Source organism: Lontra canadensis, unplaced genomic scaffold (genome assembly GCF_010015895.1).
Source record: "Lontra canadensis isolate GAN:19392208 unplaced genomic scaffold, GSC_riverotter_1.0 scaffold111, whole genome shotgun sequence".
NCBI classification, from domain to species: domain Eukaryota; kingdom Metazoa; phylum Chordata; class Mammalia; order Carnivora; family Mustelidae; genus Lontra; species Lontra canadensis.
Genome location: NW_022631105.1, coordinates 5,870,771 through 5,931,718, shown reverse-complemented (window position 1 = coordinate 5,931,718; position 60,948 = coordinate 5,870,771). Strand labels below are relative to the sequence as shown.

General features: G+C 51.6%; 3 protein-coding genes across 4 annotated transcripts; 2 read left to right on the top strand and 1 right to left on the bottom strand.

Annotated features, from left to right (window-relative positions):
* Positions 1-1,880: 1,880 nt before the first annotated feature.
* TMEM176B (transmembrane protein 176B) lies at positions 1,881-9,585 on the bottom strand. 2 transcript variants are annotated; one of them, XM_032840210.1, is made up of 7 exons: positions 9,393-9,585; positions 6,246-6,457; positions 4,451-4,561; positions 4,068-4,124; positions 3,625-3,855; positions 2,577-2,696; positions 1,881-2,222 (listed from the first exon to the last, which is right to left on the bottom strand). In XM_032840210.1, the coding sequence occupies exons 2-7, from the start codon at positions 6,447-6,449 to the stop codon at positions 2,130-2,132; spliced, it is 816 nt and encodes a 271-aa protein (XP_032696101.1). In that variant the 5' UTR covers positions 6,450-6,457; positions 9,393-9,585; the 3' UTR covers positions 1,881-2,129. The 2 variants fall into 2 exon arrangements, with proteins under 2 accessions (XP_032696101.1, XP_032696102.1); XM_032840211.1 differs by having other exon boundaries at positions 6,246-6,454.
* Positions 9,586-10,023: 438 nt separating this feature from the next.
* Positions 10,024-14,370, top strand: TMEM176A (transmembrane protein 176A). Its single transcript, XM_032840209.1, has 7 exons — positions 10,024-10,069; positions 10,818-11,019; positions 11,440-11,550; positions 12,640-12,696; positions 12,850-13,071; positions 13,604-13,714; positions 14,079-14,370. The coding sequence occupies exons 2-7, from the start codon at positions 10,822-10,824 to the stop codon at positions 14,133-14,135; spliced, it is 756 nt and encodes a 251-aa protein (XP_032696100.1). The 5' UTR covers positions 10,024-10,069; positions 10,818-10,821; the 3' UTR covers positions 14,136-14,370.
* A 28,256-nt stretch (positions 14,371-42,626) lies between these two features.
* AOC1 (amine oxidase copper containing 1) lies at positions 42,627-46,329 on the top strand. The gene is made up of 4 exons (XM_032840200.1): positions 42,627-44,211; positions 44,822-45,107; positions 45,444-45,576; positions 45,984-46,329. The coding sequence occupies exons 1-4, from the start codon at positions 42,627-42,629 to the stop codon at positions 46,248-46,250; spliced, it is 2,271 nt and encodes a 756-aa protein (XP_032696091.1). The 3' UTR covers positions 46,251-46,329.
* Positions 46,330-60,948: the final 14,619 nt, after the last annotated feature.

The following is a 60,948-nucleotide window of genomic DNA, read 5'->3' as shown; positions in this document are numbered from 1 at the left end:
GCAGACAGACCAATAACTGGGGGCTTTTCTAAGTAAACAAAAGCAGGAGAGAAGGGTTTGGCATCTGATTTCCTACAAAAAAGGACAAGATTCAGAAACTTCCAGGGCTAGTCACGGGATGGGGAGAAAAGGGCCAGAGAGAGGGAGCAGCACCACCTTCCCTCAGAGACTTAGCAACTTCCAGGGGGAAAAAAGAAGTTGCCAGACTCCGACATTAAAAGACTATTTCATGCAAAAACATCCAAAAAACAAAACCAAACAAACAAAAAACCAAAAAACTACCAAGCTGACATTTATTTACATGATATTTAGTATGAAAAATGAAAAACATTTCTATCTGATCTGGCCATAAATGGACTGGTATAGAAACACTGGTGCACAGAAATTAACAGCATCTACCGAGTTCTCACAAAGAATTAAAACGAAATGATGAAATGCAAGGAGGTTCGTTCCATATCTGAATATGCCCAGCAAGTCAGCCACGTAGGATCATCTCTCCCCACGCCTCTCAAACTGCACTCAGCCCAGGAAGGACCACCTTGTGCATCTTGTGAAAATGGAAATTTTGATTCAGTGGGTCTGGGGTGGGGCAGAGTGCGTATCTCCAGCCAGCTCTCCAAGTCGCCCCGAGTTGCCTATGCCACAGGCCAGGCAGATTCACACTTGAGGCTCCCGTCCATCACCCGATAAAACTAGCCACTCCCCCCCCCACGCCCCTGGGGTTCCCAGAAGACCTGGTAGTAAAGCTTTCAGGCTTTGTGACCCATTCAGTCTCCGTTAAGACTGCTCACCTCTGCCCTTGGAGCGTAGACAGTGTGTGAGCAAATGGCTGTGGTTGTGTTTCAATAAAATTTTATTTAGAGAAATAAGCGACAGACCGGATTGGACCCTCAGGGTGAAATTTGCCAACCCCTTTCCAATACTCTGAACATACTTCTGGGGCATCTCTGTGGCCTTTTCTTACACAAGCTTATTTACAAACCTCTGTCTACGGACTAGGCGGCGAGGGAGCCCTGGGGAGAGAGACGCAGGCCTGCTCTGCACCTGCTCAGCATGGCCCCGTGAGGCAGCACTGTGCGGTGGGTGAAGGTGGGGCCTCGGGGGCAGTCTGCCTGGATTTGAAGACTAGTTCTTCCCCTGTGGTCTGCCAAGGAGGGATAAACCCTACCTCACGGAGATTTCATGAAGCCACACGGAGATGCTAGCCTCTCGACGGTGTTGGAATCAGAAGAAAAAAAAAGGCCAGAATAACAATCATTTGTTAATTCTAAAGACCATAACCTGCTTCCTTACCCTTCAGAAATGCTTATATCTGTATATGCATAGTATATATTAATAGAAGTATAAAGAAAATGAAAACTGTTTTTTAAATTCTTCATATCATTTAAAAAGAAAGTGAAAAATAATGCGGGGGTGTGTGAGAATGTGTGTGTTTGTGTGTGTGTGCATGTGTGCAGGTGTGGAGAGCGAATAAACTCTACTGTAGAAAGGAAGAAAGGAAGGAAGGAAGGGAAGAAGGGAGGGAGGGAGGGAGGGAGGGAGAGAGGGAAGGAGAAAGGAAACAGTCTTGTTTCATGCCTCACATAGTTCTATAACCCCCGCCCAGAAAGTTATAGTCAAAATTACAGATGCTTAAAGACAATCTCAGCAGGCAAAAAGATTCTAAGTGTATGAGAGTTACTTTCGCTTTACTTTGAACACAAGGAAATCGTAAAAAAGAAGTTTGCCACTTGGGATATAGAGTGGAACATAATTAAATTTAGTCTTACTGGGACCTTGTTTCCATATCTCAAACTGGCCCTCATTTAAAGCCAAACATATCAGCACAGAGAAAGGCATTTTCATGGCACACCATGAGCAGAAGCAAGGGAGACCACCTCTTTTCTGGCCAAAATTATTTTTCCTGTTGTTTCTGTTTAATCAGCATTGGAGAAAAGGTGACAACACCTGTTCCTTGAATTGAGGCCATTGGAGTGGGAAGAGGAGGAGGCTGGAACAGTGACCAAAGGACAGGCAAGTGGGAGAGGCAGGGCAGTGAGGGGTCCTGGGGAGGGGACTTTGTCCTCTCCAGAGGCCCTGGGCTACTCTGGCCGAAGGCATGCGGAGGCCCAGGCAGGCTCTGCAGCAGCTCACAGGATGACGGTAGCCACAGTCTTCTCCTTGGCAGGGGAGGAAGGCACTGAGTTTTCCCCCAGTAGCTTTTTCTCTGACCCTTCCTCATTCTGAAAAACAAAAACAAAAACAAGGGAAATCAATCATTGCTGGAGAAAAGATGGGGCCTAGTTAGCTTCCTAGAACTTGAAATCAGGTAAAAGAAAGAAGGAGGGGAAGGAAAAGGTACAGAGGAGGGGGAGCTACCCAGAGATCTGGGACAGGAAGCACAAAGGAGGTCCTGAAGGGGTGGAGGGCAGCAGCTAACCCAAACACGGTGCTAGCACACGCTCCCCAAATGGCAAAGGACACAGCTGAGTGCTGGAAAGAAGCTGAGTGATGCTCCTGGCCCTGATGTCCCTCCCTGTTCCCAGAGCGTCACCAAACAAACCCATTCTTTCCCCGGTCCCTCCCTGACAGCTCACCAGGGGCCGGGAGCTCTGGCCACACAAGCTTCGAAGCCCCATGCTCAGGGAAGCCAAGGATATGATCAGCTGCAGGACACAGACAGCCAGGAGCAGAGCACAGATGCCTAGGAACAAATCCTGGAGATGCAGGAAGCAAAATGACACAGTCAGGAGTCTGCTCCTCTGATTCTGCTCTTGCTATCACCTTATCAACCCGGCCAGATACCAGACTCTGTCCAACTGACCAGTTTCCAACCATGGGGCAGCCATAGCATCCACCCCATTGGCTTGTCTGCCATGTGACCTGACCACACCCTGTGAAGAGCTGGGTCTATTTCTCCACCCTTAGAATCTGGAACAGCTTGTAACTGTTTTGCACAACAAGGTACAGTGGAGGTGACACTAAGCCAGTCATAGGGGTAGCCTCTCATTGGCCTGGTGGCTTCCATTTCCCACCTCCTGAAATATTCGCAGTGAGAGACTTCCTGTTGGAAGCTAGTTGAGATGCCAGGAGAAGCCCAAGCCAGATGGAGAAGCCATTGTAGGCTCTCTGGTGGACAGCCTCGTTGAGCTCCCAGCCATGTGAGCGCCATCTTGGACATCCCGCCATCTTGAAGATCCGACCTGATCAAGCTCTCAGATGGCCTCACCCCCAACCCCCACTGACGTCTGACTGCAACTGCATGAGAAAACCCAAGGGAAGACTGCTTTGAGCCCAGCCAGCCCACAGACTGGGAGAAGTAATGATATATGACGACCCTCAGCCACAGCATGTTGGGTGTTGTGTTATGCAGCAGTAGGTAACTAGGACAGCTGCATACCGGTAAAGATAGAAGGATGTTCCGTGACATCCTCATTAACTGCTCTTTGCACGTCATCCCCTTTGAGTCAGAAATTCTTATGCCATGAGGGTCTGAGAAATGTCTCCAGCTTAAGTTAAAACCTCCTGAACCACAGACTAGGATGAGGCCCACACTCCAAGAATCTACGTCTCTGCCTGCTAGTGCCCCAGCTCCTTGGGAACAGACCGTTGTGTGGGTCCCGGAAGACTGGACCCCGTTCTCACCATCAGCATTTGCATGTAGGCTCTGCAACTCTCTTCATTCCACCATGATGTGCGAGTCCTTTGCCACCTCTCTTTGTACCCAGCAGTCGTGCTGGGAAGATCTGGGGAGTCACAGGCGGAATCGATGTAAATGAAACCATCAATTGGCATGGTCAGGCTGTTCACACAGAGGACAAGGGCAGCCACGGCCGTGGCGACACTGGCCAGCGTTAGCAGACCTGATGCACAGCCCTAGAAGGGAAAAGTGCAGGGTACAGAACCTCCTTAGTGAGAGCCATGAGGTCCTGGCCCCAAACCTGTCTCTTCTTCCTCACTTCCTTCCCCAGGAAGCCCTCCCCAGCCCTCCAGATAAGATCCTGAGACATTACGAACCAAAAGGAAGAAGACAGAAACATAGAGCAGAAAAACAGAATAGGAGGGGGCAGAGGACACCCAAGACTCACGGAGAGTTTGCCCCGGTGCTTCTCATGGACGATGGCCCCAGCTCCTGCTACAATAGCCTGAAGAGAGAAGACGCCAGAAAAGGCCTCTAGTTTACTCTCCTGAAGCGACCACCCCACCCATTCCCAGGAGCCGATTCGAAGCAGGATCCAAGGGACTGGCAAAGACACGGAACATATGGACAGGACTCCATCACAGCTGCCCTGCCTGCCCAGCGTCGCCTTCAGAAGGGAGTGACAGGGATTCCCTCGCCCCTTAAGGCCGCTTCCTCATGGCAAAGGGCATTCGGATCCGGGTCTTTGGTTTCTTCCCCAAATCCCTGCCCCAGATCCCTTGCCCAGAACCACTTGCCTGACACCAGGCTTACAGCCCCTTCCTCACTCACCACAGACCCTGCCCAGAAGGCACAGCCAGAGGCACGCAGCTTAGTCCAGGGCCCGAAGGAGAGCAGCACTCCCAGAGCGCAGCTTACAGCCCCCAGCAGGATCTGGATCACCTGCAAGACAGAGTGAGAAGCCAACTCCCTTCCCCCCAGCCCAGACGCCCCAGGACAGGCCACCCAGCTCCCGCCTAGCTGGCTGTCCTCTCCTTTTCCTGTCTTGACCTCTCTGCACCTCTGATTATGGAAGGTTCTGTCGCCTTCACATCCACGAAGCAGCGTGTCATGACTCTTCCCCTCCCTTTGACATGACTGGCTTTTTATCATTACTTTTTCCTCAATTCCACTTTTGGTCATCCCACTGGATGAGTCCCACTTTTTTCTCCTCATTCCCCCTTAAGAATCCCACCATCTTGTCCAGGAGAAGCCGAGAGGACCCCTTTCAAGAAGGAGGGTCAGTGGGCGGCCTTCAGGGCTCGTCAGCTCCAGGGTCCCTTCACCTTTCAAGCCACAGGTACTCTTCGGGGACGGCCACCCAGCCACCCAGCCCTTGGTGAAGCAGGCAGTGAATGCAACAGCCATTTCCACCCAACGCAGCTCTCCCATGAAGAGGCCGTCCCTGCCCCCGAGCTCCTCACAGGCCCTCATCAGGCCTGCGTCAGGATCTGGTGGCTCCCCTTGCCCAGTCTCTCTCCCTCCTTTCTCATTCCTAGGTGTGACCCTCCAACAGAACTTTGGCACATTTCACTCTGACTCTCGTCTGCTTCCTGGAGAACCCGGCTGTCACTCCCTCTTGGGAGTCACCACCTGCTCAGCCCACCAGCACCTCAGATCTGTCACATCCAAGTTCCACTCCTCGCTCGCACTTCCAGTGTCTGCCTTGCCACCTTCCAGGCCCTCTGGCTCCTGGTCACCAACACGCCAAACCTCACCATGTTCTTGGATTCCTCTCCTTCCTTGTACCCCGAGCCCACTCACCCCCAAGTCATGGAGATGTCATCTGCAGATGATGGAAACTCCTCTCTCTCCTTGTCATTTCTGCTGGGCCCAGGCAGGCGCAGACCCTCCACCCTTATTCCCTGGTCACTTCCTGGCTAGGAGGCAGGTTCGTAAACAGGGAGGCAGCCTTCCCACTACTGACGCTAATTCAGGACACTTCTCACCTTGTCAGTCAAGCAGTAGGGCCCTGGGCTGCATTTCTAGTCCGATCTGCCCTGAGTCCCATTCTCTTCACTCTGAAAGAACTTGACCAGTGCTTTCTGGCTTCTTCAACCCTGCTCCTGCCATTTTTCTTGACTGGCATTCCTTTCCTTCCATCTTTCACCTCTATCTGTCTACACATACTCTTCCTCCACACAAGGTCTGGCTCAGATGCCAACTGCCTCAGGTCGAACCCTAGGAATGTTACCTGCTCTACCTTTCATTCTAGGCATGTGTATGGTGGTGTGATCCCTTCTGACGGATGCTGAGCGTTTTTAGGCTATAGCCTAAGGACTCTCTGTAGTTTTCCCCGAAGTGCCTATAATATTGCCCTCATCTTCGGGCCCTCAGTCCACCTGGGTTCCATGAAATTCCGCTAACAGTCACCTGTCCCCCACCTCCTGCTGGGACCACCCCCACTGTACCAACGAAGAGGCCCATTGTTCTTTTCCATCTAAATGTGTGGGGCAATCTACCAAAACTTTCTTTTCCCAAAAAAAGTTGAGATACAAAGGGTAAGTTCTCATGAGGACTCAACCCACTTTTTTTTTCAACCCATTGAAGGGGAGTTACCATCCTCTGTAGCTCCCACTCTTCTTACCCCCAATGTCAGCTGCCCGTAGCTCATCCTGGCCTTGGAAGGGGCCGTGTCCCAAGGGTGAGAAAAGACCTCCTTCAAGGAAGCCCCAGCTTTTAACAGTTGAGCCAAAGCTGATTCCTGGTGGATGTGGATGTTGATGTGGCTGGGCTGGGACAGCGTAGAGGCCACATCGACCCCATTCACGGTCACCACGTTTTGGGTCATCCTGCCTGCTGGGAAGAAGTGGTACAAAAGTGAGGTCTGGGAAGCAGCGAAGATAAAAAGGAATATGTTGCATGAGTAAAGGGAGAGAACAGTCCCTTGTCAAGATCCAAAGGGTCTTCCCAGAGCAGGTAGCAGTGTCACAGTGGCCTTAATCTGGGATGCAAACCCAAATCACCTCTAGAGTTCTTCACCGCATATATTCCTGGACCTCTCCCCAGAATGGTCTGACACAGTCTGTCTGGGTCTCTGGTTGGGCAAGGAAAGGAATCTGAATTAGTTCAGGGACTTAGTATATATATTTATACATAATACTTCCATATGGTTAAAAAATTCAAAAGATACAAAAGGATATACCTTTAAAACCCTCCCTCCCATCTTTCTTTCCCAGTCACCTAGTTTCCTTCTAGTTGGAAACTAAAGTTATCATTTTTTACATATCCTACAATGACTTTTTTTGTATAGGAAAGCATATAAAATATATTCTCCTCCCCCTTTTCCCACAAAGAGCAGGAGACTAAACACACCATCTACACAATGATATGTTCACCGAACTATGTTTTGAAGATAATTGTACATCAGTCCATGAAATGCTTTCTCACTCATGTGTCTGGCTGCACAGCGTTCCATTATCGGAATGCATCATGATCGTTTCCAGCAGGCTCTTATTTTTTAAAAATTTTATTTATTTATTTGAGAGAAAGAGAGAAGAGAGAGAGAGAGCATAAACAGGGGGAGTGAGAGAGGGAGAGAGAGAGAAGCAGGCTCCCCTCAGAGCAGGAAGCCCAATGTGAGGCTTCATCCCAGGCCCATAGGATCTTGACCCAAGCCAAAGGCAGAGGCTTAACCGAGTCACCCAGGTGCCCCACAGTCAGCCCCTATTGATAGACATCGATTTCCTCTTGCAAACAATGGGGAATTACCAGGTCAATGGGAACATGCATGTGTCCTTTTAATAGATACTGCCCTGTGTGGGGCTACCCCATGCCATCCACAAGCAGAAGCAAGGTCAAAGCACATCCACTGCCCCTCTCCATGGCCAGCAGGAGGTGTCAGCAAATTTTTTAATCTTTTTCAAATGTCTATCAGGAAAATTACATCTTATTATTTTAAACTGATTTTAATCAGTTTTATGCAGCAAAATGCCCCCTTTTCAGGGGGCATCTCAGTGAGGTTTGACAAATTCATACATCTGTACAACCCCAACCACCATCACGGTAGAGAACATTTCTCTTTGCAAAAAATTCCATAATGTTCTGTCCCCAATAAACCCCTCAACCTCTAGCCCAAGGCAACCACTGATCAGCTTTCTGGACTATCCCAGTATAGTTTCAATCTATAGTTCTCTTATGATGAGTGATAGTGGACTGGTCATCTTTTCATATGTTTAAGACACTGTTTTTTCCTTCTTTTGTGAGCTCTCTGTTCATAGCCAAGTCCTTCTTGTTTTACTGCTATGTTTTGTATAGGATCTCGGGTATTCGAAAAATTATCATCTGTGACAGGATTTCCAGATATTTCTTTACAATTTCTGATCATTTTCTGGTTAACCAGTTTCCATCTTTATTCTGATTTCTGGGTTTTATATCATACTTAAAAAGGACTTTCCCACATCAAGATTATAAAATAATTCTCCCCTGTTTTCTTCTAAGTAGTGTTATGCTTTCAGTTTTCACATTTAAATGTTGATCCATCTGGGGTTTATCTTGTAAGTTGGAAGGTACAGATCCAAGTTGCTGTGGGGTTTCTTTCCCCAGATGGTTAACTTCTGAAGGGTATGTTCTGTTCGAGGAATATATTATCTTTCTCCTACTGATTTAAAATGTTCTCCTGAGCAAAAACAAAATTCTCCTGGGAATTCAGATCTATTCTAGTCTTTCTATTCTATTGTTGAGTGTGGTGAGTTAGGCACCATCACCATGATTTTAATGACGAGGATGGAGTTTAATATTTAATCGAACTGTTTCGTGACCCCCCCCCATGTTATTTTTTCTTTTATTGCATTTTTTGGTAGGTTACGTCTCCATACGCACTTTGGAATCAACTTGCCCAGCCCCAAAAGCAATCCTCCGCAGTAATTCTAATGGGCATCCTCCTTCAGCATCCCTGATGGAAATCATGACCGTTGTAACAATTCTAACATCAGCAAGATGGCGACCCTAGAGTCTTCCCTTGTATTCTATGTCCTTCAGAGCAGTGTCATTCTTGTACCCACCTGGGCAGAGTGGTACTCTAAAGGCAGAGTATAAAGCACAGGTGTTGGACAATTCTGCAGATGCACAAGTAGGTTCAGATTTGTTCACTGATACACTCAAGGATGCGTGCCCTGGATCAGCCAGATCTCCCCCTTGGGCCGCAGGAGCCAGCATCATGAGGCAGCCCTGAATGTGCCTTGGGCTCCAGCTCCCTAAGCCCCTGGGCACCACCACTTCCCCCACCACACTCCAACCCAGGCTCAGCCAAGCCCCCTGCTTGTCTGCTGGACCAGGCCGGTCCCGTGAGGACTCTCCTCCCATGCCCCCTGGGCTCCACGGTGTGAGGCTTGTCCCTGCTGCTCTGGCCATTCTCTCTGCCCTGCTCTTCCCAGTGTTTCTGGGGCTGGGGAGAGAGGAGCAGGACCCGTGCCACATCCGGGGCCCTCCACCTTCCGGCTTCACTCTGGAGGAGCTCTCACCACCCAGCCGCCTGAGCATCAGCCACTGCACCGGGCAGGCCCAGTGAGGCTTCTGCAGCCAGACACACGCCCCCACACAGGTCACACCCTGTCGAGGGCATCCCTCCGCACCCCTAGCAAGTCCTGTGGGAAATGGGAATGAGGAGAGAGCAGCATCCTGGGAGATAGGATGGGGGCTTTGGGGACCGGCCTTGGAGATTCCTCAAGAGAGCAAGGTCCAATGGTGAGAGTCTCCTGGGAAGGGGCCACCTGGCCTGTGGGGCCCTGCTCACCTGCTGTCCTCTGGGAGCCTCAGCAGAGCAGGCCTGGGAGGATCCACCCGCAGCTGAGGACCTGTAGTTGGGAAAGAGAAGAGTAGAGGGAAGGCGTGGAGGGAGGAAGGTCTGACCTTCAGCTTTGCAACTTCCCAGAAAACAGCTGGGGCAACGGGGCCCCTCTAGGGGGATTCCGTCTTGAGTTGATAACCAGGCTGGTGAGAAAGGCAGAGTGCACGCATGTGAGTATAAACACACACACACACACAAACACACACACACACGTACTCCGACTGACTCTCACAACACAGATGGGGCCCACACCCACAGCAGCCACAGACCCGTGTTCAGAAAGTACCTGCCCAAGTGGTCATTGGGGAGAAGACAGCTTCCCGGGCTTTCCCAGGGCTCTTCAGCTTTTTGGGCTCCCAGGCCTCCCACCTCTCACGCACGCTCTAGGCTGGAGCCCAGGGATGGGCAGGCAGCTGGAAACCCCCCACACGGGGGCCCCTCTGCCAGGCTGTCTTCTCCAAAGGATGCTGAAGTTCACCACGCCCCTCCCCCACCCTGCCCTTCTGGTGTTCCACCAACCTCCTCCTCCATTCCCTGGGTTTCCAGCTCCAGCCCAGGCCAGCCCAGCCCAGCCGGCCATCGCTGCAGGCACACTCACCCGCAGGGGTTCCTAAGGAGAGAAGGTGAGGCGGTTGACAGCCAGGCAGGCCTTTTCCAGGACCCCTCCTCGCCGGACTCCCCACCCAACCCCTCACAGGCCTCCAAAGCCTGGCCCAGAGCTTGCTGGGGATGGAGGGAGGGAGGGACCAACCGCCAGTGGAGAATGGACTCCGGGAAGGCGGCAGGAGCAGAGGCCAGTGTGTCCCTGCTTGATGCCCAGTCTGCCTGGCCTTGCCCTCCACCTTCACCCACAGCGTGTCCCTTCATTGCTGGGGGCGAGGGGCGGACAGCAACTTGAATAGGCCAGGCAGAGCCATGACTCTTGGTGGACAGGGAGGTATTTAGGGGCTGAGGGGTGTCTCCAGGCCCGTCTGCACAGTAGCTGCAGCAACAGGACCTGGGGTTCTGGGGTTCAGAAGCGGGGCCCTGGGGTTCAGCCCCACAGCCTGATGCCTCAGGGTGGGGATCGGGATGGCAGGCTGGCGGAAGAGGGTGGAGAGGTGAGGACTGTGGGGCATTGCTTGGTCCAGACCCTAACGCGGTGGGAGGATGAGGGGACAGTAGACCTGGGGTGAAGGGGGAGGCTCCAGCGGGCTCGGCCATCGCAACAACACCAGCACGGCCAGGCCGTCCTGACCCAACACCCTTGAGAAAGGGCCAGCAACTTTGTTCTGTGACAGGGACCCCCACCAGCTTCAAAGTCCAATGGGATCTTTGAACATGTCGTCTGCCAACTTTTCCTCGCTGTCCCTCCCCCTTCCTCTCTCTCAGACAGATGTCCGCAAACATGGAGACAGTTGACAGTGGTGAGGTGGCCCCTGGGGCCCCAGAGCCCACCCGCATCGACGTGCACATCCACCAGGAGTCAGCTCTGGCCACGCTCTTGCTACACGTGTGCTCCCAGCTTCGGTCCCCCACCCCGGACGCCATCTCCCGGACCGGGGGCCGGAGCCGGCTGCTGGTGGCCTCCTGGGTGAGTAGGGGCCCAGAAGGGCCCTCAGGCTCCCTGTGTCAGGGAAAGAGGACCCTGCTTCTGCTGTGCACACTCATGGCCAGCCTCTCCGAACTGGAAACTCAGCCAGTTCTATCTTCTTAGAAATCCGGATCGCCTGTGCTCCGTTTCTGACTCTTTTACTCACTCACCGTCCTTCTCAGTGAAAGCTGAAGGAGGGTGGGCTTTGGGCTAAGAGGGTGCAGGAGGGCCATGGCCATTTAAAGTCCTACTCGGTGGAGCCCTGAGCCACCCTCTCCCTCTGCCTGACCCAGTGTGGGCTCCGCCCCCTCCCCGCCCCCTCCCCACACTCTCTTGTGGTTCCAGCTGTTCACACCTGGAGGTGACTCCTGGGCCCAGGAGTCTGGGAGCCACGTCCTCAGGCTCTTTGTCTCCCTCCAGGTGGTGCAGGTCGTGCTGGGGGTGCTGAGTGGCACCCTGGGAGGCTTCCTCTACTTCTTCCACTCCTGCACCTTGCGTGACTCCGGAGCTGCCCTCTGGACAGGGGCTGTGGTGAGTCGGGCAGGTAGATGGTGGACGGGCCAGGAAGGGGCAGATTAGCCTCCTGTCAGAGGGGACAGACCATCACCATCATCACCAGGATACTGTAAAATGTGTCACTAGTCGAAAAGCCCCGAAGTTATCGAGGCTGATTCCCTGTTTCTACAGATGAGAAAATAGCCGAGGGAAACGGTGGTCTGACCAAAGTCACCCGGCCAGTGGTCACGGTTTCCCGCCAGCCTGGCCGCCTCCCCACCATGTTCAGCAGCAAACATCGGCCAAAGACCTGGGACCCAGCTCATTTCCAGACACTTGCCCTGAGTTAGGCAAGCAGAACGTACTGGAGTGTGTATATACTCTACAAGACGAGGGCAACCCCTGGTCATTTCCCACTGTCCTCTGCAGGTCCTCCATGTGGGGGGAATCCAGTGGGTGCCACGGAACAACAGTGGCGAACGTCCACAGATGCGTGTGTGCGATCTGGGGCTCGGGGGCAGGTGGTGGTAGCACCGAGAGGCCCTTCGGCACACCCGCACTCACAGCATATTGATGGAGAGAAGAGCCAGAATAATCATCCTGGTCCCCTCCAATGGCAAAACACTCAGATTAGTTCTAGCATCGCCAAACGGGATTCAAGTCTCCATCCTCCAGGATGCCCCAGACGTCCTGTTCTGTCAGCCCAGGTGGCGGGCACTGCCGGGACAGGCGCCTGGACCAGAGGCCACCCACAGACCCATCCTGCACGGAGAGCTTCTCCAACAACCTAGGGCTTCTGCGCCCCCATCGGAACCCCCATAAAGCACCATTGCTTTAAAAGGACGGTTTTGGAGAAGGGAAGGAGAAGGGAAGGAAGGCTCTTCGATGTCACTAAATCAGAGGGTCCTGACGCCTCAGGAGTTTAACCCAGAAAGGCAGACAACAAACAACAAATAACAGACAACAAAGCTTAGCTCAAAACCTTAGGTCCACATGGAGTGTCCCCAGGAAGGACGGGCGGATGGTTGGCTCTGTCTGTGGGGGTTACCGAGGGAAATGGACGCAGACAGCTGGAGGGCTTGCGTCGCCTGTGCTAGCCCCGGTCCTGCTTCCCTTTCTCCCCAGGCTGTGCTGGCTGGAGCCGTCGCCTTCATTTACAAGAAACGGGGCGGCATGTACTGGGTGAGTTTGGGGAAAGGCAGGGGCGGGACGCCAGGCCCAGAAGCTAGAGGCCACCCCTGCCCAGCCTCCTGCCCAGAGCGTGCCCGTCTCTCCCCAGCTGGGCTCCTGGAGACGGAGTCTCTCGGGTCTCACTCTGCCTCCTCTCCTCACCAGGCCTTGCTGAGGACCCTGTTCGCCCTGGCAGCTTTCTCCACGGCTATCGCCGCCGTCGTCATTGGGGCTCGTTATTTCCACGAGTACAAGTTTCATTTTAGAGACCATATCTGTCAAGTCTCCTCGACGGGTTTGTCCTGGGCCGCCGTGCCCCAGACCACCCCAAGTCCAGAAGAAACCAGAAGACTGCACCTGTGCCTTTCCTACCTGAGCATGCTGAAGGTAGGTGGGGGGTGGGCGGAGGAAGGGGGGCGGCAGGCTCTGGGCGGGGAGGGCCAAGATGCAAGAGCAAGGCCGGGTCCCCTGTTCTGCACACCCAGCTAGACTGCTGTCACCGCAGCTGTGGCACTGAACAGACTGGAAACAGTCCCCGTTGTTGGGGGTGTTCCAGACTCTTTGGACACGCGAAGCCTAAAATGATCATAAATGAACCAGTGCTGCAGGGGTGCGCAGTGCTCCAGAAGGATTACGTGCACAACCTTCCTGGGTCCTCTCCAGCCTCGGGGCTGCGGGGACACCGAATCGTAGCCCGAGCCCATCTCTGTTCCGAGGAGGAGGCCGAGGCCCGAGAGGAGGTGTTTCTGGCTGCTCTCTGTGTGCTGGACTCGTGAACACCCCCTCCCTCACGCACAGCTCCTTCCTCAGCCCCGCCAGAAGCTGCGGGTGTAAGGATGAAGCGGGGGAGAGAGGCCCTGTGTTGGAAATGAGGGAGAGCACAGAGCAGATGGCACAGTGACTGGCCCTCTGTCCCCAGGCCCTGTTCATAAGCTTTCAGGCCATGCTGTTGAGTGTCTGGGTTCTGTTGTTTCTGGCATCCCTGGTCCCCCTCTGTCTGTACTGCTGGAGAAGGTCCCAACGTGAGAAGGTGAGTCCCTAAAGCGCGGGTCTGTGTGTTGGGCAGCAGGGGTGTCCAGACGAGCAGAGATGGAGAAGACGTGGCTTGGGGAGGGAAAAGGACCCTTATAGTGAGCCCCAAGGGGCATCGTGCCTGTCTTTCTACCTCAGTGGGGGCCTGGCCCAGAGAGCCCCTGTCCCTGACCAAGTGGCCCCCCGGGACTAAGACCCCCAGGAAGCCAGGAAAGTCTGTATCCATGTGGGGACGCTGGGGGTCTTGGCATCAGGTACTGTGAGGCTAGTGCTTATCTGGTGGGCTCCAGAATGAAGCTGCTCTGGAGGAAAGAATTTGCACCTCCTCTCCCCATGCTATTTTGCCCCTCTGCCTCCCTTAAGAAACAGACCAGAAAAAACTGCTGGAAGTGAGGGAAACCCAGCTGTGCTTCTCCTGAGTGTTCATGCCTGGACTCTCTCTGGACTGGGCATCCCTGCCTCTGGCTCCTGGGAGAAGGACCGGTCTGGGGAAGGAGCCTGCACTAGCTCCACTTGTCCTTCCGCCACCCCCACCGCCACCACGGCCACGGCTACCAATCATGATACCAGTGTTGCCCATTTCTGGCTCACCTTCACCATCCCACCTGCTTCACAGCCCCTCATGAGGAGCGATGACAATAAACTATCTTGTTGTTTCTCCCAGCTTCTTGCTTAGTTATTCCAGGGACTTCTCTTGGCTGGGCAAGGCTTGGAGAGCGGGGGGGGAGGCGGTCAGTGCAAATCTACCAAGGTCCTCCATCTCCCAGCCCCGCATCTGGGTTTGGAGTTGCCAACCTTGAAAGTAAACTCTCCTGGAGGCTGGTTCTGGGACTGGAGGTCCAAATGCCCGGGCAGAAGGTGAAAGGGGGCAGGGACTCTGAGCCCCTCTCCCTACAATTCAGATGTAAGAGACTGAACGCAGGGCAAACTGAGAATTGGACTTTTGTTGTTGTTGTTGTTGTTGTTGTTGTTGTTTGTAAATAGTGAGAAATAGATGACATAACGCCAAGATGCCGTCACTTGGGAAATTATTTGTTAAAGACAGACGATGACATAGAAACCCTGAATTTGTCCCATGAGAAAGTACCCACAACTGCCAGACACAGCACGATTCGTGTAGGTTTAAGTTCATGGCTAACTTGAATAGGCCCCTGTAGAAGCAGGAGCATGAATTCAGAGTGCTGAGTCCTGAAATTGGTATCCAACTGCTTGGGAGTCCCGCAGGCACGCACACACTCAGTGTTCCACTGGAAGGATCCATAGGACTCTCTGCAGGGTTGTACTCACAGCTACATTTAGCCATAGCAGTGTCAGCAAGGGACGAAGGCATATTGGGTGGACTCTGGAGGAATCTGGGTTCAGGTGTCCTACATCCTCCCACCACTGAGACCACATAGTAACACTGTTCAAAGGTGGGGGAAAGACAGTAAAGTTTCCCCAAACTGAGAAGCACTTTGAGACCAGAAAACACAGAGGCCACTCCATAGAATTTATATAGAGTTTTATTGAGGCTCATGGACGGGTGGGGGTGGGGGCGGGGGGGTCCCTGGCAGCTGCAGAGTTACTCTCCTCAATGTCCAGACCTTAGTCCACAGATTTTGCAGAGTGATCACACATGAAGGAGGCCACTGTCGTGAGATCAAAGGGTTCACGTGCACATCAGACAGCTTGCGTGTTCCTAATTACAGCAACCCTTTGTTTAGAGCTTGTGACACTCCTGTGCATCAGAAAAGGGAAAGACTATGTTATCTCTAACAGATAGGGGATCTCCAAAACAAGCCTCCCCCCATCCCGACCTTGGCCAGTATTTCTAATCTAGCAAACATGAACAAGATGGGGGGGAGGGGCTCAAGGACGTAGCAGTATTGTCAGCACTCTTACAAACACATATGCAGTGTTTCTGCTCAGGGAAGGACACTGAAGACCCAGAGCCCAGGGTTTTTACTGGAGGCTGGTCACATAGGCACTTTCTCCACCTGCACAACCAACACAGATCCTCAGAAGAAAAGCAAGTGTCCACCTGAAATCACATTGTGTGTAAGTCTAGGCAAGCAGATTTGGTACAATTCAGCGCTGCAAGCACACAACAAAAACTTATCAGCATAAGAACATTCCAAAAGCCAAATTCTGAGAAGGCAGATAAGAGCCAGCCCTCCAAGCAGGGCCTGGTAAAGAGCAGCCTTTGTGTTAATGCTTTCCTGCTCACTGCTCTGGAGGTGTCTGTCAAATTCTGTAACCCAAAACTGCATTTAATAACCATGCTGAATAGGTACCTGGGTGGCTCAGTCATTAAGTGTCTGCCTTCAACTCAGGTCATGATCCCAGAGTCCAAGGATCAAGCCCCACATTGGGCTCCTTGCTCATCAGGGAGGCTGCTTCTCCCTCTCCAACTCCCCCTGCTTGTGTTCCCTCTCTCACTGTGTCTCTCTGTCAAATAAATAAAATCTTTCCAAAAAAAAAAAAAAAAGGCAATTAAAGTATTGGCAAAAGTAAGAACTCAGCAAAAAATTATTGGACAGATTTTTTAATCCCAAAGTGAACCTCCAGAATTCAAAGTTATAGTAATTAAAATAAACCCCCCAGTAAACAGATTAGACATAGCTGCAGAGAGAAATAGTAAATTGGAAGATAGGTCTGATGGAGTTATCTGAAATGCAGCTCAGATAAAAAACAGAGATGGAAAATAGCAATTTAAGAGACACTTTGATCTGAGGTATAGACAGAATTCCAAGAGGAAGAAATAGAGTAATAGAAGAGAAATATCAAATATAATGGCTGAGGAATTTTCTGAATTAATAAAACGCAAAAATTCTTGGGTAGAAGAAGCTCTACAGACACAAAGCAGGATAAATAAAAAGAAATCCTCATCTAAACACATCAGAGTAAAGGATGCCTGGATGGCTAGGTTGGTTAAGCATCCTACTCTTGGTTTTTGGCTCAGGTCATATCTCAGGGTGGTGAGATAGAGCCCAGTGTCTGGCTCCATGCTCAGCCCAGAGTCAGCTTGAGATTCTCTCCCTGTCTCTCTGCTCCCCTTCCTGCTTTCTCTCAAGTAAAATAAATAAAATCTTTAAAGACATCAGAGTTACATTTCAGAGAACAAAAAGAATGTATCAAAAGCAGTCAAGGGCAGTATTATATCACATCTGTCCTGGCAAGGAATGAGTAGATTAAAGGGGTATGAGGTCTTTATGCTGTTTGGAAAAGAAATTAAAGATGTTGATTATATTTAACATTTGTCAACTCATTCATTCATGTGTTCATTCACCTAACACCTAAATTTAAGTGTTTCAGTAATTCAATAGTAATTACTGAAAGAATAGGAAAAAAAAATCTTAAAACTTTAAATTTCTGCTTGGAGAAAAATATAGAATGAGGAAATTCAATTAATGCAAAATAAGAACAGAGAAAAGATAAAAAAAGAGACATTTTAAAAAGCAAAACAGGGGCGCCTGGGTGGCTCAGCTGGCTAAGTGTTCAACTCTTGATCTCAGCCCAGGTCTTGATCTCAGGGTGGTGGGCATGGAGCCTAGTTAAAAAAGAAGAAGGAGGAAGAGGAGGAGGAGGAGGGAGAGGGGGAGGAGAGGGAGAAAAACAAATAGAAAGCAGATAACAGAAGATGGCTATAAATTAAGTTATATGAGTATTTGCAGTAAGTACAAATGGACTAAATAGTCTCTTTAAAATGCAAAGATAGATTGCATTTTTTAAGAGATTTTATTTATTTCAGAGAAAGAGAGAGAGTATGAGCAGGGGGAGTGGGACTGGGAGTGGGAAAGGAAGAAGCAGACTCCCTGCTGAGCAGGGAGCCAGATGGGGGGCTTGATCCCAGGACCCTGGGATCATGACCTGAGCGAAAGACAGATGCCTAACCAACGGAGACACCCAGGCACCCCAAGATAGACGGCATTTTTATAAAATTCACCCATATACTGTTTACAAAAAACACATCTAAAACAAGTCAGAAAGATTTTGAGGGTAAGAGGATATAAAAATTATATATTTTAGGGGCACCTGGGTGGCTCAATGGGTTAAGCCTCTGCCTTCTGCTCAGGTCATGATCTCAGGGTCCTGGGATCGAGTCCCACATTGGGCTCTCTGCTCCGCAGGGAGCCTGCTTCCTCCTTTCTCTCTCTCTGCTTACCTCTCTGCCCACTTGTGATCTCTCTCTGTCAAATAAATAAAATCTTTAAAAAAAAAACACACAAGAACAAGAAAGTTTTTTAAAAAATTACATATTTTATATATAATACAAATATTTTTTGTTACATAAAAATTAAGTTGCTATAGCTCTGTTAAAATCGGACTTTGAGGCAGAAAGCATTCCTACAGATGAAGAAGCCACTGTGGTCAATGAAGCAGGCACTCTCTCCTTCCTTCTCCCATTTCATCCATTCCCTCCTGGAAGCAGGAACCTGTACCTCCAGCTGGAGGAACCATCTTGTAGCCAGAAGGGTACCATCCATGGGCTGGACATAGTTCAAAGGAAGCCCAAAGAAGCCCTGTGCCTTCTATAGCATCACTGCATGTGCAAAACCAGCCCCGGATTGCTCACCTTTTAATATATGTATATGAGAAAAATTAATTCCTTACTGATTTTTTAAAAAGGAGAAAATAACTTCTTAAAGAAGCTATTTACAATAACAATGAGCTACTTATGATCAAACCTATATAAATCAAGACATTAATAAGATTATTAGGAAATGTTTACAAATACCTTAAAAAATAGAAATACATACACCATGTCCATAGAAGGAAGGACTTAGTTCTATAAAGACAGCATCTCGCTTCAAATGGATGCATAAATTCAGTGCAATTCCAATTAGAATCTCAACAGATTTAGTACTTGCTTACCAGATTCTCCAAGTGACACAAACCAAAAGACCAAGAAGAGCAAAGACAACCTCACTGTCCCATGAAACCCAAATAAGGAGTTGGACAAGGCAGGCATTCAGACCAGGCAGCTCCCCAGCTGGCAGAGCCAAAAGAGAGACAACAGGGAGAATGAAGCAAGCACGGTCCTCTGGTCAAGTTCTGAGTCTGAATCCAGAAGACCAGAGCACAGATCTCAGCACAACGTTAGGTCAGTTACAAATACCTTCTAAGCAATAGTCTTCTCACTTCTTTTTTTTTTTTAATTTTTAAAGATTTTATTTATTTAGTCAATCAGAGAAAGACAGTTATCATATGATCTCCCTGATATGAAAAATTTGAGAGGCAACATGGGGGGTTTGGGGAGTAGGGAAGGAAAAAATGAAACAAGATGGGATTGGGAGGGAGACAAACCATAAGAGACTCTGAATTTCACAAAACAAACTGAGGGTTGCTGGGGGGAGGAGGGGAGGGAGAGGGTGGTAGGGTTATGGACATCGGGTAGGGTATGTGCTATGGTGAGTGCTGTGAAGTGTGTAAGCCTGGCGACTCACAGACCTGTACCCCAGGGGCTAATAATACATTATATGTTAATAAAAAATTAAAAATAAAAAAAAAGAATTTATTTATTTATTTGGCAGAGAGAGACACAGTGAGAGAGGGAACACAAGCAGAGGGAGTGGGAGAGGGAGAAGCAGGCTCTCCACTGAGAAGGAAGCCCAATGGTGCCCCAGTCTTTTCACTTTTAAAACAGAAGCAATTATGCCTAAAATCCAGGGATAATGGGAGGATTGAGTGATAAATATAAATCAAACAGTGTCTAAAAATTGGACACCTCACAGTATAAATTTGTCAAACAAATATAGATTACTTTCAAGAAGAAGCGTCATTTGGGCCTACATGAAAAATGAGAGTCAGAGAAGAAAAACTGAGGTATGATCAACCAGTATCAGACCAAAGAGTGAGATGGTCAGACTCTTATTTTTACTTGACTTGTCTGGACCCTGTGCATGTTCCCTTGGAATCCTGCCACCTGGGTATGCCAAGGATGGTCTTAAATAGATAGGTTGATCGACAGATCCCACAGAAGGGTTCTGCTTTGCTCTGTTTGAGTCCAGTGAGTGGGAGGTCAGCCACTGACCATATTCCTTCCGACCCATAATACAGCCTTGCCAGTGAGTTCTGGTGAGTTCTGCATTTCGCTAGATGTGCTCCTGGCTCTGCCCCAACTTCCACCAGCAAAGGCTCCCACAACTAGCAGTAGGGCAACCCAGTCTTGATCTTCATCCAGAAGATCATCCATCTTGACCATTCCTGACACACCTAGCTTTGTGCTTGCTCTTGAGTTCTTCAAAATTGAAGAATGTGTGATTTATACCTACATATCTCAAAACTAAGATGAAAATCAGGAAGTTGGATAACAGGAAAATTGGGATAGCAGTTTCCTCCCAGCAGGGGTGAATGGGGAGGAGGAAGGTATGTCTACAGAGAACAGCATAGAGGTCTACAGTAGTGGTCAGAGTTTCTTCTTAAGCTAGATGTTGGACACATTATGATTAGGCTTATGAAAACTGCACATATCCATTTTCTACCCTCTTCTGTATGAATGAGATAATCACAATAAAAGTACACATCAGGTCTTCCTTTACTTGAGTTAATTTCAAAACAATATAAAATAATGACTAGTGCAAAAGTCATTAATTATATCAATTGGTATAAAACCTATCAGTGATAATCAATAAACCTTTTTTCCTTCAGGATGCCTAAATTTGGAAAAGGATCAAAAGGATCAAAAGCAGGCAAAGACAATAGGAGGAAAGAGACAACTGTGTCTCAGCCAGAGACAGAGAAAGCTGATGGAGATGGTGCTTGATTTGAGCTCTCTCCTTCAAAGAGAAACACAGCCAGACGGAGATGACCTTTCAGGGAGGGATTTTAGGGAGTGAAGAGCCAAGCTATACCACTCTTACCTCTTGCTAGTGTTCCCTACTGACCAAACCCATCATAGAACATGAGAGCTTACTGATGTAATCAAAACAAGACTCTTTGGGGGGGCACAGAGTAGGCTACAGAAAGGTAGAAAGACTAGAGAGACAAATGAAAGGTATCCAGAAGAATGACTTTTGTTCATGTGAAGAAATATGGATGAAAAAGTCCCAGATTTGTTGAAAGACATAAACATCAAGATTCAGGAAGCACAATAAACCCTACACAGAATGAACTCAAAGAAATACAAGCATAGACTTCTAAACTGCTAAAAACTAAAGACAAGGAAAAAATCTTGAAAACAACCAAACAAAAATGACCCGTTACCTATAGAGAAGAATGATCCAAATTTCTGTGGTTTCTCAGCAGAAGCCGTGATAGCCAGAGGAAGTGGCACAATATTTTTTGTAATTAAGTACAGGCACAATGTGGTACAGAAACATCTTGGTGTGACTGAACAAGGTGTAGCACGAGGAGTTTGGGGGTCGATAGTACTGGTCCTAGATCATGGTGGTGGTTATGTGAATCTATGCACGTATTAAAATTCACAGAACTGTTCATGGAACAAACAAGAAGATCAGTTTTACTATAATGATAAACAGATAAATTTGGGATTATTTGCCTATCTCTATCTCCAAATCTTAGACTCTTTTTTATAGATCTATATCTAAATCTATATATATCTTCATTTCCCCCATCAAAACAGATACCTCAAGATTGTGATCTTAGCTGTATTTTCAAATAAATTGTTTTTGAGGTTTTATTGGGGGAGGGGGTGTTTGTTTTTTAAGAAAAAACAGGGAGGGCATGACATCTTATTTCCTGCAGAAGAGAAAACCGTAGACCAGGGACTCTGAGGATTCTGGGAAGGAGGGCGGGGAGGTAGGGTGGCTGAGGGGGAGCTGTGGGCGGGGCTTGTGAAGGGGCCAGGTTTTCTCCCAGGCTCAGATCCGCCAGATGCAATAAACAAAGGAGGTTGCCAGATTCTGACAGTAAAACACCACTTCTGAGCAGAAGGGTGAACTGAAATGGCGTTCGTTTATCTGAATGAAGAATGGAAAGAATTTATAACCAGTCAAGCCATAAAAGGACTGATTTAGAAACAAGATGGGAAGAAACCCATACCCTCTTTAGCTTGAGGAAGTAACCCACCAGGGCCTTTATTTTAACTTTGCAAACATTTCTTAGGACAGTATGTTTTCTAAACTTAATGACTGAGTTCAAAAACAAAATTAGAGCAAGATTCCATTTAAATTCAAATCTCCAATTCCCTAACTGAATTCTCCCTCTAAGCCACATAGATGCTATTAACCTCGCCACCTAGTGGCTACTAAAAGTTTTCTTCCGGAGAAACGAGAAAAGAAAAAAAAAATCACTTTTTCGTAACAATTCTTTGAGGACGATCAATGCTTTTTTTTAAAACAAATATCTACTAGTACCCCCATGTGGCAGGTACTGTGGGTGCTGGAAATGAAACCATGAACAGGTTGCTTCGCCTAACCCAGCTGCCACCGAAGAGGAAGAGCCAATAAATCCTGACGTTTCCCATCAGGAATGCCCTGACGCAATTGGTCACAATCATGTCATTATATCCCCCAAAACTCCAAAAGTAGAGGGCAGTTGGGATGCTTCCTACAGCTCCACGGTCTCCAGTAAGTTTTCTCCCTGCCCCAGCTCATCTGCTCCAGGGACACAGTTGAGGAACCAGACATCCCAGTCCTGAGCGGGACTCACCCCATCCCAGCCCACCCTGCCTGAGCATCCACAGAGATGTTAGCTGGATCCTGCCCCACCCTGGCCCCGCGATGCACACTTCTGCCGACTCACTGAAAGACCTTCCACACTCACAAGAATGGTCAGGAAGCAATCTTCAGGAAAGCTCTTCTTGGAAAATCGGGAGCCACAGCAGAAGGACCCCAGGAGTGGCCCCTCCCTCCCCCGCCCAGCCAGGTCTTCAGCCGCAAAAGAATCTGCCCACCCCGCTGTGGAAGCAGGGCACCCCAGGTCCCAAAGCAGAAAGCTCTGAGAACATCGCTCCAAGCCCCCACAGTCTGGGCACCATCGGCTCAAAAGACTGGAAGGATTTCTTAAACAGGACACAAAAAGCATCCGCTGTAAAGGAATAAATCCAAAGACATTAAAATTAGAAACTTCTGACCCTCCAAAAAATGAAGAACACAAAAAGGCAAGCCACATAACAGGTGGTGCTATCCCCCCGGGGCATACAAGCCTGACCCTGCCATGGAGGGGAAATCAGCGCGGGGCATAGTGCCTGCCCACCGTGGGCACGCGCGCAACATTTGCTGAGCGCCTCCAACCAGCACACAGGGGTTCCCAAACTCCGCGAGCCGCGCTACCCCGACACTAGGTGGCGCTGTTCGCAATCACGCCGGGGTGGGAAGGCGGGGCTAAGAGCGCCCTGTGGCCACATCCTCGTAGCCAATGGGCAACCTGCCTGCTGCTCACTCTCTAGCAGCCAATGAGCAGGGAGCGGTGGTCTCGCGGACGGAGAGGTCCCGCCCCGACGCACCGTGGGCTTTTACTCTGACGGGGGGGTGGGGGGGCGAGGTACCCTCTTTACCCTAGCGGAGGCCGGCGCCGAGGGATGTGGTCTTGCAGGGAGTCCCCGCTCCCGAGCCCCGTCCCCCGCCGCCCGGCCTGACCGCCGGCGCCCTGCTGGACGGAACCTCCAGCCGCTGCCTCGGGAGCACCCACCCGTCCTGGGTCTCGCGGGAGAAGGGACAGCCCTGGCTGATGCGATCACGCTGACCCCACCTCGACAGACTTGCCTCAGCCGCGTCTGCAACCCTTTCTCCAATAGGCGACCTACCCTCGCTCAAAAGCCCCCATCGGACGCTCTACCCTGCATGTTCTTTGCAGCGGCCTGACCTCCCCAACGAGAAGGTCAGCCTTGAAGTCAGGGCTGGCTCAGGCGTGTTTGCATCTCCCACAGTCCTTACCAGAGGATGTCCCAGGGACATCTTCAGGGCCTCTTTAAAGGGCCCTGACGGGCCTCTTTAAACATTGCCCAGCTCAGCCTAACTCCTAGGACGATGCTGGTTCCTTTGCTTGATCCAAATAGAATGAGGCTTTCCTGTCACTCCCTAACCTGGGAAAGGAAACAGGATGGCAGGTAGTACAGAATTACTTTGGGATCCGGAACACTGCAGATTAGCCTTGTCCATGATCCCGAGCACCATGTTCTCTGCCTGAGGGCGCACGGATTGAGTCTGCTCGAGGCACATCGGTTGAATTTGGGTGCTCCAAATAGAAGATGTGGAAGCCAATTAGGTTCTGCCCTAGAAACTTGGTCTGGGAGCATCCTTCCTAACAGAGCCCGTGGCCAGGCCTGAAGACAGAATAAAAGTGAGGTACTTCTGTGCTGAGTTTGCAGTAGAAAATGGACTCACTCATGTCGGCCGTGAGCAACAGAAACGAGCCCAAGTTTTCGTATGGTTTCAGAAGAGAACCGGGGCTTGCCATATTAAGGCCGCCAAAGAATACGCTGGATACCGGGTGTCCGTCTTGCAGGGCTCCGGTGACCGCCCTGCCAGGGACCAGGAATGGCTCCAGACTTCCTTACTTGCCACTATGGCTTTTCTGGTTGACAAAGGGGAAGCTGGAATTGCCACGTTCTCATGGATGTGAGCACTTCCCTTCCACTGTGCTCAGACTGGGACCCAGACCCAGTCTATGGAAGGACACCAGGATTCCTGAATGTGCTCATTGTTCTTGCTTCTCCAGATGTATTTCTCAACCTTCCACCTTGCCCCGTGCCCTGGCAGGCTGGCCTTTATGGGCTGCATTCCCGGGTTCCCTCATACCATGGGTTCAGCCCCTTGGTGGTCCTGACAAGTAAATGAGATCGCCTTGGAAAATAGTCCCTTCCTTAAACCCTCTTCATTCCCCCTGTGAGAATGCTAGCTGTTTCCTAACAGGACCCTAGGTGGCATGCTGAGTTTTCTTTTACTTCAACTTTACCCTGGAATTAACCTCACTCACTATACGAATAGAATATCTCCAACATGCCAGATCTGAGCTACGCACCAGGGAGGCAGGGACGAAAGACCGAGGTTACAGTGAATCAAATCAGGGATGATGATGGCTGCACTGGAGGTTGGTATGGGCAGGGGCATAGCCTGGGAGGGAGATGGTCAAGGGGAAACCACAGAGTCAAAGGCAATGAGGCAAAGATGGGGGACGGGGTGGACCGGTTCCAAGCAGAGGCAGCCTGCAGAGACGTGGGAGGGAGCTGCATCCCAAGGAGCAATGGGAGTCCCAGCGACCACAGCAGCCACCGTAACAGGAGCCAACCTGTGGGAGCCCTTGTGGCGGACCTGGACACAACAAGGAGCGGTCAGATCCCCATGGTGGAAAGGTCATTCTGGCAGAGACCAACAGATTGGAGGAGGCAAGTTTGGGAGCAGGGAGGCCGAGAAGGGTCTCCTGCAGGAGTGGGGGAAACGATAATGACCATAGCAGGGGGAGTGGAGCACTGGTGAGAGATGAAGCAGCTGTTCTGGAAAGGGACTCGGTGGTGTGGGCGGGGCCGGAGGCAGCCGCAGCCACAGAAGGAAGTGCCGGTCCGCCAGGACTGTCAGACATCAGGCTGCACGATTTAGGTGGACGGCGCTGACATCCCCGTGACCAAGGAGGCAAGAAACCTGGATGGACCCTGTGTTCTGCTTGGAGTTTGTTGAGCTGGAGGTTCCGTTGGGATAAGGAAATGAAAATGTCCGTGAGGAAATGCAGTATAGATCTGAGGCTCCAAATAGTGTAGACCACAGTTAGGCACTTAATAATCATTTTGAAAGACATTGGAGAGGGGTACCTGGTGATTCCGTCCATTAAACAAACATCTGACTTCTGATTTCCGCGCAGGTCTTGATCTCACAGTCGTGAGCTCAAGCCCCACATTGGGCTCCACGCTGGACACTTAAAAAAAAAGAGAGAGGGGCGCCTGGGTGGCTCAGTGGGTTAAAGCCTCTGCCTTCGGCTCAGGTCATGATCACAGGGTCCTGGGATCGAGCCGCACATCGGGCTCTCTGCTCAGCAGGGAGCCTGCTTCTCTTCCTCTCTCTGCCTGCCTCTCTGTCTACTTGTGATCTCTGTCTGTCAGATGGATAAATAAACCCTTTAAAAAGAGAGAGAGAGCTAGAGACATTGGAGAAATGGCACAGGCCAGGAGTCCTGAGAAGCTTCCTGCTTCTGCCATGTTTATTGAGAAGTGATCAGTGAACAGTGCTACAATGCCGAATGTTTCTCCAGCATGGGCTACATGATACCAAGTACTTCATGGCGAGTCCCTTTCCCTCACTTGTGGTAATCCTCCTAGCAACCCTAGAAGGCGCTGACTAGTGTGATTCCTATTTTACAAATGGGAAACGAACCTCAGAGAGGTTAAGTGACCTGCCCAAGGTCACACAGCTAGGAAAATGTTGTAACTAATAGTTGAATCCAGAGAGCCTAAACCCTGACCCTGGGCTTTTTCTTCACCATTTTACTGAATTAGCACCTCCATGACTCTGTCTGTACCACAGTTTTCTTTTTGTTTCTTCATGTTTCTTACCTCCAGGAACAGGCAGGCCATAAAGATAAGGCTAGAATTAATTACCCTCTTCCTACAGACTGTGCACTCTCAGACCTGGATCCGTCCTAGCTTTGCCACCCCCACTAATGCTGATGCAAACATAGGGGAACGGAGCCCTTCGGCTAGTTGCCAACTTCTCTCCGAACTCCACTCCAGACAACTAGCATTTCAAGTCAGGTAAACAGCTGTGCAGAAAATCCAGTTGGGGTGTGACTTGTGCCATGAGAGGTAAAGAGGCAAACCCACATCTGCTACCCTCTGTTTACAACACTGCCTTGGCTCCTCAGTGCCTCCAGGAAGAAGTCCCCATCCCCTCCACATCTGGCCCCCGTCTGTCTCTCCAGCTGCACCCACCAATCCCTCTGCAAAGCAGACAACCTTGCCGTGCAGAACTGCTCGCCATTCTGGAACTTTCCAACAAGGGTCAAGTTTCCACCTTTTCCCCCAGTCTTTTACTGTGAAAACTGTCAAACATATAGAAAGTTGGAGGGGAATTTACAGTGCAAACTCATAGATCAGCTACTTAGACTCTACTATGAACATTTTACAAGATCTGCCTTATTACGCATACCTATCCATTCGTTTTTCCATTTTTTTTATGCATTCCAAGGCAAGCTGTATACAAGTATACACTTCAGCACACGTCTTATTAAGTAGAGTCCCATATTGGTTTTTGGTTCTTCCTTTTTCCCCTTTGAGATGGAATTAACATGCAAGGAAATGTACAGATCAGAGCTATGTGTATTGGTTTTCTTGTTGCTGGAAAAAATGCTCACACACTTAGTGTCTTAAAACAAAGGTATTCTCCTATAGAGAATTCTGGGTGTTAGAAGTCCAAAATCAAACCGGACCAAAGTCAAGGTATGAGCGGTTCGTTCCTTCTGTAGGCTGTGAGTGGACAATCTACTTCCTTGCCTTCTTCATCTTCTAGAACATTCCTTGGCTCATGACCCCCTTCCTCCCAGAGCTCCAACCTCTTGCTCTCGGAGACCTGCCTCCTCTGGCCTCTTGCCCCCCTCTTCTGAGGACTCCATGGTTACACCTGGGAAATGCCCCCATCTGGGTGCCCTTAACTTCATCACAGCTGTGCTGTTCCTTTTGCTCCATAAAGTTATTTATTCACAGGTTCTGAGGATTAGGATGTGGTCCTCCCGGAGAGCCACTTTTCAGCCTAGCCCATACACCCTTTAATGAGTTTTTCCAAATGCATACACCTTACACATGTGTATACACACATGTAAGCCAACTCCCTCTCCCCGTTGAGACATGGAACATTCTCACCAGCCCCAGAAAGTTCTGTCATACCCCCTCCTGGCCAGTGCCCTCTCCCGCTGCCACTGCCCAGAGGCAACCACTGTTCAGATGTTTGGCCCCTTTTAGAACCTCCTGTGGATGGAATTGTAAGGTATTTTGTCCTTTTGTATCTGGCTTCTTTCACACGAACAACATCGCTGAGGCTTACCCGTGTGGAAGGGGTCAGTACCAGTCTGTTCCTTTTTATTATGGCGCAATCATCTATCATATGAATCAACCACCATCGGTTTATCCATTCACTTGTTGATGGACTTCGAGCTGTTTCCACTTTTTTTGTCTGCCTGTACTTTGCGACCAGCTGCTGACCGTGATCCTTCAGGCTAGCCGCTGCCCCCCCCATCAGCTCCTTTCGCACGCAATCAGCCCCACATTCCTTGGCCTCGCAAGGACTGTCCTCTTTCAAGGTCCAGCACAAAAGGCTACCCCTCGGGGGCCTTTGATAAAGCCCTGCCCCAGCCCTGGACCAGGGGACAGACGTCCCTCCTCTGTACCCTAGGCACACCTCGGTCTCTGCATCTGACCACATGTGACCCTTATTTGTCTGTAGGCCCCTCTGTCCTCACTCAGGACCACATCCCCAAGAGCCGGGGCCAGGGCGTTCATATCTGCACATGGAAAGACGCCTTAGGTCTGCATGATGGCCTTCCGTCACCGTTTTCCCAGTCAGTGACTATCCCGAGGGGAGTTCCAGGCTGTGGCTGCCTTGTTTGGAAACCAAAACCCTGAAGAACATGGACACAGGGAGGGATTCTCAAGGACAAAGCAGGTTGGACAGTCTCTCGTGAGACCGGGGGGCACCGTGGAGCTCAGGCCCCTGGAACAGGAAGACCGTCTCAGCATCCTGGGCCCTTGCCGGTGACAGCCTGAGGGCAAACCCAGGAAAAAGCAGAATTGTGGCGCATTTCCTGAGCAACAGAAAAACCCAGTGGTTAGAGGAACTCTGGGAAATATTCTTGGCGTGGGAACCCACCAAGGAACCCCATGGCAGAGAAGCCTTTTCTACCCTGAGGGCTCGCAAATCTCCAAAGCCACAGAGGCCTCCGGAAAACACTGGCTCTCAGCCCCTACAATGCTGGAAAAGCCTTGAATTGTGTCCAGAGCAAAGGCAGCCTGCTAACAGACCTGAACACCCACATTGGGCGGACCCTTCGGCTCGTGCACTGGGAAGTCAGCACCATCCCTCAGGGCAATACGCTAGAGGTCCAGCCAACTGGTGTGAGTGAGGACGCTTCTCCCAGGCAGGCCTCCAGGAGTTCCTGCTGGTGCACCGTTAGACCCCTCCTGTGGGGAGGGCCCTCAGCTGCCGGCTCCAGCTGGTCCAGAACCGAGACCAGAAGCTTGAAAAGGAGACCTCCCATGGGTGGAATCTGGATTTAACTGGGACAGACTCTGATGGCTTAAGAGTCAGAGATGAAGCACCCGTTGAGGTGCGAGAGTGTCTAATCTTTACCCAGAAGAGCTAATTTTTCAGAATTGGGGCCCGCCTTCCAGGAGAAATTATAATGTTGAGATAGTAAGAGATACACTTGAATAAATGAAATACTCAAATATCTGAAGAATTTTTTAACTATGTACAAGCAAAGGCAGGAGCACGCTCACCCTAACATAGACACAAAAGCTTCTTCCCAGAAACAGCTTGGAAGGGATACTCATGCTGTCGAAGAGGGCTCAGGATAGGATTCTGGTACAGGACGGTGCCCCATTGCCCCTTACAGGGCTTGGCACCACTTTGTCAAAAGGAAGAAATGTGCTGGAGCGCCCAGATGGCTCAGTTGGTTGAGCGTCTGCCTTCGGCTCAGGTCATGACCCCAGGGTCTTGGGATCGAGTCCCATGTCGGGCTCCCTGCTCAGCAAGGAGTCTGCCTCTCTCTCTGCCTCAGCCTCTGCCCCTGCTTGTGTGCTCTCACTCTTTCTCTCTCTCAAATAAATAAATAAAATCTTTAAGAGAAGAAGGAGGAGGAGGAGGGAGAAGAGAAGGATGAGGAGAAGTAATAATGTCTTTCAGGGATGACTGAAGGTTTCAGAGACAGACCCAAGTGAAAATCTAGCTGTGTCTTGGGATGTTGCCTATTGGCAGGCTCGCGTCTAGGGTGAAGTAAAGCCAGCGTACATAGGGTCCCGGCCACAGGGGTGCCTGGGCATCCGAAAGTGGTGGGCATGCTGCCGGGGTCCTCCCTCCTTAGTAAGACACAGAGCTTCCCCCACTACATGAAAGGGACACTCTTAACTGTGGACAAGAGCTGACCCGTGGCCTCTGCTAATCCCCCAAGGGTCCCCTCCTTTAGGTTCCCCACCTGCAAAGCCCACCTCCCTTCAACGAGAATGCATGAATACTTACTTCCTTCCCCTTCGCACAACTCACTCAAGGAACTTTGTAAAACAAAACTGTGCCAGATCCTAGTGAGAAACAAACCAAAGAGAGGACAGGGACAGAGGCTGGTGCGTGGAGCGTGGGTGCTGGTCCTGCAGAAGCAGAGCCCGTGGAGCCGCCCCTCTCATTCTGCTCTCTCTGAGCCCAGCACCGCCACCAGCCCCCTCCCAGGCCCTCATGGTCTGGCTGTCAGTCTGAGCTGTTTGCCTGGGCTTCCTCCAGCCCCACAGTGACGTGGAAATGTATGATAATGTATCATCTTTTCACCTTTAGCAAAAAGCCAATAAGAATGGGGCAGTGGCCGTGATAATAAAAGAAGATGTCTCCGAGCTGGAGAGGAAGCACCTAGGGCACAAGTTCGGTGGCCGAGGAGCCTGACTAGCACTCCTGCCTTGTATGGTGCTGATCGCAGACTGGAGTGTGGGGTCTCCGGTCACCCCGGGGCTTCCTGCCTGGCCACTGCCTTCTGCCGTGCGACGGGCTCAGCATCTTGACCCTCACTCCTTCAGCCCCCAGCCGCCTCCAAACTCACGTGCCGTAAGTTTGCAAGTGGGTGCTTGCTAGCCTGGCACCCCTTGCTTCGGCAAATGGGGAGTTCTGTAGGGGGGATGGGGCAAAAAGATCAAAGCAGCCAAGGTAATGAATTGGAGCCAGCAAGGGCCGGATCAGAAGCCGGTGTCTGAGACTTTGGCCTCATTAGAGGTTCTGTGTTTGCCACTGCCACCCACCTGCCCTGAGCCTCTCTTCCTCATCCTGACCTGGGTCCCTCTGCAATTCAGCTTCATCCCTTAATCTTATCAACCCCAATCATCCACCGTCATTCCTGCCCTGTGCTCACCTGGCTGCCCTCCACCCTGTCTCCCTGCCCTACCCCTCTTTGGCCTTCTGAATCCAGGTTTAAACCTTGACCTTCTAAAGCCGGGGAACAGTTACATACATTGCACAGCCCAGCATCAAGTGAAAATGCGGGGCCTGTGTTCAAAAGTTAAGCATTTCAAGACCATGCTAGTAGAGCCTAGGTTAAGTGCAGAGTCCTTCTGGGGGTGGGACCCTGGAGAACCACACGGGTCGTATGTCCTTGAAGCCCAAGCTGACGTTCACCACTCTCCGCTGTCCTCGCCCTCAGGGGCCCGTGACATCCTAGAAAGTCTCCTCCCCCAGTTATCACCCCATTCTCCATCCATGGGATCATCTTAATAGTAACCTGGTTGAGGGACTGCATCAAACTAAAAGCATTTGGAAACCAACAAAATGAAAAGGCAACTTAAGGAAGAAGAGAAATTATTTGCAAATCATATATCTCATAAGGGATTCATATCCAAAATATACAGAGAACTCACGCAACTCAGTAACAACGACAACAACAAATCTCATATAAAAAAATGAGCAGAAGGGGCGCCTGGGTGGCTCAGTGGGTTAAATCTCTGCTTTCGCTCAGGTCATGATCTCAGGGTCCTGGGATCGAGCCCCGCATCAGGCTCTCTGCTCAGCAGGGAACCTGCTTCCCCCTCTCTCTCTGCCTGCCTCTCTGCCTGCTTGTGATTTCTCTGTGTGTCAAATAAATACAAAAAAATCTTTTTAAAAAAATGAGCAGAGGGGCTCCTAGGTGGCCCAGTTGGTTAAGCAACTGCCTTTGGCTTGGGTCATGATCCCGGGGTCCTGAGATCGAGCCCCACATCAGGCTCCCCCTCCTCTGTGGGGAGCCTGCTTCTACCTCTCCCTCTCCTGCCTCTCCAGTTCCTCTCTCTCTCTCTGTGTCAAATATATATATATTTTTTAATTTTTTTTTCTTAATGAGCGGAGGACCTGAATGGAAATTTTCCTAAACAAGTGCGCAACATCAGGGAAACGCAAATCAAAACCACAATGAGATACCACCTTACACCTGTCAGAATGGCTGTCATTAAGGAGACAAGAGACAGGTGTTGGGAAGGACCCCTTGTGCACTGTTGGTGGTGATGTAAGTTGGTGCAGCCTTGGAAAACAACATGGAGGTTCCTCAAAGAAATAAAAAATACAACTACCTTATGATCCAGCAATCCCACTTCTGGGTATTAATCCAAAGGAAATGAAACCAGGATCTGGAAGGCGTGTTTGCACCCTCATTTTTTTTCACCATTATTCGCAATAGCCAAGCTGTGGACACAACCCACATATCCCTCACCAGATGACTAGATAAAGATGCAGTATGTGTGTGCATGAATATTTTTATATTCCAGTGCATGCGTGATGCGTGTGTGCGTGCGTGATGCGTGTGTGTGTGTACACAATGGAATATTTTTCCACCACAAGAAAGAAGGAAATCCTATTGTTCATGACAACACGGATGGACCTTGAGGCCGTTATGCTCACTGAAATAAATCAAAGAAGGACAAATACTGTATAATCTTACTTATATGTGGAATGTAAAAAATCTAAACTCATAGAAACAGTAGAATAGGGGTTGTCAGAGGCAGGGAGAATGGGGAGATATTGGTTGGGGGTAAAAACCTCCAGTTAAAAGATGAATAAGTTCTCGCGGGATCCTGTGATTGTAGATAACGATGTGTTGTATGTTAATTATATCTCAATAAAATTGGGGAAATAGTAACCTGGTTGAAACCTGACCATGTAGCATGTTTTTTTCCTCAACTGCCAACAGCAATTCGTCAAAACTCTTCTGACGTCTGAGTTTCTAACATCTCTTCCATCCCCCTGATGCACACGATCTGAAGACAAGACAGGAATCCTCGTGGTGTGCCAGGCACTGGACTGGTTTCTGTATATTTGAAGAAATGAGGATGTCTGCTTGAGTCCCTGACCTCCAGGACCTGGTAGAGAAGGCAAGCCTGTGGCCAGACAGTGGCAAAGTTGCAGCAGAATGCAGTGCGGAAGCTGGACCCAGGCCCTGGATGTGGGAAATTGCAGCTGCCTGGAGAGTGTAGGACAAGGTGGGGGGCTGTGGTGCTGAGACTGGGCTGCAGCAAGTGGGTAAGTGAAGGAAGAGAGAGAGGTTTGCAGGCGAGGGAACATAGGGGCAGAGGCTAGGAGCACTCCCCAACTGCCCCCTTAGCCTGGCATGTTTCCATGGCTGGACTGCAGAACAGGGCCTGGAGGGGCCTGGGAGAGGGGGGTATACCACAAACTAGAAGATGTTCTCACAAAAGGTGGAAGACAGAGTGGGAGATCCAGGTGGGGGGAGGGGAGGGAAGCTGTCCCCACTCCCAGGTACAAATCAGGAGTGTTTAACACAGGCCAGTCGTTCTCTGCAAGAGAGGGTATTTGCCCCCCAGAAGATACAGGTGCACCTGGGAGGTACTGCAGGCTGGGATCCAGACCACTGCAATAAAGCTGATATTGCCATAAAGCAAGTCCAAAGAATGCTTGGTTTCCCAGGGCACAGATGTTCTGTGCACGCCCTGCTGCAGTCTGTGAACTGTGCAACAGCACTGTGCCTAAAACAATGTACATGCCCTCACTGAAAAAGACTTTATTGCTAAAACATGCGACCCACCATCTGAGCTCTCCGAGGGTTGGTCTTTCTGCGGGTGGAGGGTCTCCGCGGCGCTGCCGGCTGCTGACCCGTCGGGGTGCTGGGCGCTGGAGGCCCGCGGGGCCCTGCGGTTTGTCGCACCGATGGCCCTTCTGTCCCGAACGGTTGCTCGGTGGCAGGCGGTGCCGCCCGATGGCGTTTAGCCCACGGAACCGCCTTCGGAACTGGAGTCCGTCCCCTCGAGCCCTGCCGCCGCTTCATCCGCGCGGCTCCGGCGTGTTCTGATCCCTCCGTCGTGGCTCCCACCGGCAGCTCAGGACGCCCCTCGCTCTGCTCGTCCCGAGGACGCGCCTCCACGTGCCGTCCCGCCTGACCCTGCGCTCGCAGCAGCTGCGTCCCCTCCTCGGGCTCCGCTCCTGCTTCTGGTCTCTTGCTGCTTCCTTGTTGCATTTCCAGAGCCCAGGCAGAGCCGACTTGGCCTGGTTCTTAGGCGCCGCGGGGTCTCAGAGCCGTCACGGAGCACTGGCTTCAGCTCCAGGTCACCGGCCGCGTTGGCCCCTCGCGAGAGGGTCGCCTGCTGTGAAGCTCTGAAGCCGGGCGCTGCCTTCTCCTCTCGGGCTGAGAGTCCCAGCGGGCATCTTGCAAGAGAAGGCTGTTCCGGCTGCGCTGAAAACCTGTTGTTCAGGGCGGGCCCCGCATCGGTGATCTCCGCTCGATCGTCTGCAAACCTGGCCGCTTCGCCTTGCACTTGGGTGTTGCGGAGATGGCTTCCGTCCTGGAGCCTCCTGAACCCGCCCCGGCCGGCCGCAGACTTTCCTTCTGCAGGTCCTCACCTCCCCGCGGTCCCCGCACGGAGGAGAGTCCGGGCCTTGCTCTGGATTAGGCTTTGGCTTAAGGGAATGGGTGGCTGGTGTGGTCTCCTGTGCAGACCACTGCCACTGTCTCCAGGCCAACAGCAAGGCACTGAGCTTACTCATTTCTAGCTTTTTATTTAAAGGGAGAGATATGGGGTGCCTGGGTGGCTCAGTTGATTAAGCATCCAATTCCTGATTTGGGCTCACATCACCATCTCAGGGTCATGAGATCGAGCCCCGCATCAGGTCCTGTGCTCAGCGGGTAATCTGAGATTCTTCCTCTCCTCCCCTGCCCCTCCCTCCCGTGCTCTCAGTCTCTCTCTCTCTCTCAAATAAATAAACAAATAAATAAAATCTTTTTAAAAAAATAAATAAATAAATGTAGAGACCTGCGAATTTTCCTTTCACTTGAACCCTTAAAGGCCATTGCAGGGTTATAAACTGGCCTGATTTCAGTAGTGTTGCGTCCCAGGGACCAGGGAGGCTGGAGGAGAGGGAAAGAGATGTGGGAAGGGCCGTTCGGTGGGTCAGAATGCACATGACCTCTCTCCATCACATCCATCATCTCGTGTGGGTGCAGTTTGTGACACCCCCAAAACGATTCCAGGAATAACAGCCAAGACCACCCATCACTGTAGCACATATGACAATAATGAAAACATTGGAAATACTGTGAGAATTACCAAAGTCTCATACAGAAACACAACGTGAGCAAATGCCTTAGAAAAAATGCACAAACAGACTCGCTGGAGACAAGCCTTCAGAGTGTGAAACACGGGCCGTCTGGGAAGGGCAACCCAGCGGAGCGCAGTAAAGCAAACAGGCCTGTACTTGTCCACGTCTGAAGGCATTTTGGGTTGTCACAGCTGGGTGGGCAGGGGTCCTGCCAGGGATGCAGGCCCGCGTGGAGTTCTGGCTTTCCTGTGGAAATAATCCCCCTCTCTAGATGGTCTCCAGTGATCTCTGGCGTGCTGTGACTTTCTGAAACCAAAATATCAAGATTGAGCGATGGGAAAACTACGAGCTGTGATCTCTGGCCTACCAACCCCGGCCCTGGATCCAGCTTCCCATAGCACTCTGCTCCTCCCCCAGACTGGACTTCCCGTTCCCTACAACATCGTCCCCCAAGTCCTGCCCCTTTAAGAGAGGCAGGTGGCCCAGAACTTAAGGGACATTCTTTACCCAAGTGTTATCTGTAAATGTTACCAATCATTAACCCCAAGAATAGAGAGACTTCAGTAATCAAGGTCACCCCACAACAGGGAGGGACCGGCTGCCAGACAGAGCATGGGGAGCTTAGAAGAAGAGCTCATAGCAAAGCAACAAGACTGAATTCCAGAAGTTCACACCTCCATTCCCCGACCTGAGTCAAAACTTCTGCCCCCAAAAATTCCCTTTGTCTCTGTTTTCTTGGAGTCATTCTTAAAGGCCCGTCTTCTCCACCCCCGTGGTGTCCGCGGCACCCCCTCGGCCTCTGCCCCGTCCCCACATTTCTACAGGAGTGCACAGCACAGCACGGCCCTCACCCTGTCCCTGTCCTCCAGGGTATCTACCCCTCCGCCTTCCATTCCACCTAGAACCCGCCCTGCTCAGGGTCACGGGAACACACGGCCCGTCTCAGTCCTGTGGCTCTGCTCCCACCTGCCCCTGTGCAGGGCCCCCTCCTCCTCCACCCAGTTCTTCTCTGGGAACCTGCAGGTCGGCCACCCAGAGCTCCGGGCTCAGAATTCACTCACCTGCCATGGACTCGCACATGCAATGCGGGACATGTAAAGAGGCTGTGCAGGGTTGAATCGTGTCCCCCAAATTTCATATCCTTCCCAGAACTGCAGACTGTGACCTTCTTTGGAAATAGGGTCACCATAGCTGTAATTAGCTAAGATGAAGTAGGGCAGGTCCTGAATTCAGTTGCTGGTGTCTTTCTTTGGAAGAGGAGGGACACACAGAGACACAGACACATAGAGAACATCGTGGGACCATGGGGGCAGAGGCAGGGTGATGGGGCTACCAGGCAAGGAACCAAGGGATGCCAAGGATTGACAGCAATATGAGAAGCTAGAAGAGCCCAGCAAGGACACCCCCAACCCCCAGGGCCTTCAGAGGGAGCCCTCCCCCGCCAACAACTTGATGTCAGATTTCCAGCCTTCACTACTGTAAGAAAAAAGTATCCTGTTGTATTCAGCCCCCCAGGTTATGGTGCTTGGTTATGGAGGCCTGGAAACACAGCGTAGAGGAGACAGAGCCCCAGACCTGGACAAGCTTTCAGTCCTGAGGGGCATCTCTTGCCAACGTTGGGCAGGACTCTCCCTCGGGCACAGCTCATGTCGCACTTATTCTGGGTTACCTTGAATCTTATTGCTCTTTCAAAGCACATGTTCGGTGCTCCTTTAAATAAAAAGTGAGATCCGGGGCTCCTGAGTGGCTCAGTGGGTTAAGCCTCTGCCTTCGGCTCGGGTCATGATCTCAGGGTCCTGGGATTGGGCCCTGCATTGGGCTCTCTGCTTGGCAGGAAGCCTGCTTGCCCCCCTCTCTCCACCTGCTTCTCTGCCTACTTGTGATCTCTGTCTGTCAAATAAACAAATAAAATCTTAAAAAAAAAAAGTGAGATCCATGCTTGGCTGTCCCACCTCCCTGCCTGCATGCAAAACTACCCTTCCTCCCCGATGTGAGAGACCCTTCCTCCCCACCCCCCTCAGTGGGGCACCTGCTGTGGGTCCTGCTCCCGAGCCATCTCCACCCTGGGGTGAAAACCCGCAGCCTCTCTCAACTTCCCTGTCAGTCCCCTCTGCTATGGATTTCTAGATATCCGCTGCAGAATTCAGCGTGCACCTCAGTGCGTGGACCTAAGCATCACCGGCCACACCAGGCCTCCCTGTCCTCTTACGCATGCATCTATGCGTGGAGGCACGAAGGTGTCTGTGCGCGTGTGTGTGCACATGTGTGTATGCATATGTATGCATGTGTGTGTGTGTGTTCCCACCCTTCCCCAGCAGAATTTCTCACGTATTAATGCGCATCCTTTATTTTTTTTTTTTTTTGTATCTGTGGTGTGCACTGCCCGCCGCACTGGCTCCCTGGCCCGGCGATGGACCCCCGGACGGGCTCCGGCTCCCCAGCTCCACCGCGGTGCATGTCTGCGTCCCGTCTGGTGCCGCTGCATGAGAATCTGTCTGCCATACATGTCCGAAGCAGCATGACTCAGTCCTGTGGGGCGTCCAACTGGCTCAGGGCCCACACGCTGGGCCGGCCCTCCAGACAGCCAGACCCTCGGCCTGCCTCCCCGCAAGCCCGGCTTGAACTTCCCATCTCACCACATCACAGCCCGCACTGGGTGTCATCCAGCTTTCTCGTTTCTGCCAATGGTGGGTGTAAGATGAGATCTCGTCGAACGACCACGTTGTTCTAATAGTCACCACATGGGAGCATCTCCTCCTGTGCCCTCGGCCCTCGTGGTTTCCTCTTGTGTAAGTGGCCTTGAGATTCTTTGCTCATGTTTCCAGTGGGATCGCTTCCTCTTTTTGGCTGATTTGTAGGCTTTCCTTGTGTGTTCTAGATAGAGTCCCTCTCACTTTAAAAAAACAAAAAAGCCCAGCTCTCTGGAGTTAACTCACATATCATACAATCCACCCAGAAAGCGAGTAATCCACAGACTTTCGTGTGTCACAGAAATGAGCAACCCTCACCACCGTCCATTTTAGGACACGGTCATCCCCTCAAAAAGAAACTCCACGTGCATTAGCTATCACTCCCACCCAGGATCTCCAGGCCTCGGCAACCACTAACCTGCTTTCTGTCTCTGTACATTAGCCTGCTCTGCACATTTCATTTAAGTGGAATCATATAATAAGCAGTCTTTCCTAACTGGCTTCTTTCATTGAGCAGAATGTCTTTTTTTCAAGATCATATTTATTTATTTGACAGAGAGGAAGAGAGAGAAAGAGAGCACAAGAGCAGGGAGAGGGGCAGAGCAAGAGGAGGAAGCAAAATCCCACAGAGCAGGGAGCCCGATGTGGGACTCAATCCCAGGACCCCGAGAACATGACCTGAGCCAGAGGCAGACGCTTAACAGACTGAGGCAGCCAGGTGGCCCTGGAAAATGGGTTTTGTTTTGTTTTTAAGAGTAAGTCTTTTTTTCCCCTTTTTTTTTTTAAGATTTTATTTATTTATTTGACAGAGAGCACAAGTAGGCAGAGAGGCAGGCAGAGAGAGAGAAGGGGGAAGTAGGCTCCTGCTGAGCAGAAAGCCCAATGCAGGGCTCGATCCCAGGACCCTGAGATAATGACCTAAGCTGAAGGCAGAGGCTTAACCCACTGAGCCACCCAGGCGCCCCAAGAGAATGGTTTTAAGGTTCATCCACACTGTAACGTGAGTCAGTACTTAACTCTCTTTTAATGCCAGATAACATCCCACCGTTTATCCTTCCCCTGGGTAAAGGACCTCTGGGTCGTTTCCACCTTGGTGCCAAGCCTCTGTTACAAGTTTCTGTGCGGAGGCCTGTTTCTGCGTCTCTTGGGTCTTTGCCTAGAGGCGGAGTGGCTGGATCAGACGGCAGCTCTGTGTGGAACTGCTGGAGGACGTGCCAGACCGTTCTCCACAGCGGGCGCCCCACTTACGTTCCCACCAGTAGCGTGCGAGCTTTCGGATTTCTCCCCATCCTCACCGACACTCACTGTCTGACTCGTTGACGTTAGCCGTGCGGGCGGATGTGACGTCACAGCTCACTGTGATTTTGATTTGCATTTCCGTGATGACTCATGATGGTGAACAACCTTTTCAAGGGCTTTTTGGTCACTTGTGCTTCTTCTTTGGAGAAATACATATTCAGATCCTTGGCCTATTTTTTCATTGTGTTCTCTTTGTATTATTGAGTTGTCAGAGTTCTTTATATATTCTACAGACAAGTCCTTTATCAGATACATGATTTGCAAATAGTTTCTCGTATTGTGTGGAGTGTCTCCACTTTCTTGATGGTGTCCGTTGAAATAGAGAAGTTTATAATTTGGGGGAGGTCCAATTTGTGTTTTTTCCTTCAGTTGTTTGTGCTTTTGAGTCCTGGCTAAGAATCCCTTCTAAATCCAAGGTCGAAAAGATTTATTCCAACATTTTCTTCTAAGAGTTTTATGGTTTGGCCTTTTACATTGAGGTCTTCGATCCATTTTGAATTAATTTTTGTGTACGGTGCGAGCAGAGGGTCAGGCTTCATTCCTTTATGTGTGGTCCCTTTCTCTTCTAATCATCACAAGTATCTTCCCCTGATCTGTCCTCACTCCATTATCTTGGATATGATGTCTTTTGTGGAACAGAAACAGGCTGCGCTTCTCAGGGTCAAGTTGTTCCTATAACTCTCTTTGGATCCAGCATCCTCAAGTCTCATCCTCGAGAGCTGGTGAGCCCCTAAGGGAGACTAATCAAGTCTCCACCCTTCAGACCAGTGAAGGAGGAAGGATGTAAGCGAAGTCATTATATAAATCATCATCTTAGCATTTAAAGCTAATCCCCTTCCTTGAAGACGTCAAAAGCCTTCTGCAATTGCAAACGGGTAACGGATTAACTAATATTTTCTCCTTCCTTCATCTAGCAGCCACTAAATACCAAAACGACTTGCAGTGCTGCGCCCCCCCCACCCCCGCCTCCCAGTTTCCTTTCTTCCCCCCTCTCTGAGCCAAAGCCCCAGCCATCCGGACTGATTTTGTCCCCAGCTGGTTCCTCCCTCCTTTCCCCACAGAGATGGCTAAAAAGACCTTCTGCCTATATCAGTGGCTTCCCTCTCCCCAGCCATTCTGTCTCTGGTTCCCTTTTCTACACGTGGGTCAAATCCTCTGTTGTGGGTGTTGCTGCTTATCTGTACCAGCCCCTGCTTCTGCCCTGCGATGTGTTCTAGGGGAAGCTACTTGCTGGTAAAGGTGCCGTCATGTTTATCTCTGGCCTTTGCAACTCGCCGCCCGCTGTAACAGATCATGGCACCGTGCAGCTTGAAGCAGGAAGGACCACACGCAATTCTTTCGGAAGATGGCCTTCGGCGGGAGGAGAGGGAATCAGAGGGAAAACAGAAGTAGACCCTGGTCGCTAAAGCAGTGAAGGACTGGGGAGTTTACAGATGTGGGTACCTCAAAGGGGTAACAGGAGCCCCCCAGACCGCAGCAGCCAGAGCCCCCATGCACTCCTTCATGCCCCTGCCCACTGGGGAACCCCTGAGCTGTAGGTCCCCCTCCTTGGTCAAACCATGCCTCACCCTGTCCCTCCCTCCAGGGCGGGGTCAGTAGAGCCATAAAGTTCAAGGGGTCAGAGACAAAGGCTGGCAGCAGAGGTGAGCCCAGAGCAGAACACAGAGGTGAGTTCTGATGGGGGTGCTGGGGGCGGTGGACAGGGGGGCCGGAGGGAAGGGAGCAAGGGAAGAAGGGTGTGGAGAGAGGGAAAGGAGAAACACAGACACGGAGCGGGAGAGCCAGAACGCGAGGGGTGGGAACCCAGAGGGAAGAACTCCAGGGCACAGCACGCTGGGTTGCAGGTCTGAACTACCCAGGAGCAAGATAGGAAAGCCACAGGCAGGGCCTGGATGCCATTCTTGGGGTGCTGGGGACGAGACGTGGGGAGGAAGGGCACATTTCATGTGTGGTTCTGCTGGCCGCCAAGTTCTCCCTCCTCATGTGGCTTCATCAACATCGTCCACCTCGCCTGCTGCCTGCTTGGACTTTGGAATAAAGATTGTACTAGGAGAGGTAAACGTGAAAGGAAGAGCCAAGTTCAGGTTAATAGAATCACAAACCTCCTGCACATCTCCCTCCCTCCTTAGCAAAGCAGAAAGGAATTTGGAATTACAAGATTGTAAAACAGGGATCCTGGCCATGAAAAGACATGGAGGAACTTAAGTGCATATGACTAAGTGAGAAAAGCAATCTGGAAAAGCTGAATACTGATTCCAACTGTAGGACATGCTGGAAAAGGCAAAACTATAGAGACAGTAAGAAGATCAGTGGTTGTCAGGGGTTAGAGGGAAGGGATGGGTGAACAGGTAGAGCCCAGAGGATTTTTGGGGCAGAAAAACTGCTCCGTATGATCCTATAATAAATATAAATATAAGGACAAAGAATATAAATATAATATAAATATATCAATATGGACGCATGTCACGGTCCATTTGTCAAACCCCACAGAACGTACACCACCAAGACTGACGCCTAATGGCACCTTCGGACTTTGGGTGACAACGATGTGTCAGCCTGGATTCATAGATAGTAACAAAAGTCCCACTTCGGAGAAGGATTTGTTCACTGGGGAGTGGTGTGTGAGTGGGGGTGGGAGGTTCTTGGGAAATGTCTGCATCTTCTCAGTTTTGCTGTGATCCCAGAAATGCTCTAAAAAGCAGAATCTTCGTGTGTTTTTTTAAAGGAGGCTTGGCAAAATTTAATAGCAGAACACGAGCTCACCCCATATCTTTTTACTGGCTCTGGATTCACCCCAGCAGGCCCTAAGTGCCCCCATGCCCTTCGGGCTAGAGAACACAAGGTCATATGAGTCCTGGGACTTCCCACCAGGGCCAGTGGAGGAGACAGGACAGCCAGAGGAGATCGTGTTGGCAGCCCTGGGGGTGGGAAAATGAGGCAAAGACCCTGTCCACAGCCCCCCAAAATGGAAGGGAAAGGGCATCTCCCCGCCACCTGGGATGGCTCCCCCCCCCTGTTTGAATAGTCAAGTAGCCACACCTGGAGGGCCCCACCAGAGAGGCTCCCAAACGCTCTGGCCACCCCATGCTTGTCCTCAAAGCCACAGGACTACAGACTAATCACAGACCAATTACTTCACATCACTTGCATTTTTCGATGTGTTGGCATCACAGACCGTATCTTCATAGCTGACTTTAAAAAGAGAGTAGCTAGCGTTTCCTGAGTGCTTCGTAGAAGGTGGACATTGCTCTAAATGTGTTATCCTTATTGTCTCATTAATTGGGCTGAGAAAATACATAGAGAAAGGCAAAATGAGTTTATATAGCCAAGAAAATCCACAGGAGTATTGGAGGTGGGCAGACAGGTAAGGAGAGAGCAGAATTCAAATCAGTGGGAAGGGGGCACCTGGGTGCCTCAGTTGGCTCAGCCGCTGCTTCAGCTCAGGTCATGACCCCAGAGACCTAGGATGGAGCCACATTAGGCTCTCTGATCAGCGGGGAGCCTGCTTCTCCCTCTGCCTGCTGCTCCCCCTGCTCGTGCTCTCTCTCTCTCTCTCTGTGTCATATGAATAAATAAAATCCTTTTTAAAAAATCAATGGGAAGCACAGAGCTGGACAGTGTTAGGGCCTCCAGCTGGGACAGCCAAGGGAGGGGGTCGAGGGCAGAGTCTGTAGGAAAACTACCATGCCAAGGGGTGGGGCTTCGCTGTCCAAGGCTCCTGCCTAGTGGAAACCCAATTCCTCCCATAAACCAACTAAGTTCATCTCTGCTACTGCGTTCCAGAGCCATGCGGCCAGCCACCCTGGCCCTCGGTTGGGCCGTGGCCGCCATCTTGGTGCTGCAGGCGACGGCCACGGCCAAGTACCCCTCGAGGACCCTGCACAGCAAGGCTGGGGTGTTCGAGGACCTGAGCGCCCAAGAGCTGAAGGCCGTGCGCAGCTTCCTCTGGTCGCGGGAGGAGCTGAGGTTGGAGCCCTCCAGAGCGCCCACCATGGCTAAGAACTCCGTGTTCCTCATTGAGATGCTGCTGCCCAAGAAGCAACACGTACTGAAATTTCTGGACAAAGGCGGGAAGCCTCCCGCCCGCGAGGCCCGAGCCGTCATCTTCTTCGGAGCCCAGGAGCATCCCAACGTCACCGAGTTCGCCGTGGGCCCCCTGCCACGGCCCTACTACATGCAAGAGCTGCCCCTGAGGCCGGGGCACCGCACCACCTGGGCCTCCAGGCCCATCACCGGGGCCGAGTACGCCCTCCTGGCCCAGGCCCTGCAGAAGGCCACCAGGCCCTTGCACCAGTTTTTTCTTGATACCACAGGCTTCTCCTTCCAAGACTGTCACTCACGCTGCCTGACCTTCACGGACGTGGCGCCCCGCGGCGTGGCCTCCGGCCAGCGCCGCTCATGGTTTATCCTGCAGCGCTTCGTAGAGGGCTACTTCCTGCACCCCACGGGGCTGGAGCTCCTCCTGGACCACAGCAGCACCAACGCGCAGGACTGGACGGTGGAGCTTGTCTGGTACAATGGCAAGTTCTACCCGAGCCCGGAGGAGCTGGCACGGCAGTACGAGGAGGGGCAGGTGGACGTGGTGGTTCTGGAGGGCCTGCCCCCCGAGGGCCCGGGCGGGGACGGCACTGAGGAAACACCCCTCTTCTCCTCCTACAAGCCGCGCGGGGAATTCCCCACCCCCAGCCGCTGGAATGGCCCCCGCGTGGTCCAGCCCGAAGGTCGCCGCTACAGGCTGGAGGGCAGCACGGTGCTCTACGGCGGCTGGAGCGTGTCCTTCCGGCTGCGCTCGTCCTCGGGGCTGCAGGTCCTCAATGTGCTCTTCGGCGGCGAGCGCGTGGCCTACGAAGTGAGCGTGCAGGAGGCCGTGGCGCTGTACGGGGGGCACACGCCCGCGGGCATGCAGACCAACTACATCGACGTGGGCTGGGGGCTGGGCAGCGTCACGCACGAGCTAGCGCCCGGCATCGACTGCCCGGACACCGCCACCTTCCTGGACGCCCTCCACCACTACGACGCCGACGACCCCGTGCGCTACCCCCGCGCCCTCTGCATCTTTGAGATGCCCACGGGAGTGCCGCTTCGCCGACACTTTAATTCCAACTTCAGTGGCGGTTTCAACTTCTATGCGGGACTGAAAGGCCAGGTGCTGGTGCTGCGGACCACGTCCACGGTCTACAACTATGACTACATCTGGGACTTCATCTTCTACCCCAACGGGGTGATGGAGGCCAAGATGCACGCCACCGGCTACGTGCACGCCACCTTCTACACCCCCGAGGGGCTGCGCTACGGGACCCGCCTGCACACGCACCTGCTGGGCAACATGCACACCCACTTGGTCCACTACCGCGTGGACCTGGACGTGGCAGGTAGGACCCGGGGTCGGAAGCGCCCTCCCAGCCAAACATCTGCCTTCCAGCGGGAGGTGGTGCTGAGACTTCCCCGGAGGCATAGAATCAGGAGCCTAGCCTGCCTCTCTGCAAACGACCGTGCAGACACCCGCGTGCGCCTGAGGAATAGGGGAAGTGACCAGCATGTCCTTGGCCCTGGATGCAGCCAGTGGGCTCTGGTCTGGCCCTGGGGCTCCCTGACCCCTGCAGGGGTGGATGGGGCAGGTGCACAGGTGGGGTTGGGGAACAATGCCTAGGAGTGTAAGAAATGTCACTGCCTAAGGCTATGTCGTCTGCAGCACTCATCGTCTCCTGGATTAATGATGTCACCGTGAAACATGGCAGGGACATCATGACAGGCTTTAGCTGTCCGAACAGGCCTGACTCTGAGTTGTCTTCTAGTACCTCTGTTGTTTTTCTGGCTTTCATTCCTTCCCTCTACTCAGTGCGTACCCCCAACATCATCTGCGCTCCACTCCTGATGGTCTGCTCTTGGATGAGCTCTGGGATGGAGAACGCAGCCCAGAAAAGAGGGTATTTCAGGTCAGGGGGCTTCCTTCTCATTGTCCTCCTTTCTGTACCCCCGCAGGCACCAAGAACAGCTTCCAGACCCTGCAGATGAAACTAGAAAACATCACCAACCCCTGGAGCCCCAGACACCACCTGGTACAGCCAACCCTGAAGCAGACAAGTTACCACCGGGAGCGCCAGGCGGCCTTCCGCTTCGGACAGCCTCTGCCCAGGTACCTGCTCTTCGAGAGTCCCGAGGAGAACCGCTGGGGCCATCGGCGCAGCTACCGGCTACAGATCCACTCCATGGCCGACCAGGTGCTGCCCGTGGGCTGGCAGAAGGAGCAGGCTATCACCTGGGCCAGGTAAGGGAGGCCTGGGAGGCGGGGGAGGGCTAGTATTCATGGATTTGTGTGTGTCCGTGTGTCTGTCTATGAGATCTGTGTCTACGTGGTGGTGTATCTGGGCCTGGGAACATGGGTGTGTGTGTTCTCTGGCTCTGTGTTGGGGGAGGGGAGCGGAGCGCCAAACCGAGCACCTGAGCCTTGGCTGACATTTGGTGAGTCTGGCTGACCCCCTGGGGATGATCTCACCATAGGGGGAAGACAGTATCTTTCCCCCATTGTTTACCCTGAGGGTGTCTCTGGGAGGGCTGAGAGGCCCCCTGGCACCCAAAGCCACCAGGCTCCCCCTCTGGGCAGGTACCCCCTCGCCGTGACCAAGTACCGGGAGTCCGAGGTGTGCAGCAGCAGCATCTACAACCAGAACGACCCCTGGGACCCACCTGTGGTCTTCGAGGAGTTTCTTCGAAACAATGAGAACATTGAAAACGAGGTACTGGGGGGCACCTGGGTGCTCAGTTTGGTTAAGTGTCTGGCTCTTGATTTACAATCAGGTCGTGATCTCAGGGTCATGGGATTGAGCCCTGCGTCAGGGTCCGTGCTCTGTGGGGAGTCTGCTTGAATTCTCCCTCTCCCTCTGCCCCGCCTCCAGCTCGCACGTGTGTGCGCACGTTCTCTCTCTCTCAAATAAATAAAAAAGAGGAAAAAAAGAGAGAGAGAGAGAGAAAAGGTACTGGCTCTGCCTTGCTCCAGCCAGAGCCCGAGATCAGATCTGTGCTGGGTCTCAGGTGGAGGGGGAGCTCAAAGGTCTCTCCACTCCTTAAACAGGGAGCTGGGGGAGGTTGCCCACCCCTCCCCCTCTGAGCCTCCTTAGCACCTGCCCGTCCCTGTCTCCCACAGGATTTGGTGGCCTGGGTCACTGTGGGCTTCCTGCACATCCCCCACTCCGAGGACATCCCTAACACTGCCACACCCGGAAACTCTGTGGGCTTCCTGCTCCGGCCTTTCAACTTCTTCCCTGAAGACCCATCCCTGGCGTCCAGAGACCCCGTGATCGTGTGGCCCCGGGACAGCGGCCCCAACTACATCCAGCGTTGGAAGGAGGAGGAGAGGGACTGCTTGATGCCTGACCCTTTTAGCTACAATGGAACCTACAGGCCTGTATGAAGGACCCTCTGCCCCCAAGTAACCCACCTAGAAGCCCAGGTGCCCCCCCAGGGACAGACAATAAAGCCCTCAGGGCTCAGCTCCGTGTGCTGCTTCTTGGGGGGAGGACACACCCAGATGAGAAAGCAGGTAGCCTTGACCTCCCTTCACCTTCGTCTACTCCACCCTAGAAAAGACTTCTATCACGAAGGCAAGGTCGTTCACTGAAGTACTAGATTCATCTGTCAGATTCGTTGTAAAAAACAGATGAGCAGCTCCCTCTCCGGGGTCTGTGGGGACTCTGGGATGTCACTGAGGGGCAGGCAAAGTCGTGTGGCCATAGGAGGATGCTGCAGAAAATGGGCAAAACCACCCATCCTCTACCCTGCGACCCACTGATCCGGCTCCCGGGACTCTGTCCCAGAGGTCTCCCTACAAACAGAGGAAAGACATGAGCAAGCAGTGAGGGACTGCGGTGCGATTTGTAATAGCGGAGTCTGAAGGCCACCCAGACGTCTATCTACAAGACAGACCTGCGGGTCTGAATAAACAACGGTATAGCCACACAATGCCATCCAGGTGATCCTACAGCCGGGGACATCTCTGCACTGGTGGGGAAAGAGCTTCGGGATGTAGACACCCCAGAGAGGGAGACTGTCTACCTGACCTAAGCTCCTGCCAAAGGCCCAAGTCCTAATACAATGACGTTGAGTGTTGGGATTGTAATAGGAGTTTGGTGGGGGGGGGGGGTGACATACACATTCGAACAGTAGCGCCTCAAGGTCATGGAGGAGGTGGACCACCCAGGGGAGGAAGCAGGAGTCCTCAATGTAAAGCAAGACCCGGGGAACGCACCTACTCGCTGCCTTCTCCTCTCCTTTGCTGAATTGTTTTCATTTCCTAATCATGAGAATGTACTACCCATTTGAAAAAATGTAAACCTAAATTTTAGAAGAGAAAGGGAGGGAGGAAGGGAGGGACCCTTGTTCACGGCTGGAACTGATAAGGCAGGCTGCTTCCTCCTGGCTTCCTACCGGTCCCCAGACTTTCTCCTCCAATCCCCAAGAGAAGCCATGGGGAAAATAATCGGCCCACAGATGTGGCTGGTTTTCTCTTCCCTTTGCATGACACTTCTGAACGAAGACTTGGTGCCATTCCCATCTGGGGGAGTTGGCCCATCCCTCCCCTTCCTGCTCTTCTTTATCATCCACCCAAATGGGGGAAAGGGGTGGCCATCACTCCCCCATCTCCTCACCATGCACCCGGCTGGTGGGACTATCTGAGACTTGTTTGGACTTGAGAGGGGCTCACAGCACAGCCCCCCACCTCCTTTATCTACTGTAGTCTAGATGGGCTCGCCCACTAGGCTTGGGGGCCCACCCCTAGCTAACCTTCACTGTGACCTTGCTTTCCTCCGCCATTGTTCTGATTGCCTGTTCCTACCCTGGAATCTGGTGGGAAGGCGTGGCTGTGGTGGGGGTTCCCTGGTGCCCAAGGGATGTTAGCCAAGCAAACAAAACTTGCACTGGCCTCAATATTCCAGGAATCCACTGAAAAAAACTTTTATTTGTACGGCAGTAAGAAGGTGAATCTTAAGCTTTTCATCTGAACACCGTTAGGACAAACATAGGAATTGGACACAGAATTTTTGTAACAACGGATATGATATTTAAAATAGCAACAGTTTTTATCTTAGCCATTTTCTTAAATTTTTGAAATTATCTGAGCATTGTTTCAAAGCTCTGGAACTACTAAAGCACAAAAGATTATGAACGTCCACAACAGAAAAAAGGAAGAGAGCAAATTTTTTTAGCACTAGAGGGAAAAAAATCTAATCTTTGTAAGAAGGGTTAGTAGTTCAGTAGACAATAACTCCTTCTGAAGGGGAGCCAGGAAACGCATTTGCTTGGAAACTTTTTACTTTTAATTAACCTTCAGCCTTACTGGAGAAACTGTTCACTGTGCTTTAAATAGTCTCATTTTTCCCTCATCCTACTTTCCTTGAGTTATGCCTATCATGAGTACCCTATATCCTAACATCATTCTAACATCTGGCAAATTCCATTATTAACCCACAGGTTAACAACAACAAAAAGAATATCATCTAAAAGGATCAGTTTTCAACAACAACAACAAATTATGAGACACACAATGAAACAGGAAAGAGTGACCCCCATACACAAGGGGGAAGCAGAAAACAAATTATCCATGAGGGGTCCCAGATGGAGAACTTAGCAAAAATATCAAAGCAGCCATTAGAAGTGCATCCAAAGAGCAGAAGGAAACATGCTTGAAAAAGTAAATGAGAGGGGCACCTGGGTGGCTCAGTGGGTTAAAGCCACTGCCTTCGGCTCAGGTCATGATCCCAGGGTCCTAGGATCGAGCCCCGTATCGGGCTCTCTGCTCAGCGGGGAGCCTGCTTCCCTTCCTCTCTCTTTGCCTGCCTCTCTGCCTACTTGTGATCTCTGTCATATAAATAAATAAAATCTTTAAAAAAAAAAAAAGTAAATGAGGCTGTGACAAGGTCCCAGCAAACGGAGACTATCACTATAGAGATAGAAACTATTTTTAAACAAAAACAAATGGAGGGGCGCCTGGATGGTGCCGTTGGTTGGGCATCCAACTCTTGGTGGCAGCTCAGGTCATGATCTCAGGTCATGGGATTCAGCCCCACATCAGACTCTGCACTGGGCTCGGAATCTGCTTGAGAGTCTCTCTGTCTCTCTGCCCCTCCCCACCTCAGATAAATAAATAAAATATTTTAAAATTAAAAACTAAAAGAACTAAGTGGAAAATCTGGAGTCAAAAAGTACAATGCCTGACATGGAAAATTCCCCAGATAAGCCAGACAGTGGATTTGCTCTGCTTCGACACTGGAACTCCCAGGCGCGGTCGGGAAGCAATCCAAAGAGGCAAGGAGTGTCAGCAGGACAGTGATGCAGCTCCGTGTCGGTGACCCGGCAGGAGGCTCTGGGCTGACAAGGCAGGTCATTGCCCGAAGCATGTGTGGCCAAGACATAACCGAGCAGATTTACACTTGACCATGGGCCTGAGCAGATGCCCCAGGCCCTTGCCGCAGGAGTAGTTAATTCATTAAAAAGAAGGATAAGAACAAGGACCAGAAAAGTCCCAAGAGAATGGGCCTTTCTCGGTGTCTATGGATCTTTTGCAGAGCCCAAAGCTGACAAGATTGAGCACGTAAGACCCCGTGTATTATAAGACCTAGAATTTCATGTACTGTTCTGACATCTTTGAGCATCACATGACCCTGAAGCTCCAACCACAAGTTTCCTGCTCTCTGCAGATAAGCCCCTCACCCAGAAGGAGAGGGTCCCCATACAGCTCACTGCTCTCTACCTGGTTCTCAACCAATGGGTTTCACATTGCCATCGCCACCTGCCATCTAGAGCCCAAGGACAGCCGGAACAGGCCACAACAGTAGGGCAAATTTCTCTCCATCCCCATCCCACCTTGGCCTGGCCCCAGGAGCCTGAGCAGAAGAGCAGGCAGGGAGGGGAACCCACCCTGACTCATCCCCAGGCCAGAACCCTTGGACCTGGGGTCAGGCTGAACAGGAAGGAGGGGAAAACTTAGAACTGGATGTCCAGAAGAAATTTTAAATTAACTTCACGGGGCTGTTTTATACCTGAACATAATCACATAATCAAAAGGCAGTGGTAAAATATGCCCCCATGGTGATTAAGGCCAGGATGAAAGAACCGGCCATCCATAACAGGGAAAATCTTCCAGCGCAGGAGCTGGGACAGTGAGAGGAAAAGACCCAGCAGCCAGGCTCAGTGGTGGAAGTCGGACCCCTACAGACCGCTGGACCCCAACTGGAGAGAGAGGAGAACAAAGACCCGCCTTTTCCCTCCCCACCCAGTCTCCCACCAGGGCTTCCCACTGGTGGAACCCCAGCTACAGGCCCTGTCCCCAGAGTGACAGAACAGAGGAGAGGGGCCCGGGGAGGGTCTCCAGAGCAGTGGAACAAGTCGAAAGGCAGCAGATGGAGAAGGGACCGTCCATTTCCACTCTGCACCCCGCCGAGCTCCAACTGTTTAGTGAACTGGCTCTTAGCCTTGTTGGCCCCCCAGGAAACAGGACCAATGGTGCTCAGATAATGCCAGGGTGATCTGGACCCAAAGTCACATCCAGTCAGTGGTCCTTGGGGTTAATCTCCTGGAGGAGGAGCCCAGACCGCACCCATTGGGGTGAGCAGATCTTTCCACCCAGATCATGGGCATGTCCTGTAATTCGCCTCCCACATGGTCAGGCTGACCCAAGGTCCTCTGACAGTTCACAGACCCCAGCATATAGGGTCAGCAACAGGGAAGCTCTCAGAGCTGCCCAGACATCTCTATGTGTGTTCTCTTGAGGATGGGGGAGAGTGGCAGATGTCCCCAGGAGACAGATGCTTGTTATCCACATGTCCATCCACCCACAGCTGACAGAGGCTCGGACCCTAGGGAAAGGGGGCTGGTCCTGTGCATTTTACCCCAAGACAGGACCAAAGCCACAGATCTTCCTGGGAAGAAACGCAGGCGGGCGCCCCCATGCCATGCTTGGCAAAGCTGTCAATTCAGGAGAGCACTGACAGAAGGAGAAGCACAGGGCTGGGTTCTGAGTGGGAAGAGACACCCCCACCCCGCCCCCAACCTGCTTTGCAAAAGACTACAGAGATCCCACCTAGAGAAAAGAAGAGAGAAAACCAGGATTTACACCCCCATTCTTCTCCCCCCTGCTCCAGCCCAAGCACATTTCCTCCCCAAGTAAAACAGAATGTGGTTTTGTTTGTGGCTGCTCTGCTCCCAGGTGGAGATGCAAATAGAGAAAGCCTTGAGTGAACTAAGTTGCTTTATATAACACAGAGGAAGCTAGAAAATTCAGGGAAAGAAGAACCTGTTGCTTTTAGAGGCTTTTCAGGGAATGCAAGCCTCAGCTGTACAAGGAGAGCTTTGGGGAGACATGGGAACGAGGGCACATAGAAACCCTTGTCTCAGAGCCAACAGATACTAAGTTTCCTCTAAGAACTTTCTCATCGTTGTCATTTTAAGAATAGAAAGGAAAAAGAGGTAGGCGGCAGGGGCATCCTGGTGGTCTGGGTCCTGATTCTGGGAAGTAGGACTCTAACCCCAGCAGCCTGGGCAGGTGCAGGGCCAGGCCTGGTCCCAGCTCTGCAATACACACCCGAGCATCTGTGGGAGTCCCACAGCCTGGGAGACCCAGTGCTTCAGCCATCAGATGCCAGGCTGGCTCTGAGCTCCTTCCTTCCAGTCCTGGACACAAAGCTTCTGGACTGGGGATGCTTCTCATGCCCCCAGCCCAATCTCATCTCCTCCTGCAGCTCAGTCTTCTCAACAGCTACTGCCCCACTCCCTGGGACCCTGGGCCGCTCGGTCTCCCCACTCCTCTCCTCCCCAGCCCACCTGACTCCGGCCTTATGGGCCCCACCTGGGGAAACCAAGGCCGCTCATCAGTCTGCTACCTTCCACCACGGCCCATGCAGCACCCGCCTCCCCAGCCCCCCACCCACCGCTAAAACGGCAGGCACTCCCCCGGACTCTGGGCTAAAAGCTGGAGAAACCGTCTTCCTTCTCTTTCTTGTGCTCCTCCCAAAAGCTTCTGCTGCCTCCCTTCGTGACTGAGGGTCACGCTCAGTACAAAGGCCCCTGCGGCAGCTCACGGTCAGGGCTGGAAGGCCACCCTATGTACCCAGGGGAGCCCAGAGAAAGGAAGCGGCACTGGTCACACACCCCGCTGGGAGTAAACCTGTGCGCCCAGGTGCCAGGGGTCTTGCCACCAAATGTCTGGAATTTCTGAAACTCTAACACTCGTTTCTGCAGTTTGAGCTCAGTGCTGGCCATTTCGGGTCCGAACCAGCGATCAGCAGAAGGAAGCATTAATAAGCTCGCCCACAGGAGCCCACTTTGCCAACAGCTCAAATGACCGCAAACCCATTTGTTCCAGCCTGCTCCCAGGTTAGGCTCCCTCGGTGTTCATTTCCTGCTCAGCGAGGCTGTGAGTCATCACCCTCCCTCCTCTCCTGCTTTAACTGTTGCTCTGGGACCAGAGTCGGCAGAATGAGAGGTCACGTGGAACCCTTTATTTAGTACAGAAGCCCTCGACCTGGGGAAGGGGGAGCACCGCCAGCCTGGGCAGGTAGAATCAGCCCCCAGAGGCTTCTCAGAGCACACCTGACCTGACTGACTCGGGACACTCAGGAATTCCTGGACTTCTCGGAGGTCCACGGACATTCAGGACTCTGGAGCACGCACTTTGCCGCCGGCTAAAAGATGCCTTGAGGCTGAGATCAAATTAGCGAGCGCATGCAGCTCGCTGCTGGTAAAAGCCAGACGGCCGCTCCTAACTCTGCGCGGTGCCTTCAACGAAAAGGATGCTGTGTGCCGTGTGTCCACCAGGTGGCGCAGCACACCTTCGCCGGCGGCTCCATCAGGCCGGCGTTTCACCGTCAGCCCCGCAGAGGTGAATGACAAACGCGGCAAACTGGAAATGCCCCCAGGTGCAAGCTATAGCTTCACCAAATACCGCAGAATCATAGTATTTTCATTAGGACCAAGTTCAGCTGAATTTAACAGAAAAAAACACAACAGCGGCTTGACAAGAGAGGTTTTATTCGTTTCTACGTAAAAAGCAGCTCGGAGCTGGGATAGGAGCTCCATGAAGGTGTCCCAGATGCAGCCTTTCTTTTAATCACCCCCACCTAAGATATGGCTCCCAGCTTCCTAGCCCAAAGTGGCTGCCAGTGCTCCAGCCATCGTATCTAACTACCAGGCTGTAGGATAGAGAAAGGAAGAGAAAGGCATGGCCTTATGCTCTAAGGAACTGAGCCAGAATTCAGAGTCAATACTTCCACTTACAACTCACTGGCTACATAGGGAGGCTGAAGCCTGGAGTCTTTTACCTGAGCAATGCTACCCCCACATAATATCAGGGTTCAGTTTAGAAGAAGAATGTGAGAATGGAGAGCTGAAAGGAACTAGCGATATCAGCCACATATTATCGTATGCCACTGAAAATTCCTTTAGACCAGCAAAGCATATCTTTCAACCCCTGGAAACTGGGATGACTGAGGACTCCCTCACTGGCTAGTTTTGTTGACATAACTCCCAAATGCATGTCCCATGTCCAGATTCTCCTCCCAAACTCCAAGATCTGCCCATCCACCTGCATGTCCTACAAGAACCTCACCTTCAACATGTCCAAGCCTGCTTCTCCCTCCCTGCCCTCTCCCCAGCCACCTGCTCTTTCTGTGCTCCCCAGCTGGAGGGTCTCATCATCCCATCCCTGTCACCCAAGCCAAGAACCAGGAAGCTGTCCTGAGCACTTCCCTCCCCTCCACACTCCATCTCTTTATCCTATAGACCACCTTTTTAATGTTTCTTGAATTCACGCCACCTTGCCTTTCCCATGGTGACCTCCTGCTCATCATCCCAGCCCGAGGTATGCCCCTGTCTCACCCCCTCCAGCCCATCCTCAACTGTGCTTCCAGAAGGATCGCTCTAAAATCCATCAAACAATATCACCCCTTCTGATCAAAGCCTCAGTAACTCCCCACTGTCCTCGGGGGGAAATCCAAACATGAAACATGACAATCTTTCACATGATGTAGCAAATATTCACGTTTCTCCAGGATGCACCTCCTCCACTGAAGCTGAGCTAGACCACGTGACATGCGTGGCCAATGGAATGTTAGTGGACAGAACATAAACAGAATGATTAGATGTGTTGGTGTGGTTTGGCTCCTTGCCTGCCAAGAAGAGCTTCCCCCAGAACGTCTTCAGCCTGTGTCCCAGAACAGAGAGGTGCAGCACTCCTGAGCTCAGTCCAAACTCAGGCTACCCACAGCCCAGAGCTCAGAGGTCCACCCATGCCTACCCTGGATCAGCCAAACAATAGCCATCTGAGACCCTTGAGTTTGGGAAGAAAGACTGGTCCTGGGCTCAGTCGCTGAGTCCGAGGACTACTTGTTATTCGGCATCATTATGGTAATAGCTGACTAGCGCAGGTGGGTGTCAGCATCTGCATTTTCCCCCAGGACCAGAACCTCAGGCCCTTTGTACCTCCCGTTGCCTCCCCCTGAGTCTGCCTCTCATGGCCTTCTGCGTAGCTGATCCCGTCCCATTCCTTAGGTGTCAGCTCAAATGTCACTTCCTGAGAGGCCTTTTCTGGAAGCCACACCATGACACACTGTGACAGCAGTTTGCTTCCCTCGGCCTCAGCCCCGGAAAGTACTTAGCCTCCAGCAGTCTCCTCTGTCTGCATGGACCTTCCGCCGCAGGAGAGAAGCCGTGTGAGAAAGGGGCCTGGAGAACACCCAGCCGTCTTCCGTGCTCCCGGACAGCTGGGTTTGCCCGGCTGCTCTCGCCACTCAGCACTCGTTTCCTGGCCTGCTCAGCTGACTGCCTTGCTAGGCTGAAGCCCAGGGCTCCTTCTGACCCCAGGGGGACCCCTCCCAGGGCTGAAACAGAGCAAGCACTTAATGGGTGATGCATCTCCACTCTGCTCTGACATCTTCAGCTCCGGGCTGGGAAAGATAGCTCCTTTCTGTGCTGGAGGGAGCTACCCAACCTGCTCCTGACCCTCAGGCTGGACAGGGGAGTCCCAGGTTTGGCGACCTCTCCAAAGACCAGGCAGCTTTTACCCCTAAGGACAATTCCCGGCCCCCAGGTCCGGGGGAGGAGGAAGAGCCTAGCACCCAGGACACGTGTGTAACAGCGGAACTCCCACAGAGCGTTCATCCTGGTCCTGGCACTCACGGCCCACCCCGCCATGCCCTGGTGGCCCGGCCACACAGGGCTCGGTGGCCTTTCCTTCCTTCCTGAACCCCGTGGGTTCCTTTGGTATTTGCAGAGAATGGGGGCGCCCTGGCTCTAAGCCACAGTACAGAGTCCCCAGGCCTTGATGCCCCTGTGGCTTAGTGGGAAGCCAGGATGTCGGAGGAAATAACCGGAAATCATGTAGAAACGTAGAGACTCTTCCTCCGCAAGTGCTTGGATGTGGCAGGGGTGCAGATTGCCATGAAGGAGGGTCTGGAAGAGTCTGTCTCACTCACGAGGCAGAGTGGACCAGGCAGGGAGGGAAGCACTCAGAGGGTGACAGCCTGAGCAGAGACCCAGAGGACAGAGGTGTCACACTCTGAGCAGGGACCTGCAAGAACCGGTGTGACTGTGAAGGCTGGGAGGCCCACGGCCTCAGTCTCGGGATTTACTCACGGCTGTTGGGGTGCTTGGTAGGGCCCCCCCGGGGGGACAGAGGTACACTGGGATTGTGCAATCTCACCCAGGAGGGTGGGTTGGGGAGGAACAAGAGTGGAGGCTGAGAGGTCATTTAGAAGTCTGAAAATGGTCAAGCAAGAGATGGTAAGAGACTAAATCAGAGCCAGGCTGGGAGGCAAATTCCAGAACAATCCAGGAGGTAAGGTGCCTGGGCGTGTTGAGGTGATGTAGAGAAGGGAGAAGGGGGAGAAGCAGGTGGAACTTCAGCCTGGGTTTGGAGGTGAAGCCAGCACCCTTCAGGGGAGTCTTTCATTGAATACTGGGGTGATGGGGTGGGGGCATTGACCCCTGGATGGGAGAAAGGGCAGCTTGGGATGGGAGGGTGGCAGGTAAGCTGGGACAGGTGAACCGAGGGGACGTCTCTCTGGAGGCTTGGGAGAAGAAGAGGTGTGGAGAAGGGACCAGAGTCAGACACTGGGGCTGAGAAAATGGGAAAGAGCCACAGAGACAGTGACAGAGAGACAGAGAGAGCCAGCAGGGACAGCAGACTTTGGCCAAGGCACTGGGCCTCTAGGGCACACATCTTTCACAAGGTCCTTCACAGGCCACCTTCTCCCCAGAGCCTCTCACTGTAGCTCCTGTCCGCCTCTACCATCTGTCATTTTGCACTATGCAGGACCTCTTTGGCTGCAAGTGATGAAACGGCTTGAAAAGGCTGAGAAGCAGAGACTGCTTTGAAAACCTATTTGGGCGTCGCTCCCAGGGAAGGCAGGTTATGGGACCAGCCAGAGCAGAAGGACAGATGTGCTCTGACTTACAGAGCCTCTGGACGCAGGTCGGGGGTGCAGCCAGTGGTGGAGGCCCAGGCCTTGTGCCTGAGCCCTTGGGGGTGAAGTTCATCGTCATCTGGAGGGAGCTGTTCAGCTGCGGGGCTCGAGGCCCCCCGAGGTTGCGGTGGGCCCCAGCTCAGAGGGGGTGATTCTGCCCCTCGTGCTGCTCTGCCATCTCCCTGGAAGGACACCCATTGGTCAGATCCAAGGACCACGGGGCAATGGGCAGGGTCTATAAGAATTCAGTGGCTCAGACTCACCCTCCAGGTTGGGTGGGGAAGGACCGTGTCTGGAAGTACTTGTCAGCAGCAGGCATGAGAAAAACAATGAATGAGTCCCAAAGTCAGGGGGACTTCAACAGAAGCCCCCTCCCCAAGCTGATATTCCTCTCCCTCCCTCTGTCTGTCTCTCTGTCTCCCTCCCATCTCTGTGTCCCCCTCTCTCTCCCCCACCAGGCTTCCCACCAGGCTGGGGCTCCCCAGCGGCTCCCAGGCCACTGTCCCCGCTTGGCCCTGCTTTCCTCTATATTTAAAGGTCTTTGTACACTTGGCACATTTTTGTTGGGCCATGACATTTAAGGTCCCCATGGTTACCTCTGCCCAGGGCAAAACAGAACACTGATCTCGACAGGGTCTGGCCGGTGTCAAACCCTGCGGGCGTCCCTCCGACTCTGGACACCCAACTCCCACTAACGGGGCCAAAGAACACATAAACCTTCTTGACAGCCGTGGTGGCTGCGTCACACTGAATTTTTTGTTTCCATAAAACCTGTTTCAAAGATTATAAAAGTAATCATGGCCTCACTGGGAAAAATTTGAAAACACACAAACATACAAAGAAACATACAAAGCAGATCGTTCAGAATCATCTATAATCCCTCATCTCGATATACTTCTCCTCAGTCTTTACTTACGCAAGTTTCTGAACATTTTTAAACAAACGCTGTCATTGTCAGTGCGTAGCTTGCACTTAACCTTCTATCAAGAACGTTTTGCATATCATTAACCGTTCTGTAAAACGACGACCTCAGTGCACAAATGCTATCCCTTCTCGGGGTTACTAAGACAATAGCTGGCAGCTCCAGGTCCCAGCGAGCTGCTCTTGGGGATTTCACAACTTGCCTTGGGCTTGCCTAGGAAGCAGGTGCTGGTACTTTCTCCCATTTTACAAATGAGGGGACGAGGCTGGGAGGGGTTATACAACGCACAGTCGCACAGCTAGTAAATGGCAGTCCCAGTATTAAACTCAAGAGAGCCCGACGCACAGCCGTGTCCTCTCACGGCTGCCCTCCGGTCTGCACACCGTACCCCACAGGTGCGCCCACGAGGTCTAGGTACAACAGGCAGGTGTCACCTCTCTCCATCTGGGCTGAACTGGGTCCCTCCAGGACAGGGATGGAGGATGCTTCCCATGAGTAGGGACATCCTATGTGTAAAACCCCATATGAGTTTTAAAACCTGTACGTGAGGGGTGCCTGGGTGGCTCAGTGGGTTAAAGCCTCTGCCTTCAGCTCAGGTCATGATCCCAGGATCCTGGGATTGAGCCCCGCATCAGGCTCTCTGCTCAGCAGGGAGCCTGCTTCCCCCCTCTCTCTTTCTGCCTTTCTGCCTACTTGTGATCTCTTGTCTGTCAAAAAATAAATAAAATATATTTTAAAAATAAAAATAAAAAAAATAAAACCTGTATGTGGTGAAGTAGTTGCGTGGGGCCAATGGCTCAAGTGCCCCCACGTGTGGGCTGGAGCGGCTCGCCTACAGCCTTGTGAAGCCAAGGTGGGCCATAGAGGACCCTGCCTTCCAAACACGGGGGCTCTGTGCTCTGATCACTGACTGCTGCACTGCTTGCGGAACCCCCCCCCCCCCCCCCCCCCCCCCCCCCACCCCCCGCCCCGCTTGTTGCAAGCCCAGCCCCCCTCTGGCTGAAGTGACTTTGGGAGATTTAAATGGTAGGTTCCCCTCCCCCTCCCCTACCCCCCGCCCTTGATTTTTCGCTTTTTGCCCTTTCAGGAGCCAGACATTAAAGACGAGGATGTTCAGAAACAACTGCTTATACAGGGAAATTAGAAAGTGATGATGAGTGTCCAGGGAAAGGCTCAGAAAAGACCTGAGAAGACTTTGAGTTTACACCTCTGGCTGATCTTGGCACAGAGACAGCCTACAACAATAAAAAACAAAACAACACTAACAAAATCCACCAAACCCTGGTGAGGGGGAAGATTTCCAGAGCTATCACATTATTGGATTCAAACGTCCAGTGTTCAAGGGGGAAAAAAAATGAAATCAGGAGGCATACAAAGAAATAGGAAAGTATAGTCCATTCAAAGGAAAAGAGGAGCCCAACAGAATCTGTCCCTGAAACAGACCGGAAGGCAGACGCACTAGACAAAGACCTTAAAACCACTGTCTTGAAGATGCTGAGGGAGTAAGGGAAGGCTTGCAGGCAAAACAGAAAAGCTTCACAGCACTGATTTTGGCACTGATTGCTTGGACAGGACACCAAAGTCACAGGTTCACAAGAGAAAAAAATAAATTGGGCTTCATGAAAATTTTTTAATTTTGTGCACCGAAACACACTATCCAGAGTAAAAAGATTCTCCAGAGAATGGGAGAAAATATTTACAGATCATATATCTGAGGAGGTGTTAATATCCAGAATATGCAGAGAGCTCCCAAAACTAAAAATCTTACCAAAAAACAAACAACTTGGATTAAGGACTCATCTAGATGTTTCTCCAAAGATACACGACTGGCCGATAAGCACATGAAGAGATGCTCTACATCGCCAAGAGTTAGGGAATCGTAAATCAAAACCCCCGTGAGGAACCACCTCACACCTGTTAGGAGAAGACAGGAAGCTGCACATGGTGTCGAGGGTGGAGACGAACAGAAATCCATCCATGCACTCTTGGTGAGAACGTAAAATGGTGCAGCCGCCATGGAAAACAGTATCATGTTTCCTCAAAACTTAAAAATAGAGTTACTATATGATCTAGCATTTCTGCTTCTGGGTGCCTACCCAAAAGAATCGAAATCAGAGTCTGGAAGAGAAATGTGGGCATCCATATTCACAGAAGCGTTATTCACAACAGCAAAATGTGCACAACAGCAAAACGACTGTCAACCAATGAACGGATACGCAAAACACGGTATACACGTAGAGTGAACTATTATTCTGCCTTAGGAAAGAAAGATGTGTTGACACCTGCCGCAACAGGGATGAAGCTGGCGGCCATTCAGCTGAGTGAAATCAGCCAGTCACAAAAAGGCAAATACTGTGCAATTCCACTTATATGAGGCACTTAAAGTCGTCAAAATCATAAACACAGAAAATAGAATGATGGCCGCCAGGGGGCTGGGGGAGGAAACATGGGGAGTTAGAGTTTCATGGAGACAGAGTTTCGGTTTTACAAGGTGAAGGCGTTCTGGGGATGGAGAGTGGGGACGACCGCACATTATGAACACGTTCATATCAATGAGCAGTAAATACACTTAAGATGGTAAATTTTATGTTATGTGTAATTTAGCACAATTTTTAAAAAGAGAAAAATGTATGAGAGAAGAAATTCTCCCTTTCCTCTTATCCAGGAAGAGACGAAGGGAGCTGAGGTGCCAAGGTCAGGGGATCCTGCCGAAGGGGCGGGTTGGGGGATGGCTGTTGCAAACCATCACTAAGGGAGGCGGGTACCCCCCACACCTAGGATGTTCTACAAGATACTTAAGGCAGATTAGAACAAGGGAATACCGAATACCGAATACCGGGGCTATGGGGTGCTCTTTGTCTTTATGTTTTACACTGTGTCATTAGCAAAATTTGCATGCTAGCTGCTCTACAACTCTGGGAGAAGAGAGGAAGCCTTCTTCTCCCTTTCCCTAATGAGGACAGGGACATTGAAATCCATTGTCATCACTGTCAGTCACCTTGGGCAGAAAGAAAGTAGGCAGCTAGCCAAGCTGGGGGAAAGCGGTGGTAAAAGCCACAGAGGGTCCTCAGACTAACCTCCTTCTGTCTGCCTCTCCGGAGCAGGGAGGGGTGGGGTTTGCTGGAGTCCTGGGCTGGCAGAGTCCTCCTCAACAGAGGGGCTGAGCACTGATGGCCACATCCCACTGTTACTTAATAAGCTCCTAATTGGAAAATAACGGGGTTTTCTTGAGAAAATCCATTCTGACTATTGTCTCCCTCTGAAAGCTGAGCCTTTTACAGACTGCCTTATAAACAGAGCCCAAACTGAACTGAATTTGGGTCTATTGAAGGAGACCTCTGCTGAGACTGGTCCCCAAAAAAGGGGGAATGGGGGTCCTATTAGCTTCCAGCAGCCACCGTAACAAAGTTCCCCAGACTGAGTGCTTTATACACGGAAGTTACTAGAAGCCTGAGATCAAGGGGTTAGCAGGTGGATTTCTTCTGAGGCTTCTCTACTTGCGCTGTAGATGGCCCACTTCTCTCTCACATGGTCTTGAGTCAGCCTATGTCTCAGTCCTAACCTTCTCTTCTTATAAGGGCACCAGTCATATTGGACTTAAGGGCCCACACATATGACCTCGTTTTGTCTCAATTACCTCATTGAAGGCTCTGTATCCTAATACAGTCACATTCTCAGGTACTGGGCATGAGGATTTCAACCTATTAATCTGGGGGAGGAGGGACAAGTGCAGC

What these genes read in the sequence shown, in the direction of transcription:
- TMEM176A (XM_032840209.1), top strand. Translation starts at nt 10,822, where the DNA reads ATGTCCGCAAACATGGAGACAGTTGACAGTGGTGAGGTGGCCCCTGGG. An exon ending in GGCTGCTGGTGGCCTCCTGG is followed by an intron (nt 11,020 to 11,439) that starts GTGAGTAGGGGC and finishes GTCTCCCTCCAG; the next exon opens with GTGGTGCAGGTCGTGCTGGG. An exon ending in CCTACCTGAGCATGCTGAAG is followed by an intron (nt 13,072 to 13,603) that starts GTAGGTGGGGGG and finishes CTCTGTCCCCAG; the next exon opens with GCCCTGTTCATAAGCTTTCA.
- TMEM176B (XM_032840210.1), bottom strand. Translation starts at nt 6,449, where the DNA reads ATGACCCAAAACGTGGTGACCGTGAATGGGGTCGATGTGGCCTCTACG. An exon ending in AGCACCGGGGCAAACTCTCC is followed by an intron (nt 3,856 to 4,067) that starts GTGAGTCTTGGG and finishes TTTCCCTTCTAG; the next exon opens with GGCTGTGCATCAGGTCTGCT. An exon ending in GCCAGAGCTCCCGGCCCCTG is followed by an intron (nt 2,223 to 2,576) that starts GTGAGCTGTCAG and finishes TTTGTTTTTCAG; the next exon opens with AATGAGGAAGGGTCAGAGAA.
- AOC1 (XM_032840200.1), top strand. Translation starts at nt 42,627, where the DNA reads ATGCGGCCAGCCACCCTGGCCCTCGGTTGGGCCGTGGCCGCCATCTTG. An exon ending in CGTGGACCTGGACGTGGCAG is followed by an intron (nt 44,212 to 44,821) that starts GTAGGACCCGGG and finishes GTACCCCCGCAG; the next exon opens with GCACCAAGAACAGCTTCCAG. An exon ending in ATGAGAACATTGAAAACGAG is followed by an intron (nt 45,577 to 45,983) that starts GTACTGGGGGGC and finishes TGTCTCCCACAG; the next exon opens with GATTTGGTGGCCTGGGTCAC.